Consider the following 72,089-nt stretch of genomic DNA (forward strand, 5'->3'; position numbering starts at 1 on the left):
GTAAGCCAAACTTTCATTTGTGATGGGTCTGGCCATTTGTAGTCCTGTCTGGATTGGGTTGTTGTAGTTTCCCACTGACCTTAATCACAGGGCATGGTAATACTAAGAGATGCCCTGATGGATTTCCTGTATTCCATGCACACTCTTCCTTACCTCCCTTATGGAAGAGCAGACTGATTTCATCTTGATAGCCTGGATCAATCACCCCAGACAACACTGTAGCTCCCATCTTAGCCTGTTGTCTTAAAGATAGGAGGAGCCCAAAGTTTCCAGGTGACAATTTTAACTTCCAGTTTAATGGAATTGTTGTTGTGTCTCCTGGTGGCAGCATTCCTCCCTCAGGAACTAAGACCTCTATGCCAGCAGAATGTAATGTCACAGGAACAGAAAGTAAAACTTTTGCTAGTGGATCAGTAGGGGTGATGGTGACTGGTGTCACTTCCACTTTCACCCCTTGATTCCTGGACCTATGAATCTGGCTATGGGAAAAACAGTACCATATATTTGGACACTTATTCAGAGCATACACAGCCTTCTGGAGAACTTTGCCCCAGCCCTGCAAAGTGTTGTGACCTAGTTGGTGCTGTAATTGTGACTTCAAAAGGCCATTCCACTGTTCTATCAATCCTGCTGCTTCAGGATGATGGGGAACATGGTGACACCAGTGAATTCCATGAGCCCATCGCTGCACTGCTTTAGCCGTAAAGTGAATTGTCAGAGGCAACGGTGTGTGGAATACCATGACCATAGAGAAGGCATTCCATGAGTCCACAGATGGTAGTCTTGGCAGAAGCACTGCGTGCAGGATAGGCAAACCCATATCCGGAGTAAGTGTCTATTCCAGTGAAGACAAACCTCTGCCTTTTCCATGAAAGAGGTCCAATATAATCAATCTGCCACCAGGTAGCTGGCTGATCACCCCAAGGAATGTTGCCATATTGAGGACTCAGTGTTGGTCTCTGCTGTTGCAAATTGAGCACTCAGCAGTGGCTGTAGCTAGGTCAGCCAGGAAAAGTGAACGTCCATTTTGCTGAGCCCATTCATAATCTCCATCCCTGCCACCATGGCCACTTTGGTGATGAGCGCACTGGGCCATGACAGGGGTAGCTGGGGAAAGAGGCTGAGTGGTGTCCAGAGAATGGGTCATCCTATCCACTTGATTATTAAAATCCTCCTCTGCTGAGGTCACCCTTTGGTGAGCACTCACATGGGATACAAACATCTTCACAGTTTTTGACAACTGAGAGAGGTCCATCCATATATCTCTTCCCAAAATTTCTTTGTCAACAATTTTTCAATCATGCTTCTTCAAAGTCCCTGGCTATCCAGCCAAAACACTGGCTACAGTCCATGAATCAGTATATATTTGCACATCTGGCCATTTCTCCTGCCATGTAAAGTGCACAACCAGGTAAACTGCTCGAAGTTATGCCCACTGGGAAGATTTCCCTTAACCACTGTTCTTCAGGGATGTCCTAGAAAGAGATAGTAGTGCTGCAGCTGTCCACTTTTGGGTGGTGCCTGCATATCATGCAGAACCATATGTGAACCAGGCCCTAGTATTCTCTTCCTCTAAGAATTAATCCTAGGGAACTCCCTACGAGGCCATTGTTGCAGGCTGTGGGAGAAAAGGCAGGGTACCAGGAGTGGAGACAGTGGGCATTTGAGCCACTTCCTCATGTAACTTACTTGTGCCTTCAGGACCTGCTTGAGCCCTATCACATATATGCCACTTCCATTTGATGATGGAATACTGCTTTGCATAACCTACTTTATGGCTAGATGGGTCAGAAAGCACACAGTTCATGATAAGCAGTTCAAGTTACATGGTGACTTGATGACCCAAAGTCAAACATTCAGTTTCCACCAAAGCCCAGTAACAGGCCAAAAGTTGTCTCTCAAAAGAAAAGTAGTTATCTGCAATAGTAGTTATCAGATGATGGCAGGGTCTTGCTCCAAAATCCTAGAGGCCTCCACTGTGATTCACCAATGGGGGCCTGACAAAGGCTCCAGACAGCATCCCTATCTGCCACTGACACTTAAAGCACCATTGGATCTGCTGGGTCATGTGTCCCAAGTGGCAGAGCAGCTTGCACAGCAGCCTGAACCTGTTGCAGAGCCTTCTCCTGTTCTGGACCCCACTCAAAACTGGAAGCCTTTTGGGTCACTCGATAAATGGGCCAGAGTAAAACACCAAAATGAGGAATGCATTGCCTCCAAAATCCAAATAGGCCCACTAGGCATTATGTCTCTTTCTTGGTTGTAGGAGGGGCCAAATGCAGCAACTTATCCTTCACCTTAGAAGGAATATCTCAACAGGCTCCACACTACTAGACCCCTAGAAATTTTACTGAGGTATAAGGTCCCTGAATTTTAGTCAGATTTATTTCCCATCCTCTGACACACAAATGTCTCACCAAAAAGTCCAGCGTGTTTGCTACTTCTTGCTCACTGGACCCAATCAGCATAATGTCATCAATGTAATGGATCAGTGTGGCATCTTGCAGAAGTGAAAAGCAATCAAGATCTCTTTGAATAAGATTATGGCACAAAGCCGGAGAGTTGATATACCCCTGAGGTAGGACAGTAAAAGTATACTGCTGGCCTTGCCAGCTGAAGATGAATTACTTCTGGTGGGCCTTATAGACAGGAATGGAGAAAAAGGCATTTGCCAAGTCAATGGCTGTATACCAGGTACCCAGAGATGTGTTAATTTGCTCAAACAATGAAACCACTTTTGGTACAGCAGCTGCAATTGGAGTCATCACTTGGTTAAGCTTATAATAATCCACTGTCATTCTCCAAGATCTGTCTTCTTCACAGGCCAATTCTCCAAGATCTGTCTTCTTCACAGGCCAAACGGATGTGGTGGGAATAACCAACCCTGCATTTTTCAAGTTGTTGATGGTGGCACTAACCTCTGAAATCCCTCCAGGGATGCAATATTGTATTTTATTTACTATTTTTCTAAGTAGAGCCAGCTCTAATGGCTTCAATTTGGCCTTTCCCATCATAATAGCACTCACCTTACCAGTCAGGGAGCCAATGTGGGGGTTCTGCCAGCTGCTAAGTAATGTCTAAGCCAATTATGCATTCTGGCACTGGATAAATGACCACAGGATGAGTCCTGAGACCCACTGGACCCACTGTAAGTCAGATTTAAGCTAAAACTCTATTAATTACCTGACCTCCATAAGCCCCTACTTTAACTGGAAGACTACAATGATGCTTTGGGTTCCCTGGGACCAACATCACCTCAGTGCCAGTGTCCAGTAGTCCCTGAAATATCTGATTATTTACCTTTCTTCAATGCACAGTTTCCCTGGTAAAAGGCTGAAGTTCTCCTTGGGGAATGATGGGAGAAAGATTCACTGCATAAATTGGCAGTAATGTAGTGAGGTCCTTCCTCAAGGGGACCCAGCCTCTCCTTCACTCAAGAGGTTCTGGACTGTAAACTGGCTCAAGTCTGGAAATTGATTGAGGGGCCATGATTCTCTGTTTTTATAATTCAAATTAGTCTTTTGTCCATTTGACCTAGAAGTTGTCTGCTTGTATATATTAAGTAGAAATGCAGTAGGCTTCCTATCAATTTCACTTCTAGGAACACCGTGATTAATTAGACAATGTTAGAGCTCTACACAAATCAAACTATTATGATTGCTGCTTTGCCTCTGCTGTCCATTATGGTAGCTATGCCCACCTTGCCTTTGATGGTTAAGTGCCATCACTTGGCTCCAGCCACCTCAGGATCCAATTATTCCCATGGTATTTAAATTTAGTAGTTGAGTGACTGCAGTTCCCACTGTTATATCTGGCATACAGAGAAGAGCAATTACGAGGCTCTTCAAAGATACAGGTGCTGCCCTCACAAATCTATTTCACAAGGCATTGGTCATGGGTATATCTTCTGGGTCCTCCCAGCTGGGATGAGCAGGTCCAAAGTGACTAATCCACTCTACCATCCCAATCTCCCTAAGCCTTTGGATCCCTTCCTCTATATTAAACCAAGGGATATCAGGCATTTCCAGCTGGCTCACAGTGGGCTATCTTTTAATCCATATTTCAGCTAACCAAGCAAATAAGTTATTACAACCTTTTTTTTTTTTTTTTTTAGCTCCCCAAGCTGCAACATTAAATACAGAGTTCCTACTTAGTGGGCCCAAATCAATAAATTCAGCCAGATCCAACTCTATTTTCCTTCCACCATTATCCCACACCCTTAGTATCCATTTCCATGCCTGTTCTCCAGATTTCTGTTTATATAACTTAGAAAACTCAAGCAGTTCTTTTCAAGTGTAATGCACCTCCTCATGGGTCATACTCTCAACCTCACCTCTAGGGGCCTGCTGTGATATTAGTCTAGTTATAGGTCTAGAAGCAAACAGGGGTTTTGGGGGTGGCTCCTGAGGAGAATCAACATTATCTTGACTGGCAACTGCCTCAGGGGAGGCCATCACTGCTGCCTCAGGAAGCACAGGGTTTGTGTCCTCAGACAAAGGTGGAAAGGCTGACGGCAGCATGAGTATGGGAGGGAATGTTGCCACTATCGTAGATGGGAAAGCTGTTTCTTCTGGCAAAGAAAGGTTAATCAGAGTTTACAAGCTCAGTGTTCCAAGCTTCATCAGGGTCCTCCCACATGTCCCCATTTCAAGTTGCAGGGTCTCATTCTTTTCCAATCAATGCTCTCACTTTAACAGTAGACACCTGGCAAGGCTGTGCATGCACCTTTCATTGCAGGTCAGCCACTTGCATGATAAGAGCTTGTGTCTGTTTTTATACAATTTTAGCTCTTTCTCTATGGGAGATAAGACTCTCACTCAGGGCAATCTTAGCAGATTGAGGCTTAGTATCTGCTTCTGAAGCCGGGAGATAGAATCCCTGAGTTCATCATTTTCGTTCATCCCTTTGTACACTGAGGAGTAACCAACCAGCTTCTCTATGTTCCTTGGTTCTCCACATATGGTCAAAGGTATTATGTATAGGGTCACTAAACTCCTTGCCTCTCACAAGTGATGAATCAGGACTATCAAATGCACTTATTTTGCATAACTCTCTAAACAGTTCATGCCAAAGACTATCAGTGCTCTACATATTATTAGAAGTAGAGTCCTTAGCATTTCTTTAAACAGTTCATGCCAAAGACTATCAGTGTTCTCCATACTATGAGAAGTAGAGTCCTTAGCATTTCTGGGTCTATTCATATTGTTAAGCAGCCAACTGCAGAAACCCCAAAGGTAATGAAAGAACCCCATACTTAATATTCTGCTCCTCTAGAACCACCTCACTTCTGGTACCAAAACCTGTATTAGTCAGGGTTCGCTAGAGGAACAGAACTGTAAAATGGAATACATATATATATATATATATATATATATATATATATATGAGATATATATGTATTCCATTTGTATAATGGAATATATATCATATATATGATATATATGTGAATTTATTGAGTATTAACTCACATGATCACAAGGTCCCACAATAGGCTGTCTGCAGGCTGAGGAGCAAGAAGAGTCAGTCTGAGTTCCAAAACTGAAGAACTTGGAGTCTGATATTCGAGGGCAGGAAGCATCCAGCATGGGAAAAAGATGTAGGGTGGGAGGGTAGGCCAGTCTCTGTTTTCACATTTTTCTGCCTGCTTATATTCTTGTCTCACTGGAAGCCGATTAGATTGTGCCCAGCCAGATTAAGGGTAGGTCTGCCTTTTTAGCCCACGGACTCAAATATTAACCTCCTTTGGCAACACCCTCACAGACATGCCCAAGATCAATATTTTACATCCTTCAATCCAATCGAGTTGACACTCAGTATTAACTGTCACACATGGTGATACCATTGACCTTAGTGTTACAATATCTGCAATCACTCCTTAGTTTCAATTGTAAATATTCAACTGCTAAACTACCACTCTTATGTTTCTATCCAACCTCTTTTGCTACCTTGACATCGATAATTTTTCCACTAAAATAAGACCTATAATCATTGATCCTAAAGTTTTTCACTTGTTCTTACTCCTTTGATATCCTCCTTTCCATCTTGATGCAGCTTAAATTCAAAAGTCAATTAATATAATGAATTTTGTGCACATATCCTACTCTATCTCCTCTAGCCCCCCATGCTTCTCTCATTTCATTTTACCCACCTAGTGAGACTAGAACCTTAGTTAAATAAAATTCTTCAGTTGCTTATCTTTGCACCCCTGCATCTGAACATTTCTGGAGAAAACACAAAACCACACTGAATCTTCACGTTTAATTCATGACCATTAACTTTAAACAGAACCTTAATCCTGACTAGCTTTCATGCTGTATTTCCCTAGCTCACCCACTCTTCCCCACTTCTAGCTGACTATTATATCCTTGCTCCTATTTCTTTAAACCTCTAGCACCACTTTTTTTCATCCTTGCTGTCAGACAATAATCGTGTTTCCTGTTTTCTATTCCATTGAGAAAACTGAATTACCAAATGAAAACTCTCATACTTTCTCAACACCACATTTACCTACCTGCCTGTACGTGTACCTTTATATTCTATTTCCTTTCCACTTCTATGAATGGCTTCCTATACTCCTAGCCAAGGCCTATGCCTCTCTCCCTGTGAATAAAATCCTATCAGCGTTCCACAATTCAAAGGCATTTTTCCAGATACCCTCCCTATTTTCACCATTAAATTTTCCTGCTTTGTTGAATAATTCCCAGCAGGAAACAAGTCATTACTTCTCCCATGACACACAAAAATATCTCAAGCCTATTTCCCTTTCGGCTACCATGTTGCATCTCTCTTTTACTTTACAGGAGAAAGAAAAAAAACCTAAAGAATTATCCGTACTTCTTTTGATTTATCTTCTCCCATTCCCTCTTGAACTCACTGGGTTTTCACACAGCTGTCCACAGAAACTGATCCCATCATAGTTGCTAATTATCTCATGTGGAATTTATCTGTCCTCTCATATGGTCTCTCAGCATCATTTGTCAGAATTTATCTTTCTCTCCACCTTAAAATATTTTGTCACTTCACTTTCAGGTTAGTACAGTCACTTGGTTTTCCTCCTATCTTTCTGACTGTTCCTTCTTAATATCTTTTGTTAGTTTCTCCTATCTTCAGCCTAAAAACATGTGTTAAATTATTATCTACACGCAATAACTCCAAAATCCTTATGCCCAAGTCAGACTCTTACCTGAACTCCAGACTTGTACATCTAAATGTTTATTGGATATCTTAACTTGGATGTCTAATGGTCACTGTGACCATTAGAACACATCTGATCTGTGTTCACAATATTCTTCCCCCAAAGCTTTTTCTTCCTGTAGTCTTCCCCATCTGAGTTAATTTCAGTTATTTTTGTCAAAGATGTTGGTTTTGTCTATGATTTTTCACATTCTCTCACAATTCACTGCTTTACCATCAGGATATTCTGTTGGCACTAATATCAAAATATATCCAAATTTGACATTTCTAATACTTCACTGCCACCACCTTGGTCTAAATCATCATCATGTCTTTCCTGAATTAATAAAATTGACCACTCTGCTTCCATTCTTGCTCTTTTATAGCTTTTTTCTCCACACAGCACAGATTGATCCTGTGAAAACTGGTCAGATAATGTTGCTCCTCTTCTCAAAATCCTCCCGTGGCTTTCCATAGTAGGTAAAAGTTCCTATTATGGCAATGAAAACTACACAACTGTCTTTCCTTTCCTCTCTGACATTATCTCCTACTACTCTTCCTTAGTTTTCTCCAAAGCAAACCTCCTCACTTTTATTTTAATATATCTGGCATGCTCCTGGCTCAAGGGCTTTCATTCACATATATAATTAATTCTATCTGGAGTGTTCTTCCTCCAGAGAGCAGCATGGTTTACTCCCTTACTTTACCTCAATGCACATATATCTCTGAATCATTAAGGCTTTCCTTAGCAACTACAGCTAAAACATACAATCTACTACACTATTTCAAATTATTGTTCCCAGCTTTATTTTTTTCCTTATCTTTTATCATTCTTTAACACATTGTTTTGTTTATTTATACTGCTTAGTGTCTTTTCAAGCAGAATGTAAGTGCTACACACACACACACACACATTCACACACATATATATATAAATTACTATTGTTTCTCTGAGCCTGGAACGGCGTTGGGGAAATAATAGGTTCTCATTTACTGAATAAAAAAATTAATGTAGGTATTATTTATTACTCTTTATTTCCTTTCCCCATTCTTTTTGTTTATTTTCATAGAATGACCTTTATACTGATCTTAGAACATGTAGGTCTGTGTTCTTTGTCTGTTAACCTATGTATTTTATTTTCTTTCAATGGAATGCATTCCCAGATAATTTCCTGCTTTAAGCTTCTGGTTTACCAATGCACTGATTTACTCTTGCTCTCCTATTGAGCAAATTCACTGATTATTTAAAAAAATGATAATTATATTTTTTAAGAGCTTAAACCTTGAATTCATAAGGTTATTTGTTCTTATCCTATCTCAAAAATTACAGACCATCAAAGAAACGTTGTTTTAGAAGTTCTACCTCTGATTACAAAATATTCCACGTAAAAATATGTATCAATATTTGCTTAACCCAAACTCCCACGTTAATTAATATTAAAGAATGAGTCATCTTTTAACAATAATGCCCTAGATGTAAGTAAAGCTGAAGACTAAGGGGTCAATACATTGAAATAACACCTTTGCATAAGGAGATTGAAGAGCCATTTTAACTTTCCTCCAACATAAAGATAAAGTATTTCAGGCAGAAGGAGTTTCTAGTTGATATTTTTTTTCTAAAAAGAAATAGGGGAAAAATCTGTATCTTTAAAGACTTTGAACCTTGGTGCTATCATGGGGTTTAGATAAAACTGAGATAGAAAATGAAAAGGGTTGAGGTCAGCCAATGGTTTGTTCCTTTCAAACAAAGAATTCTAATCTTAAAATTACCAGATTCCAGAAAGAAATGTTCTGTTATATAAGCTGGAAAAGAAATCAAAAGCATCACATCCATGACAGCATAGGTCAAGAAAAGATAAAGACTCACAACTTTAAACAAAATTTCAAACCCAGCAAGAACAAATTTGGGCTTAAAATCTAGAACTAATCTGACAATTGACATCAATGACGAAGAAGAAACGTTTCATGCTACTAGGAGATTTTATTAGATTCTTTTAATAAGAGCTCACTTGGCCTTTATATACTCTGATTTAGTTCTCTAAATTTTTACTGTGGCATTTTGTCATTTTTATATAGCCTCAAAGAAGAGCCTGGAGTTAATATTAACTTTGAATATTAAATATGTATATTTGAATTTTTTAACTTTCTATTTTTTCTTAATGGAATAATTACCACTCACTTTGCCAGTGATATATTATAAGAAATTATAATAAACACAAATTGCATTTCATATTCATTTATGTAAGATTGAAACTAATCATGTAAGTTTCTTTCTTGTCCTTTTTTGTTGCATTTTAATTTTTTTATTTTTATTTCTAACTTTTATTTTAAGTTCAGGGGTGTAAGTTTCTATAATTAGTCCACTCTTTCTTGTTCTAAATTATCTACAACTGATAATCTCCATAATAGTATTAAGAAAATAAATATACTTCATTTCTTAATTTTTTTTGTAGTTAAAATAATTTATTAAGGATATGCTAGAATAGCATCTCAATGAGCAAATGCAGAACAAGTTCAGATCATAAGACTATAAGTTAGACATGTAGCATCAGATGTCAACAATTTATTTTTAAATTGTGTTAATAAAAGAAACACAAATTTTAGGACAGTAGCTACACTTAATCAAAAATATATAATTGTGAGACATTATTCACATCACTGTTCAGTTTTGAGAATGCTTATCTTTGTCCTAGGTTTATTTTTCATTTAATTACTGTTCTAAAAATAGTACTCTACTTTATTTTAAAATATGCAATGAGATATATTCATTTCATATAGTGTAAACTCAAAAATAGTTAAGAAATATTTTTTTAAAAAAGAGCATTCAAGGTACTTTCATTTGAAGGCAATTCCACAACTGTGGCTATCATTTAATAAATACCTAGAAAAGTTGATGCTAGTTAAGTATCTTTTCATAATTAATTACATCAGGCTTTATAAAATCTCATGGTTTACATTCTACTTTTATTTTTAAACATTCTTACTGTATATATGTAAGGCATACAATGTGATGTTTTGATATACATGGAGATAGTAAAATGGTTACTAGAGTCAAAAAATTAACATGTCCCTCATCTTATATAATCACCCACTTTATATGTGCGGCAAGAGCACCTACAATATACCCTTTTAGCAAAAATATCAAGTACAATATAATATTATTTAGCATACTCCTCATGTTGCACATTGCTCTCTTGATTTGTTCATCCCACATATTTGCTACTTTGTATCATTTTACCTACATCACCCCATACACCGTAACTATTGCTTTATCCTCTGTCTCTGTTTGATTCTTTTTATTTTTAAGATTCCACATATAAGTGAGATTGTGCAGTATTTTTCTTTCTATGTCTAGCTTATTTCACTTAGCATAATGTCCTCCAGATTAATCCATGTCGTGACAAATGGCAAGACTTATCTTTTTAAAAAAGATGATTACAATTCCATTGTATATGTATACCACAGTTTATTCATTCATCCATTAACGGACACTTCAGTTGTTTCCATATCTTCACTATTGTGAATAATGATGCAATAAACATAGGCATGCAGGTACCTTTATAAGGTAGTGATTTAATTTCCTTTAGATGTATATCCAGAAAAGGGGTTGCTGGGTCATATGGTAGTTCTATCTTAATGTCTCTAAGAACCTCCATATTGTTTTCCACAATGGCTGAAGCATTCTACATTTCTATCAGTAGTGTACTTGTCTCTTATGTTTTTGATAATAGCGATTCTAACAGGTATGAGATGCTATCTCATCATGGTTTTGATTTACATTTCCCTGATGATTAGTGAGGTTGAGTATCTTTTCATACATCTGTTAATCATTTTTATTTCTTCTTTGAAAACAATGTTTATTCAGGTCCTTTGCCATTTTTAAATTGGGTTAATTTGTTTTTCTGCTATTCAGTTGCGGGGGTTTTCAATATATTTTGGATACTAATCCTTTATTGGATATATGGTTGCAAACATTTTCTCTCAAGTTGTAGGCTGCCTTTTCATGTTGATTATTTCCTTTGTTATGCAGAAGCTTTTTAGTTGGATGCAGTTCTATTTATTTATTTTTGCTTTTGTAGCCTGAGATTTTGGCATCATACCCCCCAAAAAATTGTCGAGGCCAATATCCAGGAGGTTTTCCCTTATGTTTTATTCCAAGATTTTTACGATTTCAGGTCTTTTAGCCATTTTCAGTTGATCTACAGTGTAAGATAAGGGTCCAATTGTATTATTCTTTTTTCATGTGCAAATCCAGGTTTCCTTGCACCATTTATCGAAGAGACTATTTTTTCTCCATGGGTTATCTTGATACCCATGTCAAAATTAGTTGTCCAGAAACCAGAAATCCTGAGAGGATCCACAGACACTCTGAAGGAAGAGAACTGCCCCTGCAGGACCCGAGAGACAGCCCAAATACTGTGAGTGCTCCAACTGTGGAAGTGGGAAGGGGAGACCCTCCTCTCCCGAACACACACACACACGCACACGCACGCGCGCGCGCACACACACACACACACACACACACACACACACACTGGAGAAGGTGAAGGTCTCTTTGCAGGAGAAGTTTCCAACTTTACCTGGAGCTGAATCAGTTTAGAGTGCCAAGTGAAAAACAGGCGTAGAGGAAGCAGCAGAAAGGCCCTGGGACCCTGCTGGGTCCCCTAGCAGGCCATTCTTGCCTAGCACCACAGGGGTCTATCGGAAGGGTGGCTAGAGGAGCAGGGGGTACAACTTCACAAGGAGAAGGAAATCTTCAACTGAATTTTGCAACAATTTGAACTGGTCAGAACTCAAGGTAGGGCGCAAATCTGGTGTGCAGACTCCACAGGTGGGAGAAGAACCAAGCCCTTTTCTTTTGGAGCTGGGAGGGGGTTACCCTGCGGCAAGTTTTCAAGCCTGACTCACCCTCTGCCTGCAAACAGACTTGGGGCTGTTGGAGGGGGCACGGTGGGAGTGAGACCTGCCCTTCAGTTGGCATGGGAGCTGGGTGAGGCCTGGCTTTCCCCCACTTCCCTGACAATGCCACACCTCAAAATTTTGGCAAACATATGAAGAATTTTCGGGATTTATCACGTGTTACTGCTTTTGACTGCTGGCTTTCCCCCACTTCCTTGACAATGCCACACCTCAAAATTTTGGCAAACATATGAAGATTTTCAGGATTTATCACTTGTGTTACCTAATCCCTGAGGATTCTACAAGAGTGTAATATTATACCTCTGTGGCATATATAGATAGAATGATGCTAAAGTACATATATGCTGTATTACACTATAGTTGAAAACTACTGAATTAGCAAAAATTTTAATAGCTTTATCCGCTGTTCTTCCAGTTAAAACAAATTGATCATTCAATGGAGAACACTCATTTAGGGTAGGAACAATGGTCTGTAGAGTCCGCCTTCACAATGTTCCCTCCTACTACAACCACTTGCTTCAGTCCCTCGTCACTTCATGACTATACCACTATAATTGTCTCCTTACTGTATCATATACCATGCTGATATATCCTATGCACTGTCAACAGATGAATCTTCCTAGAGTATAATTGTAATCACATCACTGTACTGTCCAAAAATCTGGAAAGATGTCCTAGTACTTAGAAATAAAGGAAATATCTTACCATGGTAGTCAAAGTCCTTCACAATATTGCCTCAAATAGTTTTCCAGCCTTACCTCAAATCTTTCCTGTATTTTGTGTCCTACCTAATGTGAAACTTTTGTTTCTACCTTTCTTATAGCATTTGCTTGCAGTTAAGAAATACGGTGAGAGGTGGAGCAAGATGGCAGAATAGAAGGCTTCATCGATTCTCTCCACCTCACCCAAACAAGAACATCAATTTAACAACTATCTACACAGAAAAAAAAAAAACCACCTTCATGAGAACCAAAAATCCAGTGAGCCCTTACAGTACCTGGTTTTATCTTTGTATCACTGAAAAAGACACTGAAGAAACACACACAAAAAAATCTTGAATCAACAGTGGCACCCCTCCCCCCACCCCCCACCATACTGGCAACAACAGCATGCTGTAGAGAGCATCTCTGGGTAATGGGGGAGTAAGAACACAGCAATTGTGAGGCGCTGAACTCAGTACTATCCTGTTAGAGCAGAAAGGAAAACCCGACCAGACTCAGTTGACATCTACCTAAGCAGGGAGCATTTAAACCAGCCTTAGCAAGAGGGGACTTGCCCATCCCAGCAGTCAGAACTTGAGTTCCCACAAACCTCACCACCATGGGCTAAAGTGCTCTGTGCTCTAAATAAACTTTAAAGGCAGTCTAGGTCATAAGGACTGCAACTCTTCGGCAAATCCTAGTGCTGAACTGGTCCCAGAAACAGTGGCCTGGCAGAGAGTAGGGAGGAAACACATGGCCTACTGAGACAGAAGCTAAGGCAGCTAAGGGAGTGATGACATCATTCCTCACCTAACCCCAAGCTGCAAAGTTCACAGCTCCAAAAATGCCCACTGGAGGAGAGGAGAGGAAAGAATGCGCAGGACTTTTCTTGCATCTTGGATACCAGCTCAGTCACAGTAGGATAGGGCACTGGTCAGAGTTGTGAGGCTCCCATTATAAACCCTAGCTACTAGATGACATTTTTAGACACAAGCTGAGATAAAAGGGCATCTGCTGCCTTGAAAGGGAGGAAGACCCAGTCCTGAAACCATTCATCCCCTGCTAACTGAAGAGCCCTTGGGCACTGAATAACCAGCAGAGATACCCAGGCACTAAGTCGAGGACCACATGGATGAGCCTCTGAGACTTGCTGGCTTCAGGTGAGACCCAGCATATTACCAGCTATGTTGGCTATAGTGTGAAACTCCTTCTGCTTGAGAAAAGCAGAGGAAAAAGTAAAGGGAACTTTGTTTTGCACCTTAAGTACCAGCATAGCAACAGGTGAGTAGAACACCAATAGGGCTATTAAGGTCCCCAATTTCAAGACTTGACTCTTGGATGGCTTCTCTGGACTAGCCTATGGCCAGAAAGGAGGCAACTGCCCTGAAGTGTGAGTCCCAGGCCAGGCAGCTTTCACAACAAGCTGACTAAGAGCCTTGGGCATTGAGAGAACATCAGCAATAGTCTGGCAGTACTTCCTGTGGCCTGTGGTGGTGGTGGCTATGGGGTGAGGATCCTCTGCTTTTGGAAAGGGGAGGGAAGACTGGAAGGGACTGTGTCTTGTGGTTTGAGAATCCACTCAACTGTAGTACAATAAAACACAAAGTAGACTTCTGAACCCACTTGAAACCCGGGGTAATGCGTGGCTCTGAAGGAAGGACACAAGCCTGGCTGACTTTACCAACTGCTTATGTAGAGCCCCAGGGCCTTGAGTGAAAATAGGTAGTAGCCATGGGATAGTTACAGCAGGCCTTGGATGAGACACAGTGCTATGTTGGCTTCAGGTCTGACCATGTGCAGTCATAGTGGTGGTGGCAACAGGGATGCTAGTGTCACTCCACACCCAGCTTTAGGTGGCTCGGAACAGAGAGACTCTGTTCACTTGGGAGAATGTAAGGGAAGAGAACAAGAATCTCTGCCTAGTAATCCTGAGAATTCTCTTGGATCTTATTGAAGAGCATCAAGGCAGTAAACTACAAGTCTGCAAAAACCACAGCATCACTTGGCTTGTGGTGCTCCCTAAAGCACATACAGCTTAGATTACAACACCCAAGTCCTATCAAATATCTGAAAAGCCTTTCCAAGAAAGGCAAGTACAAACAATCCCAGGCAATGAAGACTATAATAAAAACACAATTCTTAAATGCCCAGACACCAAAAAATATCTACTAGGAGAAACACCATCCAGGAAAACATGACCTTACCAAATGAACTAAATAAGGCACCAGGGACCAAACCTGAAGAAACAGAGATATGTAACATTTCAGGAAGAGAATTCAAAATAGCTGTGGTTAAGGAAACACAAAAAAATCAAGATAATACAGAGAAGGAATTCAGAATTCTGTAAGATATTTTAATAAAGAGATTAAAATAATTCTAAGAATAAAGCAGAAATTCTGGAGATAAAAAATGAAATTGGCACACTGAAGAATATATCAGTCTTTTAAGAGTAGAATTGATAAAGCAGAAGAAAGAATTAATGAGCTTGAGAACACACTATTCGAAAATACACAGTCAGAGGAGACAAAGGAACAAAGAATGAAACAATGAAGCACACCTACAGGACACAGAAAATAGCCTCACAAGGGCAAATATAAGAAGTATTGGCCTTAAAGGAGTAGAGAAAGAGGTAGGGGTAGAAAGTTTATTTAAAGTCATAATAACAGAGAACTTCTAAACCTGGAGAAAGATATCAATATTCAAGTACAAAGTTATAGAATACCAGAGCAGATTTGAGCCAAAGAAGACTACCTCAAGGCACTCAATTATCAAACTCCCAAAAAACAAGAATAAAGAAAGGATCCTAAGATAAGTAAAAGAAATGAAACAACATACAATGCAGCTCCAATATGTCTGGCAGCAGACTCCTTAGTGGAAACCTTATAGGCCAGGAGAGAGTAGCAAGATATATTTAAAGTGCTAAAGGAAAAGGCTTTTACTTTAGAACAGTACATCTGGCAAAAATATCCTTCAAACATGAAGGAGAAATAAAGACTTTTCCAGACTAACAAAAGCTGAGGGATTTCATCAACACCATACCTGTTCTACAAGAGCTGATAAAGGAAGTACTTCAATCAGAAAGAGAAGGATGTTAATAAATAATAAGTAACTACCTAAAGGTAAAAAACTCACCAGTAATAGTAAATATACAAAAAAAAATCACATAATATTATAACACTGTAACTGCAGTGTGTAAACTGCTCTTATCCTAAGAAAGAATAAATAATAAACACATCAAAAATAATTACTATAACAACTTTTCAAAACATAGACACTACAATAAGATGTAAATAGAAAAACAAAAAGTTAAAAGGAGGGAGAACAAAGTCAGGGCATAGAGTTTTTATTACTTTATTTTTGCTTGTTTCTTTGTTTATGCACACACTGCTATGTTGTTAGAAGGTTAAACTAATGAGTTATAAGACAGTATTTGCAAGCCTCGTGGTAACCTCAAACCAAAAAACATGCAATAGATGAATAAAAAATAAAAAGCAAGATACAAAAGCATATCACCAGAGATCACCTTCACTAGAGGAAGACAGGAAGGAAAGAAAGAAGGGAGAGAAGACCACAAAACAACCAGAAAACAAATAACAAAATGGTAAGTGTAAGTCCTTACTTATCAATAATATTCAATGTAAATGGACTAAACTCTCCAATCAAAAGGCATACATAGCCTTAACGAATTAAAAAACAAGACCTATTGATTTGTTGCCTACAAGAAACACACTTCACCTATAAAGACACACAATAGATTGAAAATAAAGAAATGGAAAAAGATAGTCCATGCCCAATGAAAAGCAAAAACAGAGCAGGAGTCACTATACCTCTTTCAGATACAATAGATTTCAAGATAAAAACTGTAAGAAGAGACAAAGAAAATCAGTATATAATGAAATAGGGGTCAGTTCAGTGAGAGGATATAACAATTTTAAATACGTATGCATCCAACACAGGAGCAACCAAATGTATAAAGTTAATATTATTAGAGCTAATGAGAGATAGGCTTCAATACAATAATAGCTGGAGAATTCTACACCCCACTATCAGTAATGGACAGATGTTCCAGACAGAAAGCCAACAAAGAAATATTGGACTGAATCTGCACTATAGACCAAGTGAATCTAATAGATATTTACAGAACATCTCATTCAAAAGTTGCAGAATGCACATTATTTTTTCTCAGCATATGGATCATTCTCAAGGACAAACCATATGTTAGGTCACAACACAAGTCTTAAAACATTCAAAAAATTGAAATAATATAAACCATCTTCTCTCACAATAAAATAAAGCTAGAAATTAATAATGAGGAATTTTTACAACTAGGTAAATATATGAAAATTAAACAATATGCTCCTGAATGACCAGCAGGTCAATGAAGAAATTAAGAAGAAAATTGAGAATTATCTTGAAACAAATGATAATGAAAATAAAACACACCAAAATCTATGGGATACAGTGAAAGCAGTACTGAGAGGGAAGTTTATAGCTATAAGTGGTGAAAAACCTCAAATAAACAACCTAATGATGCATCTTAAAGAAATAGACAACCAAGAGCAAACCAAGCCCAAAATGAGTAGAAGAAAAGAAATAATAAAAATACGAGTAAAAATAAATGAATTTGAAATGAAAAAATACAAAAGATTAATGAAATAAAAAGGTGGTTTTTTTGTAAAGTTTAACAAAATTGACCATCCTTTAGCCAGACTGAGAAAAAATATAGAGAAGATCTAAAGAAAATCACAAATAAAAAAGAACACATTATATTTGATACTTCAGAAATTCAAAGGATCTTTAATGGCTACTATGAGCAACTATATGCCAATATACTGGAAAACTGAGAAGAAATGAGCAAATTCGTAGATACATATACTCTACCAAGATTGAACCAAGAAGAAATAAAACACCTGAATGAGATCAAAGTCATAATAAAAAAGTATCCCAGTAAAGAAAAACCCAGGACTTGATGGCTTCACTGCTGAATTCTATGAAACATTTGAAGAAGAACTAATACCAATTTTACTCAAACTATTTGGAAAAATAGAGGAGGAGGAAATATTTCCAAACTCATTCTATGAGGGCAGTATTATCTTCCCTAATGTCAAAACAAGACAAAGACACAACAAAAAATAAAACTACAGGCCAATATATCTGATGAATGTTGATGCAAAAATCCTCAACACAATACTGCCAAACTGATTTCAACAATATATTAAAAATATCATTCATCATGACGAAGTGGGATTTATCCCTAGGATGCAAAGATTGTTCAACATATGCAAATAAATCAATATGATACAACATATCAACAGACTGAAGGATAAAAATGAAATGGTAATTTCAACTGATGCTGAAAAAGCATTTGATGAAATTCAACATTCCTTAATGATACAATTAAAAAAAAAAAAAACACCAAAGACTGGGTATAGAAGAAACATACCTCAACATAATAAAAGCTACATATCACAGATCTTCAGCAACTTTCATACTAAATAGGGAAAAATGAAAGCCTCAGACAAGAGAAATAAATAAAGGATATCCAAATTGGAAAGGAAGAAGCCAAATTATCCTTGTTTGCAGATGATATGATCTTATATGTGGAAAAAACTAAAGACTGCATAAAAAATTATTAGAACTGATAAACAAATTCAGTAAAGTTGCAGAATTCAAAATCAACATACAAAATTCAGTAGCATTTGTATGTGCCAATGCTGTGCAACATGAAAAAGAAATTTGAATATTCCCATTTACCATAGCCATATATAAAATTAAATACCTAGAAATTAACCAAAGAAGTGAAAGATCTCTATAATGAAAACTATAAACCACTGACGAAAGAAATTGAAGAGGACATCAAAAATAGAAAAATATTCAATGTTCATGGATTGGAAGAATCAATATGGTTAAAATGACCATAATACCCAAAACAATCTACAGATTCAAAGCAATCACCATCAAAATGCCAATGAGATTCTTCACAGAAATAGAGTAAAACAATCTTATATGAAATCACAAAAGTCCCAGAAGAGACAAAGCTATCCTAAGCAAAAAGAACAAAACTGGAGGAATCACATTACCTGACTTCAAATTATATAAAAGAACCATAGTTACCAAAACAGCATGGTACTGGCCTAAAAACAGACACATAGACCAAAGGAACAGAATAGAGAACCCAGAAAAAAAACTACACACTTACACTGAACTCATTTTTGACAAAGGTGCCAAGAATATACAACGGGGAAAAGACAGTCTCTTCAATAAATGGTGCTGGGAAAACTGGATATCCATATGCAGAAGAATGAAACTAGACCCCTATCTCTTGCCATTTGCCATATACAAAAATCAAATCAAAATGGATTAAAGACTTAAATTTAAGACCTCAGACTATGAAACTACTATGAGAAAACACTGAGAAAACTCTCTAAGAGGGGGAAAATATTATTGAGCAATGCCCCACAGGTACAGGCAACCAAAATAAAAATGGACAAATGGAATCACATAAAGTTTGGTAATTTTAATATCTGGAATATCTGTCCAATGCTGAAAGTGGGGTGCTGAAGTTTTCAGTTATTATTGTGTTGTGGCCTATCTTTCTCTCTACCTCTGATAGTAGTTGCTTAATATATCTAAGTGTTCCAGTGATTGATGCATATATATTTAAAATTGTTCTATCCTCTTGCTGAATTGAACATTTTTTTATTATATGGTAATATTCTTTGCATTTTCTTTTTTAAGTGGAGATTAATTAGATTTATTTATTTATTTATATTTCAATAGGTTGTTGGGGAACAGGTGGTGTTTGGTTACATGAGTAAGCTTTTTAGGGGTGATTACTGAAATTTTGGTGCACCCATCATCCAAGCAGTGTACACTGTATCCAATGTGTAGTCTTTTATTCCTTGCCACCCACCACCTTTTCCCCCGAGTCCCCAAAGTTCAATGTATCATTCATACAGCTTTGCATCTCATAAATTAGCTCCCACATATGAGTGGGAACATAAAATGTTTGGTTTTCCATTCCTGAGTGACTTCACTTAGAATAATAGTCTCCAATTCCATACAGGTTTCTGCACATAACATTATTTTGTTCCTGTTCATGTCCTTTTCATAGCTGAGTAGTATTCCATTATATATATAGATATAGATATATAGATATATAGATATGAAAATTTTGTATATATAAAAATTTGGTATGTATATTTTATATATATATATATATTTATTTATTTATCTACTCGTTGATTGATAGGCATTTGGGCTGGTTCCATATTTCTCCAGTTGCAAATTGTGCTGCTATAAACATGCATATGCAAGTATCTTTTTCATATAATGATCTCTTTTCCTCTGGGTAGATACCTAGCATTGGGATTGATGGATCAAATGGTAGATGTATTTTTAGTTTGTTAAGAAACCTCTACACTGTTTTCCATAGTGGTTGTACTAGTTTACATTCCCACCAACAATGTAAAAGTGTTCTCTTTTCACTGTATCCATGCCACCATCTATATAATTTTTTATTTTATTTTGGCCATTTTTGCAGGAGTGAGGTGCTACTGCATTGTGGGTTTGAATTGCATTTCCCTGATAATTAGTGATGTTGCGCATTTTTTCATATGCTTTTTGGCTATTTGTATATCTTCTTTTGAGAATTTTCTATTCATGTCCTTAGTCCACTTTTTGATGTGATTGTTTGTTTTGTTCTGGCTGATTTGTTTGAGTTATTTGTAGATTGTGGATATTCGTCCTTTGTCAGATATATAGATTGGGAAAACTTCCTCCAACCCTGTGGGTTGTCTGTTAACTCTGCTGATTATTTATTTTGCTGCATAGAAGTTTTTTTTTGTTTTTTTTTAATAAACTCCAATCTATTTATCTTTGTTTTTGTTGCATTTGCTTTTGGGTTCTTGGTCATGAAGTCTTTGCCTAAGCCAATGTCTAGAAGGGTTTTTCCTATGCTACCTTCTAGAATTTTTAGGGTTTCAGATCTTAGATTTAAGTCTTTGATCCATCTTGAGTTGATTTTTGAATAGGGTGAGAGATGAGGATCCAATTTCATTCTTCTACATGTGGCTTCTGAATTAAATATTCCAGCGCCATTTGTTGAATAGGGTGTCCTTTTCCTACTTTATGTTTTTCTTGGCTTTGCCAAAAATCAGTTAGCTGTAACTATTTGGCTTTGTTTCTGGGTTCTCTATTCTGTTCCACTGGTCTCTGTGCCTATTTTTATACCAGTGCCATGCTGTTTTGGTGACTATGCCCTTATAGTATAGTTTGAAGTTGGTTAATGTGATGCCTCCAGATTTGTTCTTCTTGCTTAGTCTTGTTTTGGCCATGTGGGATGGTTTTTTGTTCCATATGAATTTTAGGGTTGTTTTTTCTAATTCTGTGAATGATGATGGCATTTTGATGGGTTGTATTGAATTTGTAGATTGCTTTTGGAAGTATGGTCATTTTTAAAATATTGATTCCATGCATCCATGAGCATGAGATGTGTTTTTATTTGTTTGTGTCATCTATTTTTTTTTCAGCAGTGTTTTGTAATTTTCCTTGTAGAGGTCTTTCATGTCCGTAGTTAGGCATATTCCTAAGTATTTTATTTTAATGCAGCTATTGTAAAAGGAGTTAAGTTCTTGGTTTGATTCTCAACTTGGTTGCTGTTGGTGTATAGCAGAGCTACTTATTTGTGTACATTAATTTTGTATCCTGAAACATTGCCGAATTCATTTACCAATTCTAGGAGTATTTGCGTAAGTTTTTAGGGTTTTTTAGATATATGATTATATAATCAGCAAACAGCAGCAGTTTGACTTCCTCTTTACCAATTTGAATGCCCTTGATTTCTTTCTCTTATCTGACTACTCTGGCTAGGACTTCCACTATGTTGAATAGAAGTAGTGAAAGTGGGCATCCTTGTCTTGTTCCAGTTCTCAGGGGGAATGTTTTCAACGTTTCTCCATTCAGAACAGTGTTGGCTGTGGGTTTGTCATAGATGGCTTTTACGACCTTAAGTTATATCCCTTCTATGCCCGTTTTGCTGAGGATTTTAATCATAAAGGATGCTGAATTTTGTCAAACGCTTTTTATTCATCTATTTAGATAATCATGTGATTTTTGTCTTTAATTCTGTTTATATGGTGTGTATCACATTTATTGATTTATGTATGTTAAACCATCTCTGCATCCTTGGTATGAAACCCACTTGATCATGGTGGATTAACTTTTTGATACGCTGTTGGATTTAGTTGCCTAGTGTTTTGTTGAGGATTTTTGCATCTATATTTATTACGAATATTGGTCTGTAGTTTTTTTTTTTTTTTATGTCCTTTCCTGGTTTTGATATTAGGGTGATACAGGCTTCATACAATGATTTAGAAAGGATTCCCTCTTTCTCTATTTTTTGTAATAATGTAAATATAATTGGTACCAATTCTTCTTTGAATGTCTGATAGAATTCAGCTGTGAATCTGTCTGGTCCTGGACGTTTTCTGTTGTCAATTTTTAAATTACTATCTTAATCTTGCTGTTTGTTATTGTTCTGTTAAGAGATTCTATATTTTCCTTGTTAAATCTAGGAGGGTTGTATATTTCCAGGCATTTATCCATTTCCTCCACGTTTTCTAGTTTATGATGCATAAAGGTGTTCATATTAGCCTTGAATAATCTTTTGCATTTCTGTGGCATCAGTTGTAATATCTCCTGTTTCATTTCTAACTGACCTTATTTGGATATTCATTCTTCTTTTCTTGGTTAATCTCACTAATGGTCTATCATTTTTATTTATCTTTTCAAAGAACCAGCTTTTTGTTTCATTTATCTTTTGGAATTTGGGGGTTTTTTTGTTTGTTTCAATTTTATTTAGTTCTTCTCTAATCTTATTTCTTTTTTTCTGCTGGGTTTGGGTTTGGATTGTTCATGTTTCTCCAGTTTCATGAGCTGTGACCTTAGATTGTCTATTTGCACTTTTTCATTCTTTTCAATGTAGCGATTTAATGCTATAAACTCCTCTTAGCAGCATTTTTGCTGTAGCCCAGAGATTTTGATAAGTTTTGTCACTATTAATGGTCAGTTCAAAAAAATTTTTAAACTTCCATCTTCATTTCATTCTTGACCCAATGATCATTCAGGAGCAGGTTATTTGGTCGAATGTTCTGTAAATATCTGTTAAGTCCATTTGTTGTAGGGTATAATTTAAATCCATTGTTTCTTTGTTGAATCTCTGTGTTGATGACCTGTCTAGTGCTGTTAGTGGAATATTAATCTCCTCCAGTATTACTGTGTTTCCATATATCTCATTTCTTATGTCTAGTAGTAATTGTTTTATAAATTTGGGAATTCCAGTGTTAAGTGCCTATAAATTTAGAATTGAGATATTTTCCTGTTGGACTAGTCCTTTTATCATTATATAATGTCCCTCTTTATCTTTTTTAGTTGCTATGGCTTTAATGTTTATTTTGTCTGATATAAGAAAAGCTACTCCTGCTCACTTTTGTTTTTTTCATCCCTTTACCTTAAGTTTATGTGAGTCCTTATGTGTTCAGTGAGTCTCCTGAAGACAACAGAAACTTCATTGGTGAATTCCTTTATGTTCTGCCATTCTGTATGTTTGAAACGGAGCATTTAGGCAATTTACATTCAATGTTAATATTGAGATGTGACGTATTATTCTATTCATCATGCTATTTGTTGCCTGAATACCTTGTTTGTTTTTTTTTTCATTGTGTTATTGTTATATATGTTCTGTGAGATTTATGCTTTAAGGAGGTTCCATTTTGGTGTATTTCAAGGATATGTTTCAAGATTTAGTGCTCCTTTTAGCAGTCCTTATTTTCAGGCCTGAGTCCTTTCCTTCAAGGCACAGGTTTTCTTCTGGTCCAGGATGCATCTGGAAATTTTGTCTGGGAGCTAGGGCCTGGAACATGGGTTCACTACTCTGACTGGTGCCCTTTCCTGCTGTGGCTGAGCTGGTATCCAAGATGCAAGGCAATTCATCCCCACTATTTCCTCTCCTCTACTCAAGCAGGAAAAAAAAGGGTCTTTTTTGGAGCTACAAGCTGTGCAACGGGGTTAGGGGAATGGTGATGCCAGTGCTCCTTTGCCCAAACTTTTGTCTCAGAATACTGCCTGCACCCCTCTCCACTGTCTCTGGGTCTAGTATAGTATTAGGACTCACGTAAGAGTTGGAGTATTTATGGCCTAGACTGTCTTTCAAGTTTACTTGGAAACAGAAATCGCTGTAGCCCTCAGTGGTAGGGTTTGTGGGAACTCCAGTTTGGACTGCTGGGATTGGTGATTCCCCTCTGGCTAGAGCTGGTTTAAATGTTCCCTCTCTTGTGGCGCATCAGCTGAGTTTGGACAGGTTTTCCTTTCTGCTCTAACAAGACAGAACTGAGTTCACTGCCTCAAGATTGATGCGTCCTCCCTCACTCAGTGTCCAGAGAGGCTCTCTGCACCATGCGGCTGCTGCCAGGGGTGTGGGAGGGGTTTTGTCAGTGATTCAGGACTCTTTTTCTATCTATTCAGTGCTTCTCTCAGCAATATGAAACTAACACCAGGTACTATGAGTGCTCACTTTATTTTTCCTTTTTATGAGGATTTTTTTTTTCAATGTAGATAGTTGTTAAATTGGTGTCCTCATGTGGGCAGGGGAATGATCACCTTCTATTCTGCCATCTTGCTTCCACTTGATAGTTTTAGAGTAAACTTTCAATTCTTATGAGTTTTTTCTTTTCCAATTACATGTATTTCCCCAGCACTTAGAAATAGCGCCACCAAATAGTGATAGACACCTCTAACTGAACTACAAAGCATGGACTTTAACAGAAATTTAAATTTGAAATAAAAATGTTTCATGCATTAAATATTGAAAACTAATAAAATTACTATTTTAAAAATTGAACCTACACAATATCACCTAGTAAAATAAGAAAAATTAACATAATAAATTATATATTTATAAATAAGTAAAATAATTATTGAGAAATTTTTAAAGTAACTACCTAGTACCCTCTTTTTAATTTTGTGTCAATCTAAATTAATTCCAGATAGTAGTGTATCTCCAAACTTTCATTAGAATCTTTTTTTTTCTGGCACGCTCTAAATCCAGTACTAGTACATCACTCCATAATATCAGGCCAATTCAAGTGAGCGGAGATTTTTGGCTGACTTCTTTTATCTGGGTAATTTATTGCAGTATGCTTTAAAAAAACAGCCTACATAAAGTAATCTAACATCTATTCTATTGTTTATATTCTAGTCTTAATTAATAAATAGGAGACACTATAGGTATCTGATATCCTTTTGGTCACCATAAACATCTCTGTTCAAAACAGGTGCCATGGTATCAGTGTATCCCCCAAAGTTCATGTTCATTGATCTTCAATATAACAGAGTTGAGAGGGGGACTTTTAAGAGGTGATTAAGTCATTGTATTAATTTTGTTATCTCAAGAGTGGGTTCATTATTATGAGAGTGAGTTTGTTATAAAAGTGAGTTTGGCCATCTCTTGTTTTTTCTCACTTTCTTGCTCTTCTATCTTCTACTGTGGGTTTATGCAGTAAGAAGGTCCTCACCAGATGTGGCCTCTCAATTTTCTTGGACTTCTCAGCCTCTAGAACTGGAATAAATAAATTTCTTTTCTTTATAAATTATCCTGTCTGTTGTATCTGTTATAGCAACACAAAATTGACTAAGACAACAGACCAAACAAAATAGGGTAGAGAACAATCTGTACCTTATGATCATTCTGTCCATGAATGTTGTGTTGACTCTTTGACCTTTTGGAATACAAACCCATTCATCTAGCTAAAACTTCAGTAGTTACATGCTCCTACCTATCTTATCTAAACATGTTTGAAAGGTAGTAGGGTAGTTCAACACCTCAATGGCACATTCTGGTTATCTCTGTTCCACCAATGTGAATCTGTCAGCAAGATGTTCATTATTCCTTTTTTATGTTTGTTTTTGCTCTTAATTTCAAATCCATCTGTTATGAGTTGAATTGTGTTTCCTCTTCCTCCAAAAAAAAGAGATGTTCAAGTCCTAACCACGCAATTCCTGTGAATGTGACCTTCCTTGGAAGTAAGATCTTTGCAACTGATCAAGTTAAGATGAGGTCATTAGAATGAGTCCTAATCCAATATGACCATGTCCTTATAATAAAGAAAAACTTAAACACAGAGGCATGCAGACTAGAGTGGGAAGAGGACATGAAGATGCAGAGACACAGAGAGAATGCTATGTAAAGATAAAGGCAGAGAGTAAAGTGATGCCAGCAAGCCACCAGAAACTAGGAAAGAGGTGTGGAACAGGTTATCTCTAACAGCCCTCAGAAAGAATCAATTCTACTGACGCCTTAATATTGGAGTTTTAGCCTCCGAAAGTGTGACATAATAAATTTCTGTTATTTTAAGCCACTCAGTTTTAGGTACCTTGTTACCTCAGCCTTAAGAAACTAATACTCCATCTTTTCCCATGACAGAAATGTAGCAAAAGCTCTATAGTGTTTCTATCTTGAGAAATTACATTGCTTCTCAGTTAATCAGTAAGAAGTAAATATTCAACTAATTTTAAAAGAAGAGCAAAATCATTTCCCTATCAGCCAAGTAGCTGGGAGTTTAGGGATAATGTTTTATATAGAAACAATTTAATTTAACGATTCCTTGGAAAGGCATTGTAACCTGCTACTTGTTAAAATAACTCAATAAGGAAATTTCCCATAAACTTTTTTGAGAAAGCTTGTCTTCTATAAAGAAAGCATAATTGGAACTTGATCTTTAAAAGTATATACACCTGTGAGCATGCACACATATAATTCAACAAAGTCATGCTCAGTTTTGTTATGTTCTAATTCACAATGTCTACATGTCTTTTCGTTTGAAATGACTTGGTAATTATTTAAATAACATAGGTCATTTCTTTTATTTCTGCTTCAAACTTGAAAGTGTTTATGAAAAAAAAAAATCCTCTACTTAGCTTTGCCAATAGGGACCTGATCTGATGCCAAGGCAGAGATGAGACTGTACTTTCATTTTGCCTAGGTTGCAGTCTTCAATCTCGTTAAATAACATAGGTGGCTTCTCATGAAAAAGCACATATAACATTATTTTGAAATGCACATCCTTCTACTTTCTCTGAAAACACAGTATTTGCTGTTTAAGACTGTTTAAGATCTTCAATGCTTTTAAGAACTGAGAGCTACATGAGAAAATAAAGTTGCTGCAAGATTCATGTTCACTTCAGTGGGAGTTGCACAAGTGGAATGATGGTCAGGAATCTGTCCTAATTAGTAGGCACTCCTGCTTTGCTGCATCTTAGTTATGCCACTGTTAAATTATACTCAGTAAATTGAGCGATCTTCTAGTCTCTGAAGAGATTAATGTTACATTTGGATTGTGCTGAATGCCAACCATTGATACTTAACAAACAGAGAAATTTTAAAATATCTTTAAGTAGTTTTAAAAATATATTTCCTATGATGAAGTTCATTTTTTCCTTACACTAGAGAAAAAGAAAAAGGAATTAGAAATATTTGTTTTAAGATTATTATGGAATATCACTTAAAGATGTTAATGATATGTTCCCTAGAATATTAATAACTTATAAAAAGGATAAAATATTTGGATAAGGCTTCAAAATGTCACCTTCATGCAGCAAACTAGTATTTTTCAGAATTATACTTTTTTCTGCCCAAGACTGTTTTCATTCAATCTCTCTACAATTTATCCTTGTGACATTCCTATCATGAGATCCGATGATGGTCAGATGGAAGAAACTCTAGAGAATCCATCTCCTTATCTTGGCTGCTTCTTCCAAAAGTACACTCAGAAATAATTTGTTCCTACACTTGCTCTTATATTGGAATAAATTATCTTAATTAATTGACAAAATGTAATGCTAGAATCAAAATCTTCAAGAATATATCAGCTAATCACATTGAATGCAATTAATATCTTTTTTAGCCTGAAGAGACTTAATTACAGTTGTTATACTTTTATCCTATAATATACAATACAAATAATTTGTTAAAATCACTTTATCTTCTGCTAATTATGAACTCCTTGGTTTCTTTGTACCAAATAAACTATCTTTGGATATTTTAAAGAAACTATCTTAAGATGTATTATGAAAAATGCTATTTTAAATGCCATATTTACATTTCATTAATGCATTTTTTTCTAATTGCAATCACAGGAAACAAATTATTTTGTTTAGGTAATACATACGTTATTTAAAAAGAAGCATCAATACAATTCTAGCAGTTGAGGACCAGCAGGCTTTAAATAATACCACGTCCAGAAAGACAATGTCTTTAAGAGATTCGCAATGACATTTTTATATTTCTATTGTATATATTGACAGGTAGTTTATAGGTCTTCCAAATAGTTTCAGAAAAGCAATATGTTGAAAAAATTCTGTGTGTGTGTGTGTGCGCGCATGTGTGTGTGTGAAGTTTTATCACAGGCACAGTGAGAAACCCCAGTGCTATCTTAAAGATATGTGTCTTTCACCAAGAGAGCATAAGACTGCCTTTATGTATTAAGCATTGGCCACATAACGACACAAAGGCCTTCTCGGACCCCACAAGGAGAGCTCTTGACTTCTAGGAAGCTCCTTTGTCAAAACAATTAAGCATTGAGAAGAAGCTTTAATGGACTTGATTTAAGTTAAGAATCTGGTGGTCCATATCCTTTGCCCACTTTTTGATGGGGTTGTTTGTTTTTTTCTTGTAAATTTGTATGAACAGACATTTCTCAAAAGAAGACATTCATACAGCCAACAGACACATGAAAAAATGCTCATCATCACTGGCCATCAGAGAAATGCAAATCAAAACCACAATGAGATACCATCTCACACCAGTTAGAATGGCGATCATTAAAAAGTCAGGAAACAACAGGTGCTGGAGAGGATGTGGAGAAATAGGAACACTTTTACACTGTTGGTGGGATTGTAAACTAGTTCAACCATTATGGAAAACAGTATGGCGATTCCTCAAGGATCTAGAACTAGATGTACCATATGACCCAGCCATCCCATTACTGGGTATATACCCAAAGGATTATAAATCATGCTGCTATAAAGACACATGCACACGTATGTTTATTGCGGCACTATTCACAATAGCAAAGAATTGGAATCAACCCAAATGTCCATCAGTGACAGACTGGATTAAGAAAATGTGGCACATATACACCATGGAATACTATGCAGCCATCAAAAAGGATGAGTTTGTGTCCTTTGTAGGGACATGGATGCAGCTGGAAACCATCATTCTTAGCAAACTATCACAAGAACAGAAAACCAAACACCGCATGTTCTCACTCATAGGTGGGAACTGAACAATGAGATCACTTGGACTCAGGAAGGGGAACATCACACACCGGGGCCTATCATGGGGAGGGGGGAGGGGGGAGGGAGGAGGGATTGCATTGGGAGTTATACCTGATGTAAATGACGAGTTGATGGGTGCTGACGAGTTGATGGGTGCAGCACAGCAACATGGCACAAGTATACATATGTAACAAACCTGCACGTTATGCACATGTACCCTAGAACTTAAAGTATAATAATAATAATAATAAAATTATTCTTCCAAAGCTCAAAAAAAAAAAAAAAGAATCTGGTGGTCCATACTGTAACAGGGACCATCTTTGTGCAGGATAGAGGCTAAATAAAGACCACACAGCTCTTACTTCGCTTTCATTAAGAAAAATTCAATCAGCTAAAGTACCTTCCTACCTTTCTGTATAAGCCGCGCCTATACCCATTTAAATAATGCCAGGAAAACAGAACACTAATCTCCTCATTTATCTAAAATTATAAAATATTAGTATTTCAAAAGTAAACTTATAAATGAAAAAAATGAAGACCAGAAGAAACGTACTTAAAACCATATACTAGTTAATAGCAGAACCAAGAGCTATATATCTTGGGTCTCTCACCAGGAAAAGCTTTAGTAACACACTGCTTTAACTGCAAATTTTATTTTTTTTCTTTAAATAATAAGAAACTAAAAATTTTTTAAATAAAAATAATGTTGATAGCTTATATTGTGTTCAGACACTATCATCATATCAAAGTCAGAATGAGATTTAAACTCTGATTCCTTTCAGTATAATCTTACAATAAAAGCACTTTTTAATCTCCTCAGTGAGAATGTCTGCATTATAATATCTAGTTCTATTATAAGGTGAATAGAGGCATGATCACTTATGGAAGTAGTATATATTATACACTTCATTGCTTCAACTTCTAAGGAATTAGAAAAGAAAGAAAAATCTGCTCTTGGATTAGATAGAGACCAATAAAAATTAGCTGGCTTCTTTTGGTACATTTGATGACTTTAAATATTTTCTAATCTTGAACACTTTTCCACATAGATATTAAAAATTTTCTGAAATATAATTAATTATAATGGGTATATTATCTGGACAGGTAAACAAGTTTTTCATTATTAAAATACTGGGCCTCTGTGTTTGCAATATAAATGTGGTGCAAAAACAGCTTCTCACTCTCTGCATTGCATGTTAACAATATTTCGCATTTAAATTCTCATTTAGCATCACAGAAGTGTATTTTTAAATGATATTAAATCAATATTCGGTACCTATTATTTGTTCAGTATGCATTTAGCACTGTCTTATTCTCACCAGGGATTCTATCTCCAGATGATCATAAATGTTCATTATCCCGGTCTATGAAGTGAGTTTTTGCATAATGAGTACCTGTAGACTTTTCTCTCTTCCTTCCTCTCCACTTAATCTATTAGCATTGAGACATGTGACTTTTAGTTTTGTATAAAGCAAACTGTTGCGACAGTTAGTGGCACAACATTGAATGTTTTAGAGCGCACAAACAGAACTCCTCTTTTGTTATGTAAACCTACCTTCTCTTTATACATTTTTTGGTTCCTCTTCAGCTTGCTGCAGTGTGAATTTTAAACAGTAACAGTTTTCTTTACACAGAAGGTCTCCCATTACTAACCATCCTGCCCCTCTTCTCCCTCTCTATTATGTAGAGGCTAATACAATGTTTAGAAATCTAGCCAAGCAGTCAAAGAGTATGCATTGACCAAGGGTATAGATTGGCTCCTTTTAGATAACATGTCTAGGGAAGGTTGCTGCATGGAGGGCCTTACACTAGTAAATCGAGTCAAGGCATTATTGTTCTGGCTCTAAAATAGTACAGATTTGTAAGTATTTGCAAGATCATACATGCTGGGTCTGAGAATCAAGCTGAAGAGTCATTATTCAGTTTCATCATGACTCAGAGCTACTTCAAGATCCAGTAAACCTTTCAAATCAGTAACCTGAAAAACTGCATTCACCATAGTATTAGGGCTAAGTTACATTCCATTTTATTTCAATGCTTTGAGAAATGAAAGCTGTATGTTGTATATACAGCAACATTTAATTAACAAGAAAACAAAATTAAGCAAGAAACTCAAGCTGCTACAAATGTATTATCAACTACAGTTTCTTCATCTTCAAAATATTGCTAATACACTCTTTGGTATTTCCCAATACTCCAAACTATACAAAATCTAGGAAATTTCTCCCTTTTTGACACATGGGAAATTTTAAAACATAGTGAAGTGTCTTCCACCCAGAAAACATACAATTGATACATGTCAACTAAGTAAAAGACTTATTGAGGTATAGAGCAAGTCAATGTTAAAATTAGAATTAGGTCACGCCTGTAATCCCAGCACTTTGGGAAGCCAAGGTGAGTGGATCATGAGGTCGGGAATTCGAGACCAGCCTGGCCAACATAGTGAAATCCCATCTCTACTAAAAATACAAAAAAAACATTAGTCAGGCATGGTGGCAGGCGCCTGTAATCCCAACTACTTGGGAGGCTGAAGCAAGAGAATTGCTTGAAACTAGAAGGTGGAGGTTGCAGTGAGCCGATATTGCGCCACTGCACTCCAGCCTGGGTGAAAGGACAAAACTCCGTCTCAAAAAAATAAAATAAAATAAAATAAAATTAGAATTAGGGCTTCTTTCACCTTATTGATTACCTTCAATTCATTAGGTACTATGTTAAGTTCTAGGGAGAAACCAAAAGGAATAAGATCCAACCACTACTCTCAAAAAGCAGAGAATCTAGTAAAGAAAATGTGCACCTGGTGTACATATCTCATAATTCACTAATTATACAGCCTTTATCAAACATTTACTGAGTGTTTTCTATATTTTAGGTGCTATACTAGCTTCCAGGTATATAACAAAAAATTAATATGCAGTCACTGCATAGCTGAATGGGGAAGAAAACCATAGAAACAGAAAAAGAAATAAATACACATAATATACAACAAACTGTCATGACTAATTACTAAATGACAAGCATTGGGGTTATAAACTATGAAAAAAATAGAAATGTTACCTGACCTGTGGAATCAGTCTAGTGACAATGTCAGTGTTTAAATAATATTTACAAAATAATTACAATAATGAGGAGTGTTTTAAAGGAACAGCACAATATGGTTTGTGCTACATTTGGTATTAGTATAAGGCAGAGTAATGGCACAAATTAAGTGGAACTAACTTCACGTAAAAAACTACTTGAGGGCCAGGCATGGTGACATACCCCTGTAATCCCGATACTTTGAGAGGCGGAGATGGGAGGTTTGCTTAAGACCAGGAGTTTGAGACCAGCCTGGGAAACATAGGTAAACATCATCTCTAAAAGAAATTTTTAAAAAATTAGCTGGGCATGGTGGTGTGCACCCATGGTCCCAGCTATTTTGGAAGATTAGGTGGGAGGGTCGCTTGAGGCCAGGAGTTTGAGGTTACAATAAGTTATGATCATACCACTGTACTACAGCCTGGAAGACAGAGTGAGACCCTGTCTACAAAAGAAAAGAAAAGAAAAGAAAAGAAAAGAAAAGAAAAGAAAAGGAAAGAGCTACATAAGCTGGGCCATAAAGGATATGTAGGAATTTGCAAGGTGGAGGAGAAAAAGAACATTAAAGAACAGCATTTACAAAGGTCAAAATAAGCTCCTTCCAGTTTGGAATAGCCCTTCATATACCCACATCCTAATAAAAAATTTACAAAATTGTTATTTGTTTTTCAGAATTATTCTTGTGGTATCTAAAGGTTTATCAACTTTCTTAAGTTAGACAAATGCAGAGTCTAGTTACCTCATCTATCCCAATACAGTTTACTATAATTCCAACAGAAATATAGCAAAGGGAACAAAGAAATGGTTAGCCAGTGATGAATCAGAAAAGGCACTATAAGGAAAGTTCAAACTGAAGCCACCATGAATGAGTAGGTAGATATGTGTTTACTCTGCAGGAAGCCAAAGTGTAAGGACTGCTGGAGAACAAACTTGATATGTATAAAAACAGATATAGCCTAAACATTTGGAGGCACCGTGGGAAGAAAAAATAGTGTCTAATCTAAAAATAGCTCAGGATATGACCCACTAATTCCAAAATTAATTGTTGAATGTCTAGCTGTTGAGGCATTCTGCTAGATTTCTCAGCCTTTGGTCATGGTCCCTGCCCTCAGGAAATGTGCAATCTAGTTGAAAAGTCAAAGCAAAAACACAAATAATCACGCTCTAAAGCAGAATATGAAAATTCCAAAAAGAGAAGTACAAATGAAATATTCTGGGAAGAAACGAAATGAAATGAAAGGAATTGTAAAAAATTCCTAGAGGAAATAGCATTCAGGTTGAAAGTTGAGTACTAAGTAGGATTTCAACAGGCAGATATGTAGGGAGGGCATTCCAGTCAGAACAGCAAGATTGAAAGTATGAAGATGATAATGTTCTGATAACAATATGTTCAAATAAGTCAGTCCAGGTTTGCTTGAGCCTTGGGTATTTACAAGACAGAAAACTGAAAAGGTAAGTCAAAACTATGTTATGGAAGTCAGAAGAGATTTATCTGATAGTCCATGAAAAAACACTATTTTTTAAGGAAGGAAGTGATGCAATGGAGCCAATACTCAGGGAAGATTAATCTAAAATAGTTTCTATTTAGACACAGCCTGTCTCTCTGAACTCATGATTTGTTAATCAATAGTAGACTACAATTACATGGACCATAGATTCACTCTGGAGTGATAGGAACAGTTGTTCTTTAGTTAATGAAAACTACTACTAACAAAATGAGATATTTTGAATAAAACAGACTGATTTTGGTATTTCCTGCCCCACTGTCCCAGAAGAGAGAGTGGCAAATGTCTATCTTCAAAGGTCCACTGGGAAGGGATAATGCAAAGACATCCCAGATGTAGAGACGCACTTGGAGAGGTAGGTGGGGAAAGTAGCTGAGCCTGGATAGGTGATTGTATTTTCCGTGGTCTCCAAACAGCTGGGACACATGCTTTCGAGTCCCAAGAGTTGACGGGGAAGGGACGAAACTTCAGGTGAGTTCTGTCTAGAGAACACATGAGCTAGACCTAGTCCCAGCCACAAACCTTGTGCCTGAGCCTGCCAAACAAGAAGCAGTGCTACAGCTCACAATGGAATATGAAAGCTGGGCTAATACATTTGAAATACTGGATTGCATAAACTAAGGCCTTTTTACAACCTGGGAAGGTAGGACAGGAGACACAATAATAAGTAATATTAAATTTTCCCCATGGCATCCATAAAGGGGACTTCAGGTCAGATTTAGTTTGGTTTAGAAAATGATAGTTGTTTCCAGAGTTTATGATAGGGTAAAATTAGTACCTGATACACTGGCAGAAGTTTCTGGCTTTGATCTAGAAAACGTGAGTTTTAACAGAAATCATCAAGCTCTTTAAGAAGCAGCAGCACTACTGTTATTTACCTATGATAGGAAATTACACTGGTATTTGCTTGCTTTGCTGAGTGCAATGATCCCTTTTTATATAACGACGAGCTTTGATAATTCCGTCCTCACAATGGCAGGTACCTGTAACAAAACATCTAGTTTCCTGACAGAAGAAATAGACACAGGATTCTACCCAGTTGACAGGTTTGGGATTTTTTCTGAATATGTCAAAAGAAAGCTATCCTTGACTCATCCTGCATGATAAGATACAAGTTTTATTTCCATTGAATTTCTACATATTCCCATCCCTGCCACACCTGCACTCAGTGACCATTACTAAAGCGCACGCGCACACACACACACACACACACATTTTAGAGAATTCTTCTCTTTCATACTTTACTTAATGGGGAAAATTGCTGCCCCATCATTTCAGTATTGGCAATAAGCCAATTATTCACTCAGTCCTACAGCATCCCTATGTTCTTTGGTTAATGAAAATTACCAGCAAGTCTGTAACTATAGGCATAAATTGAAAGTCTTGGGTCAACAGTTTTAGCACAGTCTAGAAACTACTTTCTAGTGCCAAATGACTAGATTAGCCTGAGAACCATCTATGGGTCTTCAGTATTCTCTGATGTATAAAAACTAGTATCTTGCTTATACAGAGAATGTGGTCTCTCTTAACACTTCTCTCTCTCCACCCTCTACATGCCTTTTTAAAAATCTTTCTTTTCATCTTTCTGTCTACCCTACCAAAGTTCCAAGTCCCAAACGCAAACTCCTGTTCCAGATTATATATTCATCACAGCCAGTGCTCTTCATAGCCTAATACAATAAAATCAAGGCAACAATGTCACTTGTCAGTCTCTTTGTGCATAAGATAAAATGATGCCATCTGTGAGACAAAGTAGTGTAGGGTTATGAGTCATCTCCAACTCCTGTAAAATAGCCTAGTCAGTCGGGGCCTGGGGAGAAAATGATGAAGAGAGAGCAATCAGAAAATCAGTGCACTAGTGATTCATTTCTTAATTTATAGAAATGTGAAGTTCTTTTAAGCTGATATGGGCAGATCAACTGACAAACCTGCTATGCGCATCTGCACTTTTATTATACTTTTATTATACCTGCTAAGCACACCTGCATTTTTATGATAGAGTTTGCCTGAGGCCGTCATAGCATAGCACCAGGGCCAGGAATACATTAGTAAAATTAGAAGAAATATCATCAGGCAACTTCAGGCTGCATGTAAACAATTAACAGCTCATTAAGGAGAATTTTACTTTTTTGGGATCCTACCCTTTCCTTGACCAAATTTAAGCTGGTTAATAAATGGAGGCATCCACAATGAGGGTCAGGAGTATCTCAAAGTCTGTGTCCCTGTTTGAGTTAGGATTATCTTTAAGTATACTTATTCCTCTATAATCATCTATTGAATTATACACATTTATTATGACAGTCCAACCAGAAAAAAACTTACCTTCCTAAATTCTTTTCACAGTCCTGCTTCTGTAATATCCCTATTTGATTCTGAGGTATAAGTTAAATATACTGAATGTATGTGGACATATTGTGACCTCTGGAAAAGGTTTTAACCGAAATGTTAGTGGTAAATCTAAGAAGCAAAAGTGCTGATGAAGCAACAAAATGGGTACATATTAAAAGCAATGAACCCTCCCCCTCAAAGATAAAATGGTGTATAATTTCCAAACCCCTCACCACAGTCTCAATCAAGTTTAGATTCAGTAGCATCACAATCTGCCTAATACATTCACTGAAGCACTTTGGAATTTATGTGACAGTTTAAAGTTTTCCTCCTAAACCACTAATTAATTGGACGAGTCTCTAATGCTGTTTGCTTATTTTCTATTTTTTTTTAAAAAAAAAAAACACCTTGATTTACAAATCTCTAGTTGAACTTGAAATGCATACTTTAAAATTGAGCATATAGGTAAAAAGAATGGAACATACAAAATTTCATTATATAACAAAATAGTACTATCTGACATGCAGGAAGTTTAGAACACATAATAATTGAGGTAAAGAGGTCTTGTGGTCCTGTATCCTTACTGAAAAATGTTGGCTTTTGATATAATTTTAACCTGTATTATACTGTAGTAGGATTTATTTAGTCACTCAGTTAACATTTATTGAACATTCACTTTGTGCTAAGCATTGGGCTCCTCAGAGGTACAGGGATGGGTTAAATTGGTTTCTGTTCTCCAGGAGCTCACATTCTACTTGGAGAGACAGATGTGTAAATGGCTGATCACATTGACAAGTGTCATAAATTACCTATGATTTGAGTGTTGTCAGGACCCAAAGAAAGAAGCAAGTTCTTGAGGGTGACACCACTGAGGCTTATAGTAGTGGCTGGCTGGTATCTCAAGGTACAGTAGAGAATACATATAATACACAAAATGACACATAGCATCTTATTCTCTTATAGCATCCTGTTCTTTTCCTTTGGAACAGTTATGTCAACTGATAGTTATGTGTGTGATTATTTCATTAATGTCTGTCTTTATGACTAGACTATGAAAACCTGGAAGATAGGGACTTGTCTTTTTTGCTCACCATCCCCAGGGCCTATTATGGTGCTGGCACATAACAGATAGTTATTGTTTGGTGACTATTGAATGAAGGAATATGTGTTTTCAAGCTATGGGAAGATATTTATTACGAGAAACTTCACTACAATATTATTGGCTACCACTTTGCCCTTCTAAGAAGCTTATTCTTGGGTTTTCATTCAAATAGTTCACCCATCCCAAAACAGGTAGTTATCCTCTGATGCAAGCAGACAAAACTAACATAAGCACTACCACATGCACACCTACACCACACAGGTTACACAACATATAGTCATCACACACAGGTTATACAACATAAATCGCACCAAGTCATTACATGCAACACAGCTTATCTTTTGGGCACCGCATATTTTAGCACAATACATGTACCTTACCCACCGCTTATCTCATAAGTACATGAACGTGTCCTTACTCACACTGTCCCCATGTCCTCCTTTCTTTCTTTAGCCCTTGTCACTCCCTGCCTGTGAGAATAAGTGAAGGTTTCATAGAAAATGTTGTATTTGGTGGAGTCTTGGATTGAGTGGACTCGATTGAAATGAAAACTTAGATAATTTTGGTATTCTCATCAGGAGAAATTTCTGCTCTAGAAGCACCCAAATTCATAGCAGGAGACATCTCACCTTAGAAAATCACATCATAATGGAAGCAACCTTCTCAAAATAATATGCCTAAAACTCTCATGGGGCGTTTGTGAAACTGAAATAGTCACTGAAACACAATATACCACCTGCTTTGCATGGAAATGCATAAAAATTGGCCATTTTTTTTAAAGAAGAATATGGGACAAAGATTAATCAAAATTTGGTGTAGATATATTCAAATGGATGTCGATGGAGTATCTCAATGCCTGTACTTGACATGTAATTGAGCTAAAATAAACTGAACGTTGTTCCTGAAATAGCCACATACAACACAACTTCAAGGCCCTTTTTTCATCTTCTTCATGTGTCTAAGACCGAGTGCAAGTATGACTTCATCCATTAAATCCTGCCCAATTAGTTAGACCTCAAGTAATATTCCCTTCTCTGAATTCCTATAACTCACATTGCCTGTATTACTTATTAGACACTTAATGTGTACAGTACTGTATTGTTATTTAACATTTATGCATTTTGAAAGGCCAGCATCCAAGGGATTTAAAAGACCAAAACCATGGTTTTGCACAGGACGAATTCCTGAGAAGACTAGATATATTTACCTTAGAGAAGTTTTGAATATGGGCAAGAGGTGATATGCTCATTTTCTTTGACTAATCTAAGTGTTCCTATATGAGTAAGCAAATACGATGGTTCCACAGGGCTCCAAAAGATAAAACCAGGGCCAATGGTTAAAAACTATTGGGATATTATTTTCAACCAAGTTCAAAGAATGACTTCCCAGTAGTCAGAACTGATTTGACACAGAATGGGCTACCATCTCAGGAGATAATGAAGTCTCTGCTATTAAAAATATTCAATTAGAGAAGAGTTCAAGAGAAAACTTAAGGATCAAATAAGCAAAATGAGATTTAGAAACCTTTTCTCCCAGGGATTATCTGATTTTTAACATGCTTTGCCTTTTCAACTACTCTATAAATTTCTTAAAGACCCAGACTATCATATCACTTTCCATCCTTGGTATGTATTTCTTTATCTCAAACATAGTAGATGCTCATTAAACATTTCTTGATCAAGACAGACCCTGATATCAATACTGAAATAGAACTGTTAATGTTTGAGACAATTTTTGGAAAACAATAACTACAATAACAATATAATTAAAAATATACTCTGAATATTCCACACCATGAAGTATCATGCAATTATTACTAACCCTAACAGTATATTAACAATAGTATTCATGATCAGCAATAAGGCAATAGCAATTACATTAGTACTGATAATATTAGTGATATTTACAATGATTAGTAAGCCCTGATAAATTTTAGATGGATATACTATAATCATACATTGAATAATAACTTCATACCAGTAAATCAATCAGAAATAAAATGAAACTGAATGAGTTATTAGGTGTAAGTGATTATGGAAAATATAAATTGAAAATTGTGACTTAGAGTTTGCCAGAAAATAGAACAAGTATAAAAAAAGTTTAATAGAACTTAGAAATAAGTTCAAAAGAGCTAAGAAAAATAAGCTCAACTAGTCATTCTGGACCTAATGAATACGCAATTGATGAGATTTCAAAACCAACCACTGAGGGTGAGATGTCAAAACATCAATGTAGAAATCAGACATTCAACTTCAACTAAGAAAAAAGTACAGTTTTAACTAAGAACACCTTGACGTATTAAGGGTGCTTGTGAGCTCACCCTGTATTGCATAAAATATATCCCAGGAAATGGAACTCCTGGGAAATAAACCACCAACTCACAAAGCCCAAATTTCCTTTCTACCCCTTCCTGTCCTGAATGTGTCATTCTAGAATAGTAATATAAATAGAGGGTGCATGAGGAAATTTTTGTGTGTATATACAGGGGATTTTGTGTGGAACTGTAAATGTGCAACTAAGAACTGAAATATTTGACTAATAAATCTGTTAAAATTTATTCCAATATATTTATTAGTGAGCCTAAAACAATCTGGTTTTCTTCCCAAGAACCGTGATAAACGCAAGGACTTTCACAAGATTAACCTGAGTTAGAACTGGAGTGTTTTTGGAACTTCAAGGTAGCTTCAAGTGACAGCTGGAGGGAGAATTTCCATTTTTATCAAAATAATTGTTTTAAAAGATGTGAGGTTATAACCAGGAAAGCAAGAAGGCAGTGAAGTCCAAAAAGGTGGGTACTTCTATCCATTGCAATTAGGAGAACAAAATGATACCAAAAACTGATAATGACATAATCCAGCCAAGTGATACTAGCCTGAAGTTGAGAATGCTGAAATGTTAGTGTTCCATTTTTCTTCTGTGTCAGTTCATGGTCCAGGGGGATATCCCTGTAGACAAAGAAGCTCAAAAGGGCCAGATATAAGCAAGCTTGAGATTTCACATTGCGACACATGTTAGCTGTTTCATTTGACACTTCTTTTCCTTAAATTTATTGTGTATACCAGACCATCAACCTAATAGCAATAATAAAATGAGTACCATCTATTGAGTTTCTCAATCTATCAGATGCCTTATAAATATAATTTGGTTTTGTTTTTTGAATCCTCACAATTTTTAACCCCATTTTACAGATGATAAAATACAGTAATTAAACTGATCATAGAATTGAAGTAACATACTAAAGACCAATTGGCTGGGTGAGGTTTGTTTTGCCTCTGAAGCCTGGAGTGGTTCTTTCCACTCCAATCTTGCTCAGTAAATATTCAGAATCTTCATTTTAACATGGTTCCCAGGTAGTTTACATGTACATTAAATTGGAGAAACTGGACATCATTCTGCTTTCCTGCTGTTTCTCTCATCAGTCATACACAAACACACACACACACCACACTCACACACTCACACTTACACAAAGAGAATGGGGGATGGGGAGAGAAAGTAGTACAAGTCATTATCTTGTATTAAAAGTTAGAAATACCAATACACCTTCTCTAACAACCTCTGCAAATTTTGAATGCATCTGTTAATCAGGCTCATTACAATAACATCTATATTATATCAGCTGTTGTTAGCATTCAGAGTGTTTACTGAATAAAATAATTTTGGATAAAAATGAAACACCATATTTTACAATAGTTTATAGAGGAGCATAAAAAGGGAGAGAATAAACGCATGAGTCACACAGAAAAACAGGAGTCTGGGTTTGCTGTGGTTCACACTTTGATAATAAGTACACTAGCAATTACAAATGATTTATAAACGGCTGTGGCTATAGAAAACCCACTGTCTGTAATAATTGCAATCCAGGCTTTCATGGAGCTATTTCCCCTGAAATTGCAGAGAGAATGGTACCATGAGAATTCTTCCTGTTTTCATAAATTCACCATCAATTTTGGTTGCCAGCAAACTTTATTTCCAGGTGCTGGACCTCCGCAATCCAAATTATTGTTATTGAAAATAAAACTGAATGAGAAACAATCTGCATTTGGTCTAATTTTTCCTCCTTAATACATTTTCTAGCATAAACTCTCACTTTTCTTTACCTATGCATACCAATGAGTAGGCAATTTTTAAATTAAGTAGATTGGTCCTATTTGAAAATTCTATTATTATTTCAATCTTGAGCATGCTGAAATTTGTTGAATATAATACCTAATATAGGAATTAAACAAATTTAGCATGGATGGTTCTCTTTTCTAAGACTAATGCCCTATCTCAGTGCTTCTCCAAAATTTTTCTGCATAGTTGTCACCTGAGAACCTTGTAAAACTGAACATTCTGATTCAGTAGGCCTTGGGTGCATTTCTAACATCCCAGGTAATCTCAATGCTGCTGGTCCAAGAACCCACTACACTAGCAAAGGCACTATACTTAATTTAGCAATAGTGAAATGTCTAATTTTCAGTCCCCTTTTTCACAAAGCAAAACTAAGTCACCTTTTAAAATAATAAAAGTAATACTTAGTCATACATTATTATACAACATATAAAATCATAAAAGTAGGAAAACTAAACAATCTTGCCAACCAGATATAACTATGATTAACATCTGGCTGTATATCCTTCCAGTCTTTCTTCAATGTACATACATCTAGTTTTACAAAATGGGTATCCTGCCATTCATTATCCTTTGATTTAACAGCCATATCTAGACCATCCCAAATTTTTGTGCAGTTTTATACCAAATCTCCAAACCTCTCTTCACAGCTATATCTATCACTTAGAAATGTGAGTACAATACTATCAGCCACATCATTCAACAAAGCAAACTCACAGTTTTTTATCTAGGTGTTAATGCAGAACAGCAAGAATTCTATAAAGCCTTGAAAGTGGTGCAGCATAAATATTAATAGCATAATGATGTCACAGCTTCATATGCACTGGGTATAAAGAGGCAGGGCCTCCTCTGCTCAAAAATATACTTCATTTCTTCAGAGTGTTGCATTTCTTTCTAAACCTGATCTCCAGAGACATATTTGGGGTTATTTTAGTTATTCTCTCACATTCATTGGGGCCAGCTTCCTTAGAGAAACATAAGTTTTGTTCCGTTTTTATTTTTTTCTCTCTGCACAGCTTGCTCGCCTTTCTTGACCTTTTCTTGGCACGCTGTAGACCACAGCTGTTTCAACTGATGGGGCAAGAGTCTGATACTCTGCTCTGCCCAGGTGTTCCTTTTCATTAATACTGCATCAATTCAGGCTGTCAGACAGGCTGTTATACCCATGACAACTAAACAGTTGGTAGAAAACAGGTACAGGTGGGCTACCAGTCCCTTACATATGAATTGAAAGGGCTACTCTTGTCACTCATCCTTAGTGGTAAAATGGTATAATAGAAATGGATTATGTGCAATATTCTATGCTATTTAGGAATGCATGTGACAAATTGGAAAAATGAGGATGCATACTTTAAAATTTAAATAAAAGTACTCTGCCAAAATGTAAGCATGACAATAAATGTGTTTTCTTATAAAAGCCAGGCATGATACAAAATAGTTTTTTAAAAAAATAATTTTAGCTAGGATAGTTAACACAGTTTGAAAATTTGAGTAAAAATCTTTGGTGTCAGAAATAGAACAAACTTCTGTCTGGTAAGCTAATAATTTTATGTTAGCTATTTCTGAGTACATCGTCTCTATGTTAGCACAGCAGTTCTCAAACTTTAGTGTTTGTCAGAATCACCAAAAGACCTTGCTAAAGCAAAGATTGCCGGGCCGCACCCCTAGAGTTTTTGATTCAGTAGCTCTAGAGTAGCATCTGAGAATGTGGCATTTCTAAGATCCTAGGTGATACCAATGGTGCTGGAATGATAAGAATGCTTAGAGTCGTGCAATAATTCACATTGCTTTAGAGAAGCGGTTCTCAAACCAAAGTTGGTAAAAGAATAACTTGAGATGGAAAGCTTAATAAAATGTAGATTCTAGGGTCTCAACTTCTAGCACTTTAATAAACGATTCTGCCACAGATGGGCCTACATAGTCAACCACATTCTGATGATATTATTAGGTTGGTGCAAATGTAATTGTGGTTTTTGCCATTACTTTTAATTATTGTAAAGGGATTGATTCTCACACCTGAAAGAACATCAAAATTACTTAAAACTAGAGCTTCTCAAACTTTAAAGCACATACTAATCACCTGGGAACCTGGTTAGACCGTTTCAGTAGGCCTAGGATGGGGCCCAAGATTCTGAATTTTCAACAAACTCCCAGGTGATAGTAGAAAGCCTGTTAATAAACTACAGACTGACAAGCCCATCCCAGACCTTTTTATTCAGTAGAATGGGAATATATTTCCAATTTTTAAAAATGTACCCAGAATACACTCAGTAGGTTTAAATTCTTTTGGTCACTTCCCGTAACCAAATATTTTGAGATTGATTTTTGGAGATTTGATATAGTACCAGTAATATTGTATGTTTCGGTTAAACAGGCAAAGAGTCTGAGGCAGATGAGTGGGGATTTTTTTGAAATGAAAAAGACTTGATGTGACAGATTGCATTTTCCAAATGTTTGCAACATAATCCTTATCCAACATGCTTTTCTACAATAGAAACTTGATATTCTTCCTATTGAGAGGTAAGTTCTATGTACTCTCCTCTTGAATCTAAGTGGGCTTTTGACCCCCATGTAACCAACAGGATGTCACAGAAGAAAAGATGCATGACTTCTTGACTTCCTCGGCAATGTCAGAAAAAGTGATGCAGTCTCCATTTTCTTTTTGGAAGTCTCCTGTCTGGAGTCCCAAGCCACCATAGAAGAAGTTTGACTACTCAGAGTCTGCCATGCTTTGAGGACACCAAGCCACATGGAGAGGCCAATCAGTGAATCTAGATAAAAGATATACAAGAATTCCTAATACTATGTTGCTCCTGTTGGTAGTTCTATGCTTCAAGGCCCTCCACTTTAGGGCAGGACATGTGAGTGAACAAGCCTTGAAATAATCCCAGTCTTTGACTGTCAACTCACACACAGCCTTTGAGTCTTCTTTATTGAGGCCCTGAATATTGTATAGCAGAGAGAAGCTATACACCCTCTGCCCTTTCCTACTTCCTGACTCACAGATTCCATTAACATAACAAAATTCCTATTGTCTACATCACTCAGTTTGAGATGGTTACTCAGCAATAACAACAGGAGCCCTGAAACAATACAACTTAATAAAACCATAAAATCCTCCTTAGGAAACACATGAGAAACTTAGACATATAAAGCACTTATTTTAGGCCCACTGTAAAGCTGATGAAAAGAAACTTTGTAGCTATAGATCTGCAATGATATAATGCATTCGAGTGTTTATTACATGCCAAATCCTTTATGTATGTATCAGGGGAAAAAATCAAAATGCCTCTTAGAGTTTTCCGGCAGAGGAAAATAAGTTTCTACTCTCTCCCCAATCCTTTTCCATTTACAAACTATTGGCATGAATATTGGCTTTCTAAAAAGTAGATCTATGAAAAGGTAAGCAGGCAATAATTTTAAAAATTATAATTTTTATATAATTTCACATCAAAAATTTCTAACATAATATTAGAAACATATATATTATTTATCCAGGTTCACTGATTGTTTATACTTTCTATCTTTAAATACATATTTTTATATATAAATTATATATAAATTATTTCTATATAATTATGTATGTTACACATAAAATTATTTAAATATAAATTATATTATATATATATATATATCTTCTTAAACTGTTTAGAGAAAGTTGAAGTCATTTATATATATTGTACCCCTTGTTCCAAATACTTTAGTATTTTTTTCTGAAAATGAAAACAAGGAGAAGGGCCAAGATGCCCTATTAGAAGCAGCTGCACTACATGGCACTCATGGAGAGGAACAAAAAGAGCGAGTGAATACAGCACCTTCAACTGAAATATCCAGATTCTTGCACTGGGACTGATTAGGGAGACAATTTGGCCCATGAAGAACAAAGAAAACCAAAGTGAGGTGACAGCCCACACAGAGCCAAGGGAACCCCCACCCCCACCCAAGGAAAGCAGTGAGTGATTGTTTGATCCTGTAACACCATCTGCTCCCTCATGGATCTTTCCAACCTGTGGATCAGAAGATCCCCTCATGAGCTCATGCCACCAGAGGCTTGGGTCTGACACACAGAGCTGTGTGGAGCCTTGGCAGAGCAGCTTCTCAGGCATTCACAGAGACCCAGGATCTTTACATACTTTAGCCCTTGGATCCCCAATAATCATGCCTGCAATTCAGGCAAGGCAGGAGGTCTTCACATACCCCTAGGGTAGTGCCAGAATCCAGGGAGCCAAGCAGCATCATTCTGTGGGCCCCATGGCACCTCACAAGATAAGACCCACTGGCCTGAAATTCCAGCCAGACACCAGTAACACAGTGGAGCCTTCCAGAGACTGGATGGAGCCCCCAGGCAGAGGAGTGTGCACCATCTCTGATGTTTGGTCGACTCAGCCATTCCAGCCTGTGGTCTTTGGAGAGTCCAAACTTGGGACGAGGAAGGGTCCCCCCAGCAGCACAGCACAGTGGCTTTGCCAGATCATGGCCAGACCATTTCTTTAAGTGGGACCCCGATCCATTCTTCTTCACTGAGTGGGACCTCCCAGCCAGGCTTTCCAGCAATGCCGGCCTGCACGCTTAATGGACAGGGCTCCGATTTCTCTCTAGGAAGAAGTGCCCAGGAGAGGGGAGGGCCACTACCTGGGTTGGTTGGATGACTCAGCCATTGCAGCCTGTGGACTTTGAAGAGTCTAAGCTGACCAGGGCAGAAGTGGTTCCCTACCACAATACAGATGTTTTGTCAAGGCATGGCCAGACTTCTTTAAGAGGGTCCCTAATCCTGTTCCTCCTGATTGGGTGAGACCTCCCAATTGGGGTCTAAAGCTACCTCCTACAGGTGCTTGCAGGCCAGCAATAGGTCAATGTCTTCCCTGGGATGGAGCCTCCAGCAGACAGGGCAGGCTGCCAAACTTGCTGTTTTGCAGCCTTCACTGGTGATACCTCCAGGTGCAGGAAAAGTCGAAGCAACCAAGGTCTAGAGTGGACCTCCAGCAAACCACAGCAGCCATACAGAAGACTGGCCAGACTGTTAAAAGAAAAACAAGCAGAGAACAACAACAAAAAAACCCACAAAAACCCCATCCACAGGTCAGCAACCTCGAAGATTGAAGGTAGATAAACCCATAAAGATGAGCAAGAATTGACACAAAAATGCTGAAAACTCAAGAAGCCAGAGTGCCCTTTTTCCTCCAAATGATTGCAACCCCTCTCCAGCAAGGGCTCAAAACTGGGTTGAGACTCCAATGGCTAAAATGACAGAAGTAGACTTCAGAAGGTGGGTAATAAGTGGACTTCTCTTAGCTAAAGAAGCATGTTGTAATCCAATGCCAAGAAGTTAAGAATCATGATACAACAATACAGGAGCTGAAAGCCAAAATGGCCAGTTTAGAGAGGAACATAACTGAACTTCTAGAGCTGAAAAAGAAAACACTACAAGAATTTCACAATGCAGTAACAAGTTTTAATAGCAGAATCAACCAAGAAGAGAAAAGAATCTCAGAGCTTGAAGACTTTTTGGAATAAGACATACAGACAAGAATACAGAGAAAAGAATGAAAAGAAATGAACAAAACCTATGAAAAATATGGGATTATGTAAAAAGACTGAATCTATGATCGATTAGGGTGCTTGAAAGAGATGGAGAGAATGAAATCAAGTTGGAAAACATACTTCAAGATATCATCCAGAAGACTTCCCCCAAACTAGCAAGACTGTTCAACATTCAAAATCAGGAAACTCGGAGAACCCCAGTAAGGTACTCCATGAGACGATTATCCCAAAGATATATAATCATCAGATTCTCCAAGGTCAAAATGAAAGAAAAACTGTTAAGGAAAGCTGGAGAAAAAGGCCAGGTCACCTAAAAAGGAAAGTCCATCAGACTAACAGTGAACCTCTCAGTGGAAACCCTACAAGTCAGAAGAGATTGGGGGCCAATATTCAACACTGTTAAAGAAAAAAAAAATTCCAACCCAGAATCTCCTACCCATCCAAACTAAGCTTCAAAAGCAAAAGAGAAACAAGATCCCTTTCAGACAAGCAAATGATGAGGGAATTTGTTACAACCAGACTTGCCTTGCAAGTGCTCCTGAAGGAAGCATTAAGTATGGAAAGAAAGAACCATTACCAGCCACGACAAAAACACACTGATGTACACAGACCAGTGACACTATGAAGCAACCACATAAACAAGTCTTCAAAGAAACACCTAGAACCATGATGACAAGATCAAGTCTACATATAAGAATACTATCCTTAAATTGAAATGGGCTAAATTACCCAATTAAAAAGGCAAAGAATGGTAAACTGGACAAAGAAGAAAGACCCATCTGTATGCTTTCTTTCAGAGTCCCATCTCACATGTGAAGACACACATAAGCTAGAAACTAAGGGATGGAGAAAATTTACCAAGCAAATGGAAAACAGAAAAAAAGTAGGCATTGCAATCCTAGTCTGACAAAACAGATTTTAAAACAACAAAGATAAAAAAAAGACAAAGAAGGACATTACATAATGGTAAAGTGTTCAATTCAACAAAAAGAGCTAAATATCTTAAATATATGTGCACCCAATACAGGAGCACTTAGATTCATAAAGCAAGCTCTTAGAGACCTTCAAAGAGACATAGACTCCCATGCAATAATAGTGGAATACTTTAACACATCACCGACAATATTAGACAGATCATCAAGACAGAAAATTAACTCAGCTCTGGATCAAGTGGGCCTCATAGACATATGCCAAACTCTTCACCCCAAAACAACAAAATATACATTCTCATTGTCACATGGCAGTTACTTTAAAAGTGATCACATAATTGAAAGTAAATAACTCCTTGGCAAATGCAAAAGAACTGAAACTATAACATACAATCTCAGACAACAGTACAATCTAATTAGGACACAAGATTAAGAAATTCACTCAAAACCACAAACTACATGGAAAACTGAACAATCCATTCCTGAATGACGCTTGGGTAAATAATATTAAAGCAGAAATCAAGAAGATCTTTTAAACTAATGAGAATGAAGATACAATGTAACAGAATCTCTAGGATGGACCTAAAGCAGTGTTAAGAAGGAAGTTTATAGCACTAAATGCCTATATCAAAAAGGTAAGAAGATCTCAAGTTAAAAACCTAACATAAAAACTACAAGAACTAGAGAATCAAGAGCAAACAAACCACATAGCCAGCAGAAGACAGGAAATAACCAAGATGAGAGCAGAAATCAAGGAGATAGAGACACAAAATCTCCTTCAAAAAATTAATGAATCCAGGCGATGTTTTTCTGAAAAACAAACAAACAAACAAACAGACTGCTATCTAGACTAATAAAGAAGAAAAGAGTAGATTCAAACAAAGAAATGATGAGAGGACTATCACCACTGGACTCACAGAAATACAAACAAACATCAGAGAATACTGTAAACACTTCTATGCACATTAACTAGAAAATCTAGAAGAAATGAATAAATTCCTGGACACATATACCCCCCCAAGACTGAACCAGGAAGAAACTGAATCTCTAAATAGACCAATAATGAGAACTGAAATTGAGGCAGTAAAACATAACCTGCCAACCAAAAAGCCCAGGACCAGACAGATTCACAGCTGAATTCTACTAGAGGTACAAAGAAGAGCTGGTACCATTTCCACTGAATCTATTCAAAAAAATTGAAAAGGAGGTACTCCTCCCTAACTCATTCTATGAGACCAGCATCATCCTGATACCAAAATCTGACAGACACACACACAAAAAAGAAAACTTCAAGCTAATATTTATGATAAACATCTATGCAAAAATCCTCAACAAAATATTGCAAACTGACTCTAACAGCAAACCAAAAAGCTAATCCACCATGATCAAGTAGACTTCATCTTTGGGATGCAAGATTCGTTCAACATATGCAAATCAATAAATGTAATCAATCACATAAACAGAACTAAAGACAAAACCACGTGATTATCTCAATAGATGCAGAAAAGGCATTTGATAAAATTCAACATCCCTTCATGATTAAAAAATTCTCAATGAACTAAGTATTGAAAGAACATACCTCAAAATATAAGAACCATATATGACAAACCCACAGCCAATATAATACTGAATGAGGAAAAGCTGGAAGCATTCTCCATGAAAACTGGCACAAGACAAGGATACCCTCTCTCACCACTCCTATTCAACATAGTATTGGAAATTCTGGCTCAAAGAAACCACTGCTCAAATAAATCAGGGATGACACAAACAAGTGGAAAAACATTCCATGCTCTTGGATAGGAAGAATCAGTATCATGAAAATTTCCATACTGCTCAAAGCAATTTATAGATTAAATGCTATTACCATTAAATTACCATTGACCTAGAAAAAAAAAAAAAACTATTTTAAAAGTCATATGGAACCAAAACAGAGCCTGAATAGCCAAGACAATCCTTAGCAATAAGAACAAAGCTGGAGGCATCATGCTATTCAATTTCAAACTATACTACAAGGCTACAGTAACCAAAACTGCATGGCACAGGTACCAAAACAGACATATAGACCAATAGAACAGAACAGAGACCTCAGAAATAACACCACACATCTACAACCATGTGATCTTCAAGAAACTTGACAAAAACAAACAATGAGGAAAGTATTCCTGATATGGTTTGACTGTGTCCCCACCCAAATCTCATCTTGAATTGTAGCTCCCACAATTCCCATGTGTCATGGAAGGAACCTGGTGGGAGGTAATTGAATCCTAGAGGCAGGTCTTTCCTGTGCTGTTCACATGATAGTGAATAAGTCTCATGAGAGCTAATGGTTTTTATAGGGGAAGTTCCCCTGCACAAATTCTCTCTTGCCTGCCACCATGTAAGACAAGACTTTGCTTCTCCTTTGCCTTCCACCATGATTGTGAGGCCTCCCCAGCCACATGGAATGGTGAGTCTATTAAACCTCTTTCCTTCATAAATTACCCAGTCTCAGATATTTCTTCATAGCAGTGTGAAAATGAACTAATGCAATTTCTTATTAAATAAATGGTGCTGAGATAACTGGTTAGCCATATGCAGAAAATTGAAACTGAACCCCTTCCTTACCTCACAAACAAAAATCAACTCAATATTGTTTAAAGTCTTACATGTAAAACCCAAAACTATAAAAACCATAAAAGAAAACCTAGGCAATACCATTCAGAACATAGGAACGGGCAAACATTTCATGATGAAGACACCAAAAGCAATTGCAACAGAAGCAAAAATTGACAAATGAGATCTAATTAAACTAAAGAGCTTCTGCACAGCAAAATAAACTATCATCAGAGTAAACAGACAACCAACAGAATGAGAGAAATTTTTTTTCAATTTACCCATCTAACAAAGGTCTAATATCCAGCATCTACAAGGAACTTACATAATGGTAAAGGGATCAATTCAACAAGAAGAGCTAACTGTCCTAAATATATATGCACGCAGTACAGGAGCACCCAGATTCATAACGCAAGTCCTTAGACACCTACAAAGAGACTTAGACTCCCACACAATAATAATGAGAGACTTTAACACCCCACTGTCAATATTAGACAGATAAACAAGACAGAAAATTAATAAGCATATCCAGGACTTGAACTCAGCTCTGGACCAAGGAGACCTAATAGATATCTATAGAATTCTTGACCTCAAATCAAGAGAATATACATTCTTCTCAGCACCACATAGCACTTATTCTAAAATTGACCACATAATTGGAAGTAAAACACTCCTCAGCAAATGCAAAAAACGGAACTCGTAACAGTCTCTCAGACCAACGTACAAGCAAATTACAATTCAGGATTAAGAAACTCACTGAAAACCGTACAACTACATGGAAACTGGACAACCTGCTCCTGAATGACTACTGGATAAATAACGAAATTAAGGCAGAAGTAAATAAGTTCTTTGAAACCAATGAGAACAAAGATGCAACGTACCAGAATCTCTGGGACACATCTAAAGAGATGTTTAGAGGGAAATTTATAGTACTAAATGTCCACAGGAGAAAAAAAGGAAAGATCTAAAATCAACACCCTAACATCACAATTAAAAGAACTAGTAAAACAAGAGCAAACCAATCCAAAAGCTAGCAGAAAACAAGAAATAACTAGGATCAGAGCAAAACTGAAGGAGATAGAGACAAGAAAAACCCTTCAAAAACCAATGAATCCAGCCGCTGGGATTTTTTAAAGATCAACAAAATAGATAGACTGCTAGCCAGACTAATAAAGAAAAGAAAGAAGAGTCAAATAGACACATTAAAAAATGATAAAGGGGAGATCACCACTGATGCCACAGAAATACAAACTACCATCAGAGAATACTATAAACACTTCTATGCAAATAAACTAGAAAATCTAGAAGAAATAAATACATTCCTGGACACACACACCATTCCAAAACCAAATCAGGAAGAAGTCGAATCCCTGAATAGACCAATAACAAGTTCTGAAATTGAGACAGTAATTAATAGCCTACCAACCCAAAAAAGCCCAGGACTATACAGATTCACACCTGAATTCTACCAGAGGTACAAAGAGTAGCTGGTAGCAGTCCTTCTGAAATTTTTCCAAGAAATAGAAAAAGAGGGACTCCTCCCTAACTCATTCTATGAGGCCCAGCATCATGCTGATACCAAAACCTGGCAGACACACACACACACACACACACACACACACACACAAAGAAAATTTCAGGCAAATATCCCTGATGAACACTGATGTGAAAATCCTTAAAATACTGGCAAACCAAATCCAGCAGCACATCAAAAAGCTCATCCACCATGATCAAGTCGGCTTCATCCCTGGAATGTAAGGCTGGTTCAACATATGCAAATCAATAAATGTAATCCATCACATAAACAGAACCAATGACAAAAGCCACATGATTAACTCAATAAACGCAGAAAAGGTCTTCAATAAAATTCAACACCCCTTCACGCTAAAAACATTCAATAAACTAGGTATTGATGGAATGTATCTCAAAATAATAAGAGCTATTTATGACAAATCCACAGCCAATATCATACTGAATGGGCAAAAGCTGGAAGCATTCCCTTTGAAAACCAGTACAAGACAAGAATACCCTCTGTCACCACTCCTATTCAACATAGTATTGGAAGTTCTGGCCACAGCAATCAGGCAAGAAAAAAAAAAAATGGCATTCAAATAGGAAGAGAGGAAGTCAGATTGTCTCTGTTTGCAGATGACATGATTGTATATTGAGAAAACCCCATTGTCTCAGCCCAAAATCTCCTTAAGCTGATAAGCAACTTCAGCAAAATCTCAGGACACAAAATCAATGTGCAAAAATCACAAGCATTCCTATTCACCAATAATAGAAAAACAGAGAACCAAATCATGAGTAAACTCCCGTTCACAATTGCTACAAGGAGAATAAAATACCTAGGAATACAATGAACAAGGGATGTGAACGACCTCTTCAAGGAGAACTACAAACCACTTCTCAAGGAAATAAGAGAGGACACAAACAAATGGAAAAACATTCCATGCTCAGGGATGGAAAGAATCAGTATCACGAAAATGGCCATACTGCTGAAAGCAATTTATAGATTCAATGCTATTCCCATCAAGATACCATTTACTCTCTTCACAGAATTAGGAAAAACTACTTTAAATTTCATACAGAACCAGAAAAGAACCCATATAGCCAAGACAATCCTAAGCAAAAACGACAAAGCCAGAGGCATCATGCTACCTAATTTTGAACTATACTACAAGGCTACAGTAATCAAAACAGCATGGTAGTGGTACCAAAACAGAGATATAGACCGATAGAACAGAACAGAGCACTCAGAAATAACGCCACACATCTACAACCATCTGATCTTCAACAAACCTGACAAAAACAAGCAACGGGGAAAGGATTCCCTATTTAATAAAGGGTGTTGGGAAAACTGGCTAGCCATATGCAGAACACTAAAACTGAACCTCTTCCTTACACCTTATATGAACATTAACTCAAGATGGATTAAAGACTTAAACATAAGACCTAAAACCATAACAACCCTGGAAGAAAACCTAGGCAATACCATTCAGGACATAGGCATGGGCCAAGACTTCATGACTAAACCACCAAAAGCAATGGCAGCAAAAGTCAAAATTCACAAAAGTGATCTAAATAAACTAAAGAGTTTCTGCACAGCAAAAGGAACTATCATCAAAGTGAACAGGCAACCTATATAATGGGAGAAAAATTTTGCAATTTATCCATCTGACAAAAGGCTAATATCCAGAATCTACAAGGAAATTAAACAAATTTACAAGAAAAAAACAAAACAACCCTATCAAAAAGTGGGTGAAGGATATGAACAGACACTTCTCAAAAGAAGACATTTATGCAGACAAGAAACAGATGAAAAAAAGCTCATCATCACTGGTCATTAGAGAAATGCGAATCAAAACCACAATGAGATACCATCTTACACCAGTTATAATGGAGATCATTAAAAAGTCAGGAAGCAACAGATGCTGGAGAGGATGTGGAGAAATAGGAATGCTTTTACACTGTTGGTGGGAGGATAAATTAGTTCAACCATCATGGAAGACAGTATGGTGATTCCTCAAGGTTCTAGAACCAGAAATACCATTTGACCCAGCAATCCCATTACTGGGTATATACCCAAAGAATTGTAAATCATTCTACTATAAAGATACATGCACGCATATGTTTGTTGCAGCACTATTCACAGTAGCAAAGACTTGGAACCAACCCAAATGCCCATCAATGATAGACTGGATAAAGAAAATGTGGCACATATACAACATGGAATGCTATGCAGTCATAAACGAGGATGAGTTCATGTTCTTTGCACGGACATGGATGAAGCTGGAAACCATCATTCTCAGCAAACTAACACAGGAACAGAAAACCAAACACCACATGTTCTCACTCATAAGTGGGAGTTGAACAGTGAGAACATATGGACACAAGGAGGGGAACATCACACACTGGGGCCTTTCAGAGGGGTGGGTGGCTAAGGGAGTGATAGCATTAGGAAAAATAGCTAATGTAGATAACGGGTTGATGGGTGCAGCAAGCCATCATGGCACATGTATACCTATGTAACAAACCTGCAAGTTCTCCACCTGTATCCTAGAACTTAAAGTATAATAAAAAAATTGACCCCTTTATCATTACATAGTGACCATTTTTGTCTCTTCTTATAGATTTGTCTTGAAATCTATTTTTTCTTATATAAGTATAGTGACTTCTGCACATGTTTGTTTCCATTGGCCTCAAGTATCTTTTCTAGCCCTTTATTTTCAATCTATATTGTTTTAGTTAAGCTTCTATTGTCAAAATTGTTTCAGAAGCACTTTTACTATATAAATTTTTGTTCCTCAATTTTCCCTTCATACCCCTGACATCTTAATCAGTCTTTAATTAATGAGATAAATAAAATGTTTAACTTTTATTTATTTATGACTTGCATGACAGTCATGCTTTTACCTTTTTAAAAATTATATTTTAGTAGGAATTTTTACATCAAAAATTCATCATATCCTTTAATCAAAACTGCTTTACCATTTACTTTTTATGCTTTGTAATACTTTTTTGCCTTATTAAATTGCTTTGAACTCTTGTACAATAAAATATTCTGTCTCTATATTTTTTCTAGTACTTTTTGAATGTGTTGGGGATTGGTGCTGTATATGTTCAAGTGAGATGGAACCGCATGATTTGTTTTTTAAAAATCTTCATAACTTGTCCTTTTAGTTGAAAACCCAAGCTATCCCTGCCTTGCCCACAGATCCTTTCTCACAGAATAATCTAAGAGTTTTGAGAAACAGAGAAATTTATTTCTGTACATTGCAGAGCAAAAGAAATCTGGGATTTGTTACCAGGATCTTGATAGTGAATTTATTAGTTCATTTTGTATTGCTATAACAGAATACCACAAACTGAGTAATTTATAAATACATATATATATGTATTTCTTACAATTCTGAATCTGGGAAGTCCAATCTCAAGGGACTCATATGTGGTGAAGGCCTTCTTGCCATGTCATCTGCAGAATAACAATACAGCACTTGTAAGAGAGCAAAAGAACAAGAGGGGGCTGACCTTGCTTTTATAACAAGACCACTTTGTTGAAAACTAATCCACTCCTGCAATAACCCACTCCTGTAATAACCCACTCCTAAAATAGCATTAATCCATTCATGGAGGCAGATCCCTCATTACCTAATCACTTCTTATTTGGCTTCACCTACCAACACTGTTGCATTGGGATTAAGGCAACTAAAACAAAAATAGACCAGTGCCATTTCATCATGATAAAAAGCCTCTGAACAGCAAAGAAAACAATCAACAGAGTGAAGAGACAACCTACAGAATGGAAAAAAATATTTGAAAACTATATATCTGAGGAGCAGTTAATATCCAAAGTATATAAAGAACACATACAAATAAATAGCAAAAACAAAGTGACCTTATTTTTAAAATATGGGCAACAGACTTGAATAACCATTTCTCCAAAAAGTGCCTATTGATTAACAGGTAAATAAAAAGATAATCAACATTACTAATAATCAGATAAATGCAAATCAAAACTACAATGAGTTGTCACCTCACACCTGTTAGGATGGTATCATGATTTGGCTCTCAGTCCCCACCCAAATCTCACTTTGCATTGTAATAATCCAAACGTGTTAAGGGTGGGACCAGGTGAAGGTAATTGGATCATGGGGGTGGTTTCTCCCATGATGTTCTCATGATAATGAGTGAGTCTCACGAGATCTGATGGTTTTATAAGCATCTGGCATTTCCCCTGCTTGCACTCACTCCTTCCTGCCACCCTCTGAAGAAGGTGCTTGCTTCTCCTTTGCCTTCCACCATGATTGTAAGTTTCCTCAGGCATCCCCAGCATTGTGGAATTGTGAGTCAATTAAACCTCTTTCCTTCATAAGTTACCCAGTCTCAGGTATTTCTTCATAGCAGTGTGAGAATGGACTAATATGGATGGCCATTATTTAAAAAATTACAACTATTGGCAAGGATGTAATTGGTGAAAACGTAAAATGATTCAGCCACTATGGAAAACAGTATGGAGCTTCCTCAAAAAATTGTAAATGAAGTACCACATGATCCAGTAATTCCACTTCTGGGTATATATCCAAAAGTGTTGAAATCAGGATCTCAAAGAGATACATGCAATCCGATGTAGACTGCAGTATTATTTACAATAAAGATATGGAAATTACTTAAACATTCATAGATGCATGAATGGATAAAAAAATTGTATATACATACAATGGAATACTATTCAGCTATAAAAAGAAGGAAATCCTACTATATGAACTTGGAGAACATTATGCTAAGTCAAAAAAGCCAAAGACAGAAGAATTAACACTGTATACTTCCACTTCTATGAGGTACCTCAAATAGTCAACCTCATAGAAACAAAGACTAGTGTGGTGGTTGCCAAGCGCTGAGGAGAGGAGGAATTAGGGAATTTCTGTTCAGTTAGTATAAAGCTTCAGTTATATAAGACAAATAAGTTTTAGGATCCTGCTGTACTGCACTGTGCTTATAGTTAACAATATTACATTGTGCACTTAAAATTCTGATAAGAGTGTGTATCACATGTTAAGTCCTCTTATGACATTAAACACACACACACACATGCACACACACACACACACACACACACACACACACCTCAACAAAGCCCAGGACTAAATGATATCACTGGAGAATTTTCTCAAACATTTAAAATAAAAGTCAACACCAATCCTCCCAAAACTCTTCCAAAAAGTTGATAAGAAGGGAATACTTTCAAATTGATTCTACTAATCCAGTATTATCCATAATATAAAAGCCAGAAAAAGACACTACAAGAAAAGAAAACTTTTCAGACCAATATTCCTGATGGAGACTGACAAAAAATATTCAACAAAGTATTAGAAAATTGAATTATACAATGCTTCAAAAGCATTATACACCATGACCAAGCAAGATTAATTCCTGGAATGCAAAGATGTTGTAATATGCAAAAATTAAAAAATGTAATACACCATGTTTACAGAATGAAGGACAAAAACCAAAACCACATGGTCATCTCAACTGATGCAGAACAAAAGTATTTGACAAGATTCTACACCCTTAATAAAAACACTTCATAAACAAGCAATAGAAAAAAAGATCTCAATATAATACTCTCTATGAAAAGCCCAAAGATTTTTACTTTTTTTGGATAATACTCGATGATGAAGACTGAAAGCTTTTCCTCTAAGATGAGAAACAAGGCAAAGATGACTGCTATCAAAACTTCTACGCCACATAGTCTTGGAAGTCCTAGAATGAAAAAATTAGGCAATAAAAATAAACAAAAGCCACCAAAACTGGAGAGGAGAAAGTAAAATTATCTTTGGTCACAGATGACATGATCTCATATGTAGAAAATCTTAAAGATTCCACAGAAAGCCTGAATTCAGCAAAGTTACAGGGTACAAAATCAACATGCAAAAATCAATTTTGTTTCTATACACTAACAATGAATAATCTGAAAAGAAAATTAATAAAACAATTCCATTTGTAATACCATCAAGAAGAATAAAATACTTAGGAATAAACTTAACCAAGGTAGTGAAAGATGTGTACACTGAAAACAATAAAACATCGATGAAAAAGAAATCAAAGAAATGGAAAGACAAATAAATCCATGTTCATGAATTGGATCTTATTATTTTTCAAATGTGCATAATACCCAAAATGATCTACAGATTTAACACAATTCCTGTCAAAATCCAACTGTCATTTTTTCAGAAATAGAAAAATTCCTCCTAAAATTCATATGAAATCTCAATAGACTTAAAATAACCAAAACAATTTTTCAAAAGAACAAAATTGAAGGGCTTACACTTCCTGATTTCAAACCATATTAAACATATTTTAAAGCAACAGTAATCAAAACAGTGTGGCACTGGTATAAAGACAGACAAATAGATGAATAAAATAGAACAGAGATCCCATTAAAAAAAAAAAAAAAAAACCCTTGCATATACAATGATGGGATCTGGTACATTCTGAGTAGTATGGCCATAGTCCCTTTTTTTTTTTTTTCTGAGATAAGGCCTTACTGTGTTGCCCAGCCTGGTCTCAAACTTCTAGGCTCAACTGATACTCCTACTTCAGCCTTCTGAATATCTAGGCTTACAGGAACACAACACTGCAGCAGCTTAGATGACCAAACGATCTTCAACAAGTGTGCCAATACCACTCAATGGGAAAAGAACAGTCTCTTCCACAAATAGTTAGAGAAAACACTTTCAGTCCCATCCAGTTAGGAAAACTGTAACTCCACATGCAAAAGAATGAAGCTGAACCCTTATCTTACAGAATGTACAAAAATTAACTTTAAAATGGATTAAAGACATAAGCATAAGACCTAAAACTATAAAATTCCTAGAGGAAAACAAGCGAAAAGCTGTATGGCATTGGACTTGGTGATGATATCATTGATATGACACCAAAAGCATACACAGCAAAAGCAAAATTAGACTAATAGGACTATATAAAACTTAAAATATTTTGTACAGCAGTGGACACAATCAGCCAAGTGTGGTGGCACGCGTCTATAGTCCCAACTACTCGTGAGGCTGAGGCAAAAGGCTGAGTCAGGAAGATCAGGCTGTAGTGAACTGTGCCAATCAGGTGTCCACACTAAGTTCAGCATTAATCTGGTGAAATCCTGGGAGCAGGGTATCACCAGGTTAGCTAAAAAGGAGGGAATTTGCCCAATTTGGAAATTAAGTATGTCAAAACTCCCATCCTGATCAGTAGTGGGATTGTGCCTGCATATAGCCACTGCACTCCAACCTAGGCAACACAGCAAGACCTGGTCTATTGCAAAATAAACAAAGAAGATACAATCAACAGGGTGGAAAGGCAACCTACAGAATGGGAGAATAGAATACATTATTCATGAACCATGTATCCAATTAGGGGTTAATATCCAGAATATATTTTAAAAACTCACTCCTACAACTTAACAAAAAGTCAAATAACCTGATTTAAAACAGGTAAAAAACTTCAATAAATATATCTTCAAAGATGACATACAAAGGGCCAATAAGCATATGAGAAGATGCTCAACATCACTAATCAGAAAAATGCAAATCAAAACCACAATGAGATATTACCTCACACTGCTTAGAATAGCTACTATCAAAAAGACAAAAGATATCAAGTGTTGACAAGGTTGTGGAAAATTGGTACCCTTTTTCACTGTTTGTGGGATTGTAAAATGATGCAATTGCTATGGAAAACTGTATGGAGTTTCCTCATAAAATTATAAATACAAGTACCATATGATCCAGCAATCCAACTTGTAGGTACATACTCAAAAAAATTTAAAGAAGAATCTCAAAAAGATATTTGCATACCCATGTTTATAGCAGCACTATTCATAGTAGCTGAGTTAGAAGCAATCCAAATGTCCATCAAGGGATGGATAAACAAAACATGATATATATCTAGAATAGAATATTACTCAGCCTTAGAAAGGAAGGAAATTATGTCGCATGATATATCATGGATGAACCATGAGTATATTATGCTAGGCGAAATAAGTCATTCACAAAAAGACAAATACTGTATAATTCCACGTACATGAGGTATTTAAAGTAATCAAATTTATATGAACAAAAAGTAGAATGGTGGTTACCAGGGCTGGGGAAAAAGCAAAAAGGGGAGTTGTTTAATGGGTGCAGAATCTCAGATTTGCTAGATGAAAAAGTTATGGGGATCTGTTTTATATCAATGTGAATATACTTAATACTACTGAAGTATACAGTTAAACATGGTTAATTTCGCTAATTTTGTTTTTACCATAATAAAAAAAGTATAAAGTCCTGCATGGGATGAATATATGACAACTCCAGGGTAGCTTTTTCAGTGGATGATAGGAGGTGAATGAAATTAGGGCAGGGCAACACTTTATTTATTATAAATACATCTGAATCAAATAATAAAAACGTTAATATTTGTCAAACATGGATGAAGAGTACATAAGCATTTACTATATTATATCCTACACTTTTTGTTTGAAATATAACTATACAAACATTCTTTTCAATTTCAAAATTTATGAAAATGTATTGTCCAAGTTTTCACAAATAGTAAAATAAAGATTTGAATTTGTCTGCCTAATTTTAAATTGCTTAAAAGAAACTCCTATTCTGAACTAATGATTGACTAAATTACTGAGAACACCTAAAAAGGTAGTCTGATTTCTCTTCTCTGTTCTATTAAGAGCAGCACTTTCCACCATGCCTCCAACCCAGAGAGTTGATTACCAGCTAAATGAATTGTTTGTTGGATATCCTGAGTTTCCAAACTAATTTCTTGCCAGTTCCTACTTGCACACACTATATCGTTTTTATATTTGCTCTGTACTTACTATTTAGCTATCTATTATGATATATTAAATGCCTAGAAGTTTTCCCTGTATTTTTCATTCCTCAGATATAGATCCATACAAATCTCAAGCTTAATTGAATATATACACAGAATAGTCAAGTTAGGCAATCATGTTGACATAGGAACATGCCCAGGAGTTGGGAGTGAAAGCCACTCTTCATCTTCTGTGCACTATATGCTTTGATTCCACTGAATAGTGATCTACTTTTCAGTGCTGATTTTGAGTAATCATCATTATTTCTAGATTTTATTGCTTATCACTTGCCATTGGCCATACTATTATGTCAGATCATTTATCAACCACACTAAAGTTATAGAGTTACTGACTACACAGTTTAATTTTGGCTTAATTATTTTACTAAATATTTAATAAATTCCTCTTTTAGAGACAAAAATTCAGTTCTTCAAAATAATCGATGTTTATTATGTACCAAATAAGAGAATTCTATTTGGCTCCATTGACTTAAATAAATCTAATATAAGTCTATTTGTTTTGTTTTGTTTTGTTTTGAGACAGAGTCTCGCTCTGTCGCCCAGGCTGGAGTGCAGTGGCATGATCTCGGCTCACAGCAAGCTCCCCCTCCCGGGTTCACACTGTTCTCCTGCCTCAGTCTCCCGAGTAACTGGGACTACAGGCGCCCACCACCACGCCTGGCTAATTTTTTGTATTTTTAGTAGAGACGGAGTTTCACCATGTTAGCCAGGATGGTCTTGATCTCGACCTCATGATCTGCCCACCTCGGCCTCCCAAAGTGCTAGGATTACAGGCATGAGCCAATGCTCCAGGCCTATTGTAAGTCTTTATCTAACATTAACAGTGATCTCATTTTCCATGGTCCATAACTGGAAATAATTTTTACTGGTAAAGAACATTGGGATTTCTGTGAAACTAATTCAATCTTTGTCATTATCATTAATTTATTTGTATTGCCTAAGTTTAACTGTGTCAATACTCCCTAAATGTTTTTCTTAGAATTTCACCTAGGTCCTACACTTTCCTTATTAAATATATGTGTGTGTGTGTGTGTGTATGTGTGTGTGTGTGTATATATATATATATCTGTGTGTATACATATATATAGAATGAAGTCCAGATAAAACAGTGAATTTTATTCTCCTATATCATTTTAATATTTTATATTTTTCTCATCACTACAAATAAAAATTATTTATGTATCAATTTTCTAATTAATTTATTCAGCATCTGTTTTCTACTTATTTTAGAAGATGATCTCTCATTTTTTATGATTAAGGTTTCCTGAATTGTTTAGCATGAATATAATCACTTTCTTTGAGATTTAGGTGTACCACACAAGTGTATGTTTTCTCAATCTTAAAATGTTTTCAGTTTTCTAGTGTATTTATCCAAATGCCTCTTATGTTACTATCATGCATTAATTTGGATAACTTGGTCATTGATATGATTATACCTCAGCTTGGTGAAAGAGCTTCATTATTATTCAACAAGTAGAAAATTTTAATGTATTTACATTTTTATGTTTAGTTACGGCTATTTCAGTGTTTAGATGGGACTGTTATTGACACATATTACATTACATTTAAAACAAACATCTTTTATATGTAAAAGTGATATCACACATGAAATGTAATATTTTTGCAAAATTAGACAACATTCTTCAGAAACAAAAAATGAGTTAAAGGAAAAGTTAACTCTGAAACGCTGTTTAATATTCCAGTGCAAGCAACCAAGAACTAATCATTTTTATAATTATATATCTTCAATATGTATTTTTATATGGGTCACTAGGGAAGTAGAAGTGCACAGCAACAAGGAGATCAATGGAAGTAAAAAGGAGAAAAAGAAAGGGCAGAAAACTTTGTTAGAAGTAAAAATAAATTAGATGTAGAATTAAAGCACATAGATGGACAATGCAGGTAAAAAAAATCATTTGCCTTGATTTATTCTAGAAGTTAAGGAAGAAGTAGGTTATTTAGAGTTGTACTACCTAATTATCTTAATATTCATTTAAGTTCATCTCCTCACTTTGATATAAGGTTTTTAAAGGATGATACAACAGATGTAAGGAGCCCATTCCAGAAACAAGCTGCAGTAGGCCCGTGTCTTCAGAGCCCTATAATACTATTATCTGACCCTGACACCAGGTCAATCCACAAAAGTCAAATTACAACACAGATTTCAGGGAAAAGATATAATTATGTTCTGTTATGCCAACTTGGCCTTGAAAAATAGCTAAAGTATTGGGAAGGAAGGCAGAGGTCAAAAGTGAGCTGTTAAGAGAACAAAATTAGGCATTTACTAAAAAGCTATTCACTAACTCTAAAGTAGGAGCGGGAACCACTTGCAGGCATGCATGTGTGCAACATCCAATACCTTTTTTTTTTTTTTTTTATCAAATGGACTCTGAAAAATTTACCCAATTATCTAAATCCTGGCATTCACAGAGTTTTCCCATTGGCCTCTAGCAATGCAGTTTTGTTTTGACATGATGCAGCCTGGAGAAAAATGTGTTCCCATGACACGGGTGTTGATTGCAGCTGTTTGATGATTGTTACAAGTGCATCTCAATGTTCTCTCACAAATGTATGTGATACTGCCAGTTCTGCAGCTCTAGTGTTCAACATACCCGAATGGTGTTTAAATGTTTCTCCATCTGACAGAGTGGTGCTGATGAAATCTGCTAAAAATTGTGACTACTCTGCCAAGTATTTGACAGATTTCTCTGAGAAACCTCCAGGATATCCATCTAGCCTCAATTGACATCCAAGGCTGTCTTGTTGCCAGTGCCTTCATCAAGTGGCATGGATTTTTGACAGCACAATGATCCATAGCAGATTTCTTCTGACTGGAGAAGAAACCCCTCAAATAGAGATAATCACGGCATTTTGTTAAATTAGCCTAACTCAACAACATAGGAAGAGAATCAAGGCAAGAGCATAATTTGAAAAGAAGCTTTAGTGATTCTTTCCATGTCTGAGACCTAGTTATTCTAAAATAAATGATACTCAAAATTCTTAAACGGAAAACATGTAAACCAAATAACGTTTTTGCTTTCAGAAGTTATTTTGATATAAGCATTTAAAATAAAATGAATTTTCATTCTTATTGCACAAAACCTAATTCAGAAAACCCCCTTTATTACTGTCATTTTATAAACACACTTCTATATACAATTCTGTGTGTATATCCATGTAACTTTCACATGTAAGCCTTTTTCAAACAGATGGTTCTTGCTGTTAAAGTGTATAAATTATGAATTTGACAAAGCAGAGCATTTAAAAATGCTACTATAGGAAGGAATCAAATCTTTAGAAAATTAACAAAAATGACATGGAAATAACCCTTTTTTCATTAACTGATCAATCTAAATATTCAGACCCCAGTCACCTAAACAAGAACCATGACTGATGTCTCTTATCTTTGCTTCCTGGCTTTATAGCAAATCCCATGTTTTTGAGTTTTAATTGTTCATCAGTGATATGTTTCCAAATTTAATCTACTTCTTGGCAGTAGAATCAGCAAAACATTTGTTCCCTTTCTTCTGGATACAGCTGCAATCAATTGGATGCACAAATGGCATAAAGGATGCTATAGGGAATATCTGCCCCTTCATGAAATGGGATAGATGTTTGGATGACGGTAGTTTTAAAAGAAACAAAACAGAACAGTCAGAGCAAACAAGTTAATCAAGCCAACACTCTTCAAGTATACAACTGAAAATACATATTTGTCCCAATTCTTAATGCTTTAAATATTCCCACATATTCATAAACTCTGTTAAAGGCCATGCCAAAGTTAAAGTCACTGGTAATATAATAACCATTTGTTAAATGGGTAGGTGAGTAGGAACACACAGAATGATTATACATTGTCATTTATCCATTAAAAGCATTTACAAAATCTGTAAGTCATTAGGATGATAGCTCAGCACTAATGCTGAGAGAATAATTTTGCTTAAAATTCAGATATGTAGGTTTGTGATAGTTCAGACTTACTAACTATCCCAAATACTATTTTCACATCAAACTCCTTAAGGTGATAAAAAAATATATGAAAAGTGAGAATACAAAAAATACAAGAAAATTAGAAACAGTTCCCAGAAAAGTAATTGTTTAGTACAACTATAGAAGGAACTCGATAGCTACAGTTGAAAAACAGCAACAACCAAAGATGAGGAATTGTATATCTAGGTGTGAGGAATAAAACAATGAAGTTTCTAGATGACAAACATATGAGGTTATCGGCATGACCTTGGGATGGGAGAGAATTTCTTAAATGGGAATCATAAATCATTAACCATATGTGGTAAGAAGGATAATTGGATTACAGTATAATTAAGAAATTCTATTCAACAAAAGAACCCATTAAGAGAGTAAAAGGTAAACCAAGAGTGGAAAAGATATTTGCAACATGTATGACTAACAAGAGGCTCATATTCAAGATATATCAAAACACTTACCAATTAGAAAAAAAAAAAAAAGACAACCCAACAGAAAAACGGGTAAGAGTTATGAACAGGCACTTTTCAAGAAATGATACTGAAATGACCAATAAACATTGGAAAAGGTGTTCAACCTTATTGGTCATTAGGGAAATGCCAATTTATACCACAAATTCAAGTCATAACAAACTCACTTGCTCAGCAAAACTTATAATGACTCCAAAAAGATTCCAAGAATTGCTGCAGACTTTTCATACACTGCTAATGAGAGTATGAAAAACATTTTAAAATCTAGATTGGCATTATCTACTACAGTTGAAGATACTGTGTGTTCTGTGACTCATCAATTCCACTCATGCACCAAATACATGTATTAGGTTGGTGCAAAAGTAATTGCATTTATTGCAATTAGACTATTCCTGATTTTCTTCTATTTTTTTTGTAAGTGGTTAACGCCACTTTTAATGGTTAAAGCCACAGTTACTTTTGTACCAACCTAATAAAATAAAGAGTAGCATTGTTTGAAATAGCTGAAGATGGAAAACAATCCAAGTGTTCACTACTAGTAAAATGGATAAATAACCTGTGGAGTATTCATCCAATTGAATACTATTGAGCAATGAAAATAAACTACAGCTATTTGCAACAACATAGATGAGTCTTATAAACATAATGTGGAACAAAAAAGGAGCAAGACCAAAAAAAAAGCACATACAATATAACTTTCATGTAAATTTTTTTAAGACAGGGTCTCACCTTGTTGCCCAGGCTGGAGTACAGTGGCGTGGTCACAGCTCACTGCAACCTCAACCTCCCAGGCTCAAGAAATCCTCACACCTCTGCATCCCAAGTAGCTGGGAATACTTTGGATGCATGCCATTCCAAGGTGCGTGCCATCATGACCACCTAATTTATTTTATTTGATTTATTTTATATATTTTTGTAGAGACAGGGGCCTCACCATGTAACCCAGGCTGGTTTTGAACTCTTGGGCTCAAATGACCTTCCCACCTGAGACTCCCAAAATGCTAAGATTACAGATGTGAGTTTCTGTGCCCTGCCCATATAAAGTTTAATACAGGCAAATCTAAACTATAAAACTCTAGGGAGACATGTATTAGTGGCAAATCTATAAAGAAAAGCAAAGAAATATCAGAAAAACCATAATAGCAATTATTTCTTGGTGGGAGGGAAGGAGTTATAATCAGAATGGGGCACATAGGGATTTTCTGTGGGGCTGAATGTTCTATTTCCTGACTTTGGTGGCAGTTACATTGAAATTCACTTTATGATTACTCATCTAACTTCATTTATGTTTTATGGAATTTTAATGTATATTTCATATTTCACAATAAAATGTGTTTAAAAGGTAAAAGGCTGAAGTTCAGTAAAAGTTGGAAAACAGTGGAGGTTATAAATATACTTCTACAAGATTATTTTCAGTTGTGTTAATGGTACTTGTTTTGGAAAAATTGATAGTGGCATACATAGATTTGGAAAGTGGGATCTCAAACTACTTAGCAGAACAGAAGAAGAAATGCTTTAGAAAACCTTGTTAAATGACCAAAACGTGGCTGTAATGATGTTAGACTGATATCAAAGATGCATATGCAGAATTACAATAACGTTATTTCACGAAGTAAAAAGCATTTTAATATCTTATATATGAAACGTGACTTTAACAGTCATGTCTAATCAAATCAATAAATTAAATGTATGTTTAAAAAAACCTGATCAAAGATTAAGAAGCCAGCAAGTGGAATTCTATTTTTCACCCGTCTCTCTAGTCTGATCTGTTTAAACTTCACTGAAGTAAAAGCCTACTGCTCTTGTTTCATTTTCAGGCCATCACAGCTCTTACTTTTCCTTGCCTGGAAATCATCATTTCCCTTCCTGCCCCCCCAACTCCTCCTTCTCCACCTTTTTCAACTTCAACTCAGACCCTGCATCCTCCACTTACTCTACTTACTTATTTTAGCCTTTGCTTTATATTTACACATATTTTCGCCTTTATATTTGGTGTTGATCTCACATCACCAACTAGGCTGCTAGATTTATTTTATATAATTTACTCATACCATACAGAAGTTCTTCTCAACCCAGTAACAGTTCTGAAAGAAGTACCTGGGGAGTTTTGTTTGTTTAAAATATAGATCCCACAGAATGACACCCAGATTTTCTTATTCAGAAGTATAGACTAGAGCTCAAGAATCTTCATTTTTGTAACTGTTCACCATTGATTCTGATATGCAGTCAAGATTGAGAATGGCACCATAGTTCCCAGCATGTGAACAGACTGAATCATTATATAGGAGGCTAAATGTTTATTACTCGAGTGATGAAACACAGAGTATAATCTGTAGAAGTTTTATTCCTTACCAAATAAAGTTTCATAGAATGAATTTATGTGTCATCTTACAGATGAGCAAACTAATTCATGGAAAGGTGAAGTATTTGGTCCAATGTCATAAAATTAGTGAACTAGTGTCAAATATTGAGTTATAAAAGATTTTCTTAATCCTGCTCAAACGCTCTTTCTACTACACTAGATTTTCAATGCCAATGGTGGAATTCCAATGAAATACAGTACCACACAAAATAATTAATTCAAAAATATACTCTAAAAGTTCCATCACTTATCAGGCACATCAAATGCTGCTGCATTTGGTTAGAATGGTCTGTATTTACCCTGCCTCTGCCATCTATTAATCATTTTTGCTATCATTTAGTGAGATTTGCCCTTGGAAAAAAAAAATTTTTTCTAGTCAAGTGAAGCAGTGGGAATAGAGAAGCCTTGGAAAATTTAATTATTAAAACTGATCATAGAATCCTCCTAAACTTGTTATAAAGAACTAGATACATAATATATTTTACAATGATACCAAAGGTTCCAATATTTAATACAGGTTTGATTAAATTTTTAAAATATTTTTTTAAAAACAGTATTTTATACTTTAAGCCTTTCCTTCTTGCTGATTACTTTTTTAAAAAGGCATTTTGAATAGGGAATTTTTATTTCTCTATTCATTATTTCTAATTGCTCTGATATTTTTGCAATCATGTTCTATTTCCTATCCAAAATATTCATTAATAGTAACTGCAATTCTGATATAACCATTCTTCAATTGAAGAAGATGATGCCACAACAATTTAGATTACAATCTAAAGTAAATTATCATTTTATAAATGGAATATCCACCTGCCCTTCTTTACCTACTCTCCTTTAATTAGCTTATTCCTCACTTTTAATTCATTCTTCTCAATGTCATCACCTTTAATAAATACACGCCTCACCTACTTCAGGATGACCACCAAGGCAATCTCGTCCTTATAATGCCAAGAGAGTGATGCTAGAATGTTATGGGCATGGGCAATAATTTCAAATATTCTGTGATTACTAACAAATTAATTGGCTGAGTAAAACCAACTAAAAATAAATGCTTAACTTATATAGACAAACACACTCAACCATATTTTCATTGCATATAGAAATTAAATAAGATTTTGATTTAAAAACATTTAATTTGTGAGAAACCCATGTGCTAGAAAATTTTAAAACACACATCATATTATATTTAAGAAGTCAGGATTGGAACGTTTAAATAAAAGATTTCCTCCAGACTTAACTAGGCTCTCAATTCATTAAGCAGCACATGTTTTACGAATTGTAAAATCAAGCAAATTGATTTTCTGTTAAGAATAAGCAATAATAGGTAGTTGATTAGTATATGCAAAGAAATAATCAACCAGTATATACAAGGTATTATGCTAAGTACCATGAGGGATACATAGCCACTTGCCTCCAAGTGGCTAAATAATTACGGGAAAAACAACAAATGTATAATGGAATGGATGCTGCTAAGAGATTTTTATTATTATGCAGCCTCCTTTATATCTAGAGCACTGGTTCTCAACCAGGGCCAGTTTTAACACTCCGGGGACCTTTGGCAATGTCTACAGACACTTTTAGTTGTCACAACTGGAGAGTGGTCAGGCATTGCTATACAATGCAGTAGGTAGACACCAGAAATGTTGTTAAACATTCTATAATGCACCGAGCAGCCTCACCAACAAACAATTAACAAGCACAAAATGTCAATAGTGCCAAAGTTGAAAAACTCAGATCTAGAGGCAGAGACAGAAAATTATTTTGGGATCAAATTCTTGTTATTAAGGGAAAACTCAGTTGAGCTACCAACTTTAGTCATATAAATATAAGGCCAGTAGGTCCATCAGTAGGCTGAGTATGTCATGTTGCTACATCTGGAATTGCCTTTGGACCTAGTCACTACCATAGAATGACACGCTTTGAGAACAATGAAGAAACGCACAGGGGAGGCTAAAAGAGATGTTAGCACTAGCAAACATATGACTGAGCAAGCGCATCACTGCAGTAGTGGATATTCAATTGGTTGGCAGGACCAACGGGTTATGCAGACTGACAATATGTAGACAGTACTAAAACAGCAAGGCTAGTAAATTTTCTAGTTCTTTATATGTACAGTTATGTATTGCTTAATGACAGGGATACATTCTGAGAGATGCATCATTAGGTGATGCAGGAACATCATAGAAATGCATTGCTGGGAAATTTTGTCATTGTGCAACCATCATAGAAAGTACTTATAAAAATCTAGATAGTATAGACTACTTTGCACCTAGGTTATATTGCATAGCCTCTTGCTCCTAGTATAGACTACTACACATCTAGGTTATATTGTATAGCCTGTTGCTCCTGGGCTACAAACCTGTACAGAATGTCACCTACTGAATACTGTAGCCAACTGTAACATAATGGTAAGTATTTATATGTCTAAACATATCTAAACATAGAAAAGAAAAAGTAAAAATACAGTATTATAATCTTATGGGACCACTGTTGTATATGTGGTCTGTTATTGACCAAAATGTCATTATGCAGTGCAAGACTATTTGGCTTTCAGAAGCAGGAGTGCTTTGATTAGTCGATAGTCTTCATGGATGAATCCCTGGAGAAAGAGGCTTCTTGAAGGAGATAATAAACTTTGTATAAATTCAAGTGAGCAATTATAAAAAAAGAAATGTATGGGCCAGGCGTGGTGGCTCACGCCTGTAATCCCAGCACTTTGGGAAGCCGAGGCAGGAGGATCACGAGGTCACGAGTTCGAGGCCAGCCTGGCCAACATAGTGAAACCCCATCTCTACTGAAAATACAAACAAATTAGCCGGGTGTGGTGGCGGGTGCCTGTAATCCCAGCTACTTGGGAGGCTGAGGCAAGGAGAATCACCTGAACCTAGGAGGCAGAGGTTGCAGTGAGCCGAGATCATGCCACTGCACTCCAGCCCGGGCAACAGTACTAGAATCTGTATCAAAAAAAAAAAAAAAAGAAAGAAATAAAGAAATGTATGAAGCATACTGTATTGGTGCACCAAGCTGGCAAAGCAGGTCATATGTTATTGCAAACGTTGTTGTTGACCCATTAAGAGACTTGGCCATTATACCTATTCACCACCATTCTGTGAGTGTTGGCTGCTAATAGCTCATAGCTACCTCTGTTCTTGAGATAATTGCCCTTGGCTGACAGAAACTGTGCCACCTGGGATGTTATGCACTCTGTCTCACTAGGTTATTGGCATAGGGTGCATAACCTCCCAGGGGTACAAAAGATCTGGGACCCTTGTCTCAGAGAGAGACAATTCTATGCTGAGATTTATGCTCCGGACCTTTTGTATCCCACCAAAGTCCACCCCTCAAGACCCTCTCCTGAGGATCAAGTGAAAGCTAGACTTTACCTGAGACCACATCCTTGTTTGTTTTTTTCCCCTTCCCTATCCTGCTTCCCTTTCTTTCTTCAGGTTTTTCATTAAGAGCTTTTGCTCAATAAATTATTGTCATGCCAAATTCCTGTTTGAGACTCTGCTTTTAGGAAAGCTGACCTACAACACACATGAAATCAAGAAACTAAAATAGAACGTAGAACATGACAGTCTGTAGAGAAAGATTCATGTTCTGATTGTTCAGCTCCCACTTATGAATGAGACATGGACACGGGGAGGGGAACATCACACTGGGGCCTGCCAGGGGGTGGGGGGCTAAGGGAGGGATAGCATTAGGAGAAATACCTAATGTATATGACAGGTTGATGGGTGCAGCAAACCACCATGGCACGTGTATACCTATGTAACAAATCTTCACGTTCTGCACATGTACCCCAGAACTTAAAGTATAATAATAATAATAAAGTTTTTGCAGGAAAGGAGACAACCAGCCTTGTAGAGGAGCTGTTCCCAGAACTTACTGTAAAATGCAAGGACATCCAAGTGGTACAAAGGGCGAATGACAGTGGATGCTCTGGAGCACCAGCCTGATCCCCTTTAAGAACTGAAGCACTACTTTCCCCAGCTGCTGGAAGTGCTGGTAGCTGATGGCCCTCAGCTGAAGAATGTTGACTCACACAAGCTTGTAGCCTCTCCCTGATGGAAACCAGCAGCCAATGGGTGGCCGAATTGAGAGTATAAAAGCCAGCACCTGCCCCCTAATACTTGCCTCAAAGAAGGGCAACGATGGAGGGTTATCTCAATTGCAGGTTTCCCGGAGCTATGGACTGAAGCATCCGTTGCAACTCCTTCACCATTCTATTTCTTCCTCTGTGTAATCATGTTTTTTTTTTTCAATCCTCACAAGTGTTATTATTGAGAGCAATTTCCAATAAAGTTTCTGCCTACAAAAAAAAAAATGATTCATGTTCTGTCATCCTTATGGAGACAGGGCTTGGGGCCCATGCAAGACAGGGAGTTAAACGTGAGATACTAGTACAAAGCTGGGACCCTTTAAAGGCCACTTCCTCAGAGAATAGGTAGACTAGACAAACCCTACCCCACCAACAGAAGGAGACAATGGGAAGCCTGCCCTTTGGGTAACAAAAAAGAGTTTCTACTAGCAAATCCAAACCCCTAGAATTCTACCGCACATGAATTTAGAATCCAAA

The sequence above is a fragment of the Macaca fascicularis genome, chromosome X (assembly GCF_037993035.2).
Source record: "Macaca fascicularis isolate 582-1 chromosome X, T2T-MFA8v1.1".
In the NCBI taxonomy this organism is placed as follows: Eukaryota; Metazoa; Chordata; class Mammalia; order Primates; family Cercopithecidae; genus Macaca; species Macaca fascicularis.